Source organism: Salmo salar, chromosome ssa16 (genome assembly GCF_905237065.1).
Source record: "Salmo salar chromosome ssa16, Ssal_v3.1, whole genome shotgun sequence".
In the NCBI taxonomy this organism is placed as follows: domain Eukaryota; kingdom Metazoa; phylum Chordata; class Actinopteri; order Salmoniformes; family Salmonidae; genus Salmo; species Salmo salar.
In genome coordinates, this window is record NC_059457.1 from 87,208,018 (window position 1) to 87,268,965 (window position 60,948).

The 60,948-nt window shown below is 40.2% G+C and overlaps 1 protein-coding gene, 2 long non-coding RNA genes and 1 other non-coding gene across 5 annotated transcripts; 3 read left to right on the forward strand and 1 right to left on the reverse strand.

Annotated features, from left to right (window-relative positions):
* Positions 1-11,092: 11,092 nt before the first annotated feature.
* LOC106574716 (uncharacterized) lies at positions 11,093-22,344 on the reverse strand. 2 transcript variants are annotated; one of them, XM_014150731.2, is made up of 4 exons: positions 22,168-22,344; positions 20,024-20,270; positions 17,924-18,157; positions 11,369-11,949 (listed from the first exon to the last, which is right to left on the reverse strand). In XM_014150731.2, exons 2-4 carry the CDS (start codon positions 20,124-20,126, stop codon positions 11,615-11,617), a joined length of 672 nt encoding a protein of 223 aa, XP_014006206.1. In that variant the 5' UTR covers positions 20,127-20,270; positions 22,168-22,344; the 3' UTR covers positions 11,369-11,614. The 2 variants fall into 2 exon arrangements, 1 of the variants encoding a protein (XP_014006206.1); XR_006759618.1 differs by lacking the exons at positions 11,369-11,949; positions 17,924-18,157 and adding an exon at positions 11,093-11,354 and having other exon boundaries at positions 22,168-22,331.
* A 6,121-nt stretch (positions 22,345-28,465) lies between these two features.
* On the forward strand, positions 28,466-42,343 carry LOC123727747 (uncharacterized). Its single transcript, XR_006759623.1, has 3 exons — positions 28,466-28,796; positions 33,643-33,879; positions 39,722-42,343. It is a non-coding gene; the product is annotated as an uncharacterized lncRNA (long non-coding RNA).
* Positions 42,344-48,650: 6,307 nt separating this feature from the next.
* On the forward strand, positions 48,651-48,841 carry LOC123727930 (U2 spliceosomal RNA). The gene has a single exon (XR_006759892.1). It is a non-coding gene; the product is annotated as a U2 spliceosomal RNA (small nuclear RNA).
* A 1,274-nt stretch (positions 48,842-50,115) lies between these two features.
* On the forward strand, positions 50,116-60,713 carry LOC123727745 (uncharacterized). The gene is made up of 3 exons (XR_006759621.1): positions 50,116-50,928; positions 59,140-59,374; positions 60,598-60,713. It is a non-coding gene; the product is annotated as an uncharacterized lncRNA (long non-coding RNA).
* Positions 60,714-60,948: the final 235 nt, after the last annotated feature.

Sequence of the window (60,948 nt, forward strand, 5' to 3'; positions counted from 1 at the left end):
CTGCCAAATGAGTTCTGTTATACTCACAGACACCATTCAAACAGTTTTAGAAACTTTAGAGTGTTTTCTATCCATATATAATAAGTATATGCATATTCTAGTTACTGGGTAGGATTAGTAACCAGATTAAATCGGGTACATTTTTTTTATCCAGCCGTGCAAATACCGCCCCTTAGCCCTAACAGTTAATAAATAAACATGGCTGAAAATAATGAGGCTGCAGACTCTTGTTCATCAGAGAATGACAGAGAAAGGAGTCGTCTGAAAAATCCTATGAAGAAAATCTGACCGGTATGCCTATACCTTACATTCACATGGACGTATTCTTAATTACAATGTCCTTTTCGAAAATGACACGTTTTCCCCTGATGTTTTCCAGGAGAGATGTCAGCGATTCAGGCCAAACAGCCAATGACCAAGGGAAAGCTGGGACAAGAGAGGCTCACACGGTTAGCATGTTTCCTGCTGCCTTCAGTCAGTGCATTTTCACTCTGTAGTGTCAACGTATGGTACTGTGCTGGTCCAGATCAATCCTGTCTTCATCAGTTAGTGTATTTCCAACCATGCCAGTACAGAACGGTTCAGTTTGGATTGGACACAAGTCAAGACATCAGATCTGGAACTAGTGTGTTAGGATAGATGATAACACAGAAGGATTACCACGCTTTACATTGTTTTACCTGGAGGGAGGGAACTAGTGTGTCAGGATAGATGATAACACAGAAGGATTACCACGCTTTACATTGTTTTACCTGGAGGGAGGGAACTAGTGTGTCAGGATAGATGATAACACAGAAGGATTACCACGCTTTACATTGTTTTACCTGGAGCAGGGAACTAGTGTGTCAGGATAGATGATAACACAGAAGGATTACCACGCTTTACATTGTTTTACCTGGAGGGAGGGAACTAGTGTGTCAGGATAGATGATAACACAGAAGGATTCCCACGCTTTACATTGTTTTACCTGGAGGAGGGAACTAGTGTGTCAGGATAGATGATAACACAGAAGGATTACCACGCTTTACCTGGAGGGAGGGAACTAGTGTGTCAGGATAGATGATAACACAGAAGGATTACCACGCTTTACATAGTTTTTCTTGGGGGAGGGAACTTAATAAGTATTGCTTTTATTATAAGGTTTACATTGCAAACAATTTGTTGGGCTTAGATTCCATACAGATTGAGTCTGCCTTAATGTCAGCATTGCACATTCTTCTCTCACATCCTCTATGTAGTTATTTAGATGGGATTGTTAGTTTAACCTCAACACACTCTCTGCAGATACAGCTGCAACCTTGTAGAGTAAATACAGAGAAATGTTCAAGTACTGTATTGTACTCAAACTTTATATAATGTAGTCATTCATGATGTCATCTCTTTCCAAAGAAACAAAAAGGTATTGGTCGACAATAGAGGTGGATGCAGTTGAAGATTTTATCCGAATGGGAAAAACGCCTGGAAAACAAGACAGAAATGCATTGCTGCTTCTCCCCAAGCGCTAGTAAACAGGGACTGGAGAGCAGTAAAGTTCTAAGTTCTATGTACACAACAGAATAGTTGCAGATCAGAGAAAATAAGTGTATGAGATGCTTCTGGGTATCTTGGTGTACCTCTGAGGATTTAATGGGACTTTTTTGACTTAAGCTCATAGGCAGTTGACGAATGTCCTCCATCTCACTCTGTTCGGGGGAAGTTTTCCCAGGTGGGTTGTTCACTTTGAGTGACTAAGGTCTCAAGAATACAAAGCCTGCTGACTTTGAATGTTACAGAAAGAAAAAAAAAATACATTCTAAACTATTAAACTGTTACTTGGATATATTGAATCCATTAGTGAAATGGTTGTTCCAGTTGAAATACTTTACAGAAGAACTACACTTCAGCCGTTGAGTTGCCATCCGTGTTGCATCATTGTGGCTTCAACATGAATATTTTCAGTCATAAAATAGAATGAATACGTCAAATATCGAGAATTTAAACTTGTTAATTATTTTACGCTTCCATTAGGTAAAACGTAGGCAGTTGGATAGCTTTTATAGATTTCATAAGAGGTATTCTCTCGATGGCTGCTGCCAACATACAGATTCAATCTCTAGCCACTTTAATAATTTGATGTAATAAATGTATCACTAGTCACTTAAACAATGCCACTTTATATAATGTTTACATACCCTGCATTACTCATCTCATATGTATATACTGTACTCTATACCATCTACTGCATCTTGCCTATGCCGCACGGCCATCGCTCATCCTTAGATTTATATGTACATATTCTTATTCATTCCTTTACACTTGTGTGTGTATAAGGTAGTTGTCGTGAAATTGTTAGATTACTTGTTAGATATTACTGCACGGTCGGAACTAGAAGCACAAGCATTTCGCTACACTCGCATTAACATCTGCTAACCATGTGTATGTGACCAATACAATTTGATTTGATTTGCAATGTACGGTCAAGTAGTTGGTAAAATTACAAGTTAACTTTTTTCAAGGAGTCAGCAACTTTAGGTGATTTCCTCATAATAGATTTGTTTTCTAACTCATGAGTGTAATTTCTGTGATTCTAAGATGTCTGGAAAGCATGGTCCTCAAAAGGTATGTATTTGTGAGGAGTCCTAAATTGGTTACAAATACAAGACTGTGTGTGTGTGTGTAAACTTTACTTAACTAGGCAAATCAGTTAAGAACAAAATTCTTATTTACAAGGACGGCCTACCCCGGACGACACTGGGCCAATTGTGCGCCGCCCTATGGGACTCTCAATCACGTCTGGATGTGATACAGCCTGGATTCAAACCAGGGACTGTAGTGACGCCTCTTGCAGACCACTGCGTCCGTGTTAACTATTTAACTGTACTAGAATGCTTATGAGGCCGCTAAAATGTTAAATATCGGTTATTGGTATCGTTCTTTTGGCAAGGAAAATATTGGATAGCGTATTGGCCAAAAATGTCATATCGGTGCATCCCTAGTACAACATATTTGAAACACCTTCCTAATATTGAGTTGCACCCCCCTTTGTCCTAGGAACAGCCTCAATTCGTCAGGGCATGGACTGTCCAAGGTGTTGAGTGCGTTCCAAAGGGATGCTGGCCCATGTTGACTCCAATGCTTCCTACAATTGTGTCAAGTTGGCTGGGAATGGATCTACTCCGAATAGCTCGTTCCATCTCCTCCCACAGATGGACAAAGAAGTAATGTTCTTGGAACCATTCCTGGACAAACCTTGTGGCATTAGGCATAATCCTGCTAAAAGCATCCATTTGCAGATGGATACACTGCTGCCATGAAGGGAGGCACCTGATTGGCAATGATGTTTAGATATTCTGTGGCATTCAAACGTTACTCAACTTTTAAAAAGGGGCCCAATATGTGCCATGAAAACACACCTTCACCCTGACACACGGCATGGATGCATACAGTGGTGTAAAGTACTGAAGTAAAAATTATTTAAAGTATTTAAGTCGTTTTTTGGGGGCATCTGTACTTTACTATTTATATTTTTGACAACTTTAACTTTTATTTCACAAAATTCCTAGAGTAAATAATACTTTTAACTCCATACATTTTCCCTGACACCCAAAAGAACTCAAATGTTTTTATGATTAGCAGGACAGAAAATGGTCCAATTCACACACTTATCAAGATAACATCCCTGGTCATCCCTACTGCCTCTGATCTGGTGGACTCACTAAACACAAATGCTTTGCTTGTAAATGGTGTTGGAGTGTGCCCCTGGTTACCGTAATGTAAAAAATAAAACACACAATTGTGCCGTCTGGTTTGCTTAAAAACGTCTTAAGGATCGTACACTTTTTTTAAACATTTTCACCTAAAACAACATACCCAAATCTAACTGCTTGTAGCTCAGCACCTGAAGCAAGGATATGCATACTCTTGATACCATTTGAAGTGTGTGGAAATGTGAAATTAATGTTGGAAAATAACACATTAGATCTGGTAAAAGATAATACAAACAATAAAACCTGTGTTTTTCTTTTTCATCTTTGAAATGCAAGAGAAAGCCCATACTTTCAGATAGGAGTCTAGGTGTGGTTTAGATTTTGGCCACCAGATGGCAGCAGTGTGCAAAGGTTCTGACTGATCCAGTGAAGAATTACATTACTGCACTGTATCAAGTCTGCCAGGAGTTTCCCCAAATGTGCTGAATTGGTCAATTGATACATTTAAGTACAAAACTATAGAGAACATACAAAAATGCAATGGAAATAAAACATTTAAGTTTACACACTGCCAGGAATGTCATACATGGTGGACCATTAGTTTATACACAAACTTTCACAAATCTAAATGGCTGGGCAGGGTGGGTGTGGTGCCAGAGACAGCAGGGGTTAAAAATGTAGAACCAGTTCCTACATTTGAACATAAAAATTGATTTTAGCAAATGAAACGATGTTACATTTTATCTCTGGGACCTTCAGGATGACAAAGCAGAGCAAGATTACTGAATGTAAGTACATTATAGACCTTCAGAGGTGAATGTATTAAACCAGTTGCCATGATAAAAGTTGTTGTGCACTCTCCTCAAACAATAGCATGGTATTCTTTCAATGTAACAGCTAATGTTAAATTGGACACTGTAGAAGACTAACAAGAATTTAAGCTTTCTGCCCATATAAAAACATGTCTATGTCCTGGAAAGTTGGCTGTTGTATACAACATCCTTTTAGTCACATTGGCGCACGTTAGCAACAACCGTCCAGGTTAAGGGACACCCATCACGTAGAGGTTCATTTAAGGAATTTGAAATTATTCACTTTTACTTTTGATACTAAGGTATATTTACAACCAAATACTTTTAGACTTTTACTCGAGTTACTCTTGCCAAATTAAGAGCAGAAGTAAGGCTCCTCTCCTGTGTCTGTTCTCTGATGACCTTTTAGCTCAGCTGTTGTTTTAAAAACATTTTCTACAGTCAGATCTGTGGTAAGGCTTCTCTCCTTTAAATTTACCTTGGTGTCTTATTAAGTGGCACGATTGAGAGAAACTCTTTCCACAGTCAGAGCAGGAGTAAAGCTCCTCGCCTGTGTGTTCTCTGATGTACTTTTAGCTCAGTTGATGATGTGAAGCATTTTACACAGTCAGAGCAGGAGTAAGGCTTCTCTCGTGTGTGTTCTCTGATGTACTTTTAGCTCAGTTGATGATGTGAAGCATTTTACACAGTCAGAGCAGGAGTAAGGCTTCTCGCCTGTGTGTGTTCTCTGATGGACTTTTTGCGCAGTTGATGTTGTGAAGCATTTTACACAGTCAGAGCAGGAGTAAGGCTTCACTCCTGTATGTATACGTTCATGTGTTTTTAAGTCGCCCAGTTGAGAGAAACTCTTTCCACAGTCAGAGCAGGAGTAAGGCTTCTCGCCTGTGTGTGTTCTCTGATGGACTTTTAGCTCAGTTGATGATGTGAAGCATTTTACACAGTCAGGGCAGGAGTAAGGCTTCTCTCCTGTGTGTGTTCTCTGATGGACTTTTTGCGCAGTTGATGTTGTGAAGCATTTTACACAGTCAGAGCAGGAGTAAGGCTTCTCTCCTGTGTGTGTTCTCTGATGGACTTTTTGCGCAGTTGATGTTGTGAAGAATTTTACACAGTCAGAGCAGGAGTAAGGCTTCACTCCTGTATGTATATGTTCGTGTCTTTTTAAGTGACCCAGTCGAGAGAAAATCTTTCCACAGTCAGAGCAGGAGTAAGGCTTCTCTCCTGTGTGTGTTCTCTGATGAAGTTTTAGCTCAGTTGATGTTGTGTAGCATTTTACACAGTCAGAGCAGGAGTAAGGCTTCACTCCTGTATGTATACCTTCATGTATTTTTAAGTGGCCCAGTTGAGAGAAACTCTTCCCACAGTCAGAGCAGGAGTAAGGCTTCACTCCTGTATGTATAAGTTCATGTACTTTTAAAGAACCCTGTCGAGAGAAACTCTTCCCACAGTCAGAGCAGGAGTAAGGCTTCACTCCTGTATGTATATGTTCGTGTCTTTTTAAGTGGCCCAGTTGAGAGAAAATCTTCCCACAGTCAGGGCAGGAGTAAGGCTTCTCTCCAGTGTGCACTCTCTGATGAACTGTCAGAGCCCTTGATGTTGTGAATCTCTTCCCACAGTCAGTACAGGAATACGGATTCTCTCCTGTGTGTATTTTTAGGTGTATTTTTAGCTTTGATAGAATTGGGAAAATCTCCTCACAATGTGGGCAGCGGTGAGACCTCTTAGCTCCATGACCTTCCTGCTGTTTCTCTCTGGATGTAGAGAATGTCTCAACACGGTGTCCTGTGTGAACAACATCAGAAGAACCAGTCAGTTGGTGTGATATACATGTTAGAGGTCGACCGATTAATCAGAATGGCCGATTTAATTAGGGCCGATTTCAAGTTTTCGTAACAATCGGAAATCGGTATTTTTGGACGCCGATTTGGCCGATTTTTTATTTTTTTTTACCTTTATTTAACTCGGCAAGTCAGTTAAGAACACATTCTTATTTTCAATGACGGCCTAGAAACGGTGGGTTAACTGCCTTGTTCAGGGGCAGAACGACAGATTTTTACCTTGTCAGCTCAGGGATTCAATCTTGCAACCTTACGGTTAACTAGTCCAACGCTCTAACCACCTGCTTTACATTGCACTCCACGAGGAGCCTGCCTGTTACGCGAATGCAGTAAGAAGCCAAGGTAAGTTGCTAGCTAGCATTAAACTTACCTTATAAAAAACAATCAATCAATCATAATCACTAGTTAACCTGTTGGGGATAGGGGGCAGTATTTGCACGGCCGGATAAAAAAACGTACCCGATTTAATCTGGTTACTACTCCTGCCCAGTAACTAGAATATGCATATAATTGATTTGGATAGAAAACACCCTAACGTTTCTAAAACTGTTTGAATGGTGTCTGTGAGTATAACAGAACTCATATGGCAGTCAAAACCCTGAGACAAATCCTGACAGGAAACTGAAATCTGATGTGTGGATATCACTTCAAACATTTGCCATTGAAACACACAGGGGCTTGTGAATCATTTAGCACTTCCTATGGCTTCCACTAGATGTCCCCAGTCTTTACAAAGTGGTTTGAGTCTTCTATGGTAGTAACTGACCCAAAGAGAGGCTGTGGAACTTGGTCACAGGGGATGGGCCATTACCATTGTGACGTCGGCGCCCATGGGTACTCTCCCTTTTCGAAACGTTTTGAAAAACAATGCAACCGTCCCAACGGAATATTATTGAAGCCCTGGTTGAAAAAGCCCCTAAAGATTTATGTTATACAACATTTGACATGCTTGAACAAACTTAAATATATATTTTTTGCTCATTCCTGACGACAAGTCAGACGCACATGGTACATTTTCACTAGCCTTCGGAGCGCGCTAACACTATTGGGACATAAATTATTAACTTTTTTGAACAAAACTACATTTGTTATGGACCTGGGATTCCTAGAAGTGCCTTCTGATAAAGATAATCAAAGCTAAGGGATTATTTACAATAGTATTTTTGATAGTTGATCGTTCCAAGATGGCTCCAACATTTATAGCCTAGACTTTTTTTCTGGGCATACCACGTCGTTTATTGCAAAGTGTGATTTCCCAGTAAAGTTATTTTTAAATCTGGCAAAGCGTTGGCATTCAAGACATGTTAATCTATAAGTCTTTGAATGACAATATTACATTTTAACAATATTTTCGAATAGTAATTTTGTAAATTGTAGCGCTAATTCACCGGAAGCATTTGAGGGAAAAGATTTTCTGAACGTCATGCGCCGATGTAAAATGCTGTTTTTATATATAACTATGAACTTTATCGAACAAAAAATGCATGTGTTGTGTAACATGATGTCCTAGGAGTGTCATCTGATGAAGGTTGTCAAAGGTTAGTGCTGCATTTAGCTGTGTTTTGGGTATTTGTGATGCATGCTAGTTGCTTTGAAAATGGCTGTGTGATTATTTCTGGCTGGGTACTCTGCTGACATAATCTAATGTTTTGCTTTTGCTGTAAAGCCTTTTTGAAATCGGACAACATGGTTCGATTCAGGAGAGGTGTATCTATAAAACGGTGTAAAATAGTCATATGTTTGAGAAATTGAAGTTATAGCATTTATGAGGTTTTGCATTTAGCGCGACGCGATTCCACTGGCTGTTGATTAGGGTGGGACGCAAGCGTCCCACTGGCCCAGACAGGTTAACTACACATGGTTGATGATATTACTAGTTTATCTAGCCTGTCCTGCGTTGCATATAATCGCTTAGGTACACGTTGCTCTAACCATAAACATCAATGCCTTTCTTAAAATCAATACACAAGTATATATTTTTTAAACCTGCATATTTAGTTAACCTGTTAGGGCTAGGGGGCAGTATTGACACGGCTGGATAAAAAACGTACCCGATTTAATCTGGTTACTACTCCTGCCCAGTAACTAGAATATGCATATAATTATTGGCTTTGGATAGAAAACACCCTAAAGTTTCTAAAACTGTTTGAATGGTGTCTGTGAGTATAACAGAACTCATATGGCAGGCAAAAACCTGAGAAGATTTCATGCAGGAAGTGGCCTGTCTGACAAGGTGTCGTTCTTCTTGCCTCTGTTTATTGAAGACTGAGGATCTCTGCTATAACGTGACACTTCCTACGGCTCCCATAGGCTCTCAGAAGGCGGCAAAAAGCTGATTCGTGGCTTTGCAGGCTCTGGCTGAAAAAAAGTAGCTCGTTTGGGTAGTGGCTGGTTACAGTACTGTGAGACTCAGGCGGGGGCCCGCGTCGACCGAATGCTTTGTTTTCTTTCCTCCGTTTACCTAAACGCAGATTCCCGGTCGGAATATTATCGCTTTTTTACGAGAAAAATGGCATAAAAATGGATTTTAAACAGCGGTTGACCTGCTTCGAAGTACGGTAATGGAATATTTAGATATTTTTTGTCACGAATTGCGCCATGCTCGTGACCCTTATTTACACTTAGGATAGTGTCTTGAACGCATGAACAAAACGCCGCTATTTGGATATAACGATGGATTATTTTGGCCCAAACCAACATTTGTTATTGAAGTAGCAGTCCTGGGAGTGCATTCTGACGAAGAACATCAAAGGTAATCAAACTTTTGTAATAGTAAATCTGACTTTGGTCAGGGCTAAACTTGGTGGGTGTCTAAATAGCTAGCCGTGATGGCTGGGCTATCTACTGAGAATATTGCAAAATGTGCTTTCACCGAAAAGCTATTTTAAAATCGGACACCTCGATTGCACAAAGGAGTTCTGTATCTATAATTCTTAAAATAATTGTTATGTTTTTTGTGAACGTTTATCGTGAGTAATTTAGTAAATTCACCGGAGGTTTGCTAGTTCTGAACGTCACATGCTAATGTAAAAAGCTGGTTTTTGATATAAATATGAACTTGATTGAACAAAACATGCATGTATTGTATAACATAATGTCCTAGGTGTGTCATCTGATGAAGATCAAAGGTTAGTGCTGCATTTAGCTGTCTTCTGGGTTTTTGTGACATTATATGCTAGCTTGAAAAATGGGTGTCTGATTATTTCTGGCTGGGTACTCTGCTGACATAATCTAATGTTTTGCTTTCGTTGTAAAGCCTTTTTGAAATCGGACAGTGTGGTTAGATTAACGAGAGTCTTGTCTTTAAAATGGTGTAAAATAGTCATATGTTTGAGAAATTGAAGTAATAGCATTTCTAAGGTATTTGAAAATCGCGCCACGGGATTACACTGGCTGTTGCGTAGGTGGTTAATGTTGCCTGCTAACATTCATTTCTTTTAACTAGGGAAAATGTGTCACTTCTCTTGCAAACAGAGTCAGGGTATATGCAGCAGTTTGGGCCGCCTGGCTCGTTGCGAACTGTGAAGACTATTTCTTCCTAACAAAGACAGCCGACTTCGCCAAATGGGGGATGATTTAACAAAAGCGCATATGCAAAAAAGCACAATCGTTGCACGACTGTACCTAACCATAAACATCAATGCCTTTCTTAAAATCAATACACAGAAGTATATATTTTTAAACCTGCATATTTAGCTAAAAGAAATCCAGGTTAGCAGGCAATATTAACCAGGTGAAATTGTGTCATTTTGCGTTCATTGCATGCAGTCAGGGTATATGCAACAGTTTGGGCCGCCTGGCTCGTTGCGAACTAATTTGCCAGAATTTTACGTAATTATGACATAACATTGAAGGTTGTGCAATGTAACAGGAATAACGTTTTTTTTTGAGAAGATAGTTTCCGGATTCGACCATATTAATGACCTAAGGCTCGTATTTCTGTGTGTTATTATGTTATAATTAAGTCTATGATTTGATAGAGCAGTCTGACTGAGCGATGGTAGGCAGCAGAAGGCTCGTAAGCATTCATTCAAAATAGCACTTTCGTGCTTTTTGCCAGCAGCCCTTCGCAATGCATTGCGCTGTTTATGACTTCAAGCCTGTCAACTCCCAAGATTAGGCTGGTGTAACCGATGTGAAATGGCTAGCTAGTTAGCCGGGTGCGCGCTAATAGCGTTTCAAACGTCACTCGCTCTGAGACTTGGAGTAGTTGTTTCACCTTGCTCTACATGGCTAACGCTGCTTCGAGGGTGGCTTTTGTCGATGTGTTCCTGGTTCAAGCCCAGGTAGGAGCGAGGAGAGGGACGGAAGCTATACTGTTACACTGGCAATACTAAAGTGCCTATAAGAACATCCAATAGTCAAAGGTATATGAAATACAAATCGTATAGAGAGAAATAGTCCTATAATTCCTATAATAACTACAACCTAAAACTTCTTACCTGGGAATATTGAAGACTCATTTTAAAAGGAACCACCAGCTTTCATATGTTCTCATGTTCTGAGCAAGGAACTTAAACGTTAGCTTTTTTACATGGCACATATTGTACTTTTACTTTCTTCTCCAACACTTAGTTTTTGCATTATTTAAACCAAATTGAACATGTTTCATTATTTATTTGAGGCTAAATTGATTTTATTTATGTATTATATTAAGTTAAAATCAGTGTTCATTCAGTATTGTTGTAATTGTCATTATTACAAATAACTAAATAAAAAAATAAAAATATTGGCCGATTAATTGGTATCGGCTTTTTTTGGGGTCCTCCAATAATCGGTATCGGCGTTGAAAAATCATAATCGGTCGACCTCTAATACATGTCAATCAAATGTATATTATGAAGCCCTTTTTACATCAGCAAATGTCAAAGTGCATTACAGAAACCCAGACTAAAATCCCCAAAGAGCAAGCAATGCTGATGTAGAAGCACAGTGGCCAGGAAAAACTCCCTAGAAAGCAGGATCCTTGGAAGAAATGCAGAGAGGAACCAGGCTCAAAGAGGTGGCCAGTCCTCTTCTGGCTGTACCGGGTGACATATGTATTCATATCAGTAGGCTGTACAATACAAAAGGGGAATTAAACTACATAACAACATAAAAGTGGGTAAGAGTCCTCCACTCACTATCACAAGGGTTAGAAACTACACAGACACTTATCATAGAACTTTAAAACACTGGCAGTTTGTCTACTTCATTTCTTTAGTCTACTCTCTGATCACTCCAGATAGCCCAGTGTATCAGTAGAATTAAATAACATCTACCTTCTCATTGTAACAGTTCATCATGAAACAGTTATACAGCAACTTTTCCTGCACAGTGGGAAGTTGGAATGAACAACAAACTTAGTTAGACAGAACCTGCTCTTACCATGAGTAAGATATTTCCCAATCTTCTCCTCCACTTCTTCATCTTTAATGTAGACATTCAGCTCCAGTGTTCGACTGCAGTCTTCCAGCTTCACTGATGCCATCTCTGGATCCTGCAGTGCAAACTGGGCTCCAATGTCACAATCAAGACCCAGTGACTGTAGGTTTGGACTCAGTGTGGAAGGAGAGAGGCAGGCTGGGTTTGTCCTCAATGTTGATGTTACCGGCTTCAGACTTAATTCTAGTCGTTCTATATTAACAACGAGTAACAGAAAAAAAAAGTTATTGTCTTGACAGTTCAGACACTTTCTTTACTCTCAAAAATATATATTATATTTCTTCTTGTTGTTCGATTATGTAATTCAGTGCTCGACTTGGACTGAAATAGGTGCCGGTACCGTTTATATTTAGGTGCAGGAGCTCCACAATACTGTTGAGCTAATATTCTATAAGAGGAACATGAGCTCAAGCAGTAGAAATTTGAGGTGTCGGTACTCAGCTCCTGTCCATCTAATTTCAAAAGATGAGGTAGGTAACAAAACATTAATTCATTCAAATTGGACAAAGTACACGCTTTAAAATTAGTCTACATAACGTAAATTAACTTAACCTAGAGTAGATTTCCCAAATGCATAAATGACTCAAAAACCATTTAGTACAAGGTTGCAGTTTGTTTCAGGCAGCATTATGTACCATCTTCCTGAATAACCTCATCTTCACTGTATTTCACATCAAAAACCAATCACATTTCCCATTCACACCATAATTTACAGATAAATATAGAACTGAATGTGTCTGAATATTACCACATATGATAATCATTGCATTCAGCTTCAAAACTGTAGTGCGACCGTGAAATTGTCTCTGCACCAGCATTGAAGTCTGTTGACGCAGATAGAATGGACACCACCATGTTACCAGCTTGTGAATTTCACACAAAACCAATAGCATGCAAAACAAACTCAGAAATCGATTTTTTATTAAATGACCTTGAAGAAATTATGTACATCCATTCAGACAAACAGTTTCCAGCTGCGTGACTTAAAATAGTTTCACATTCACTTGATCTGACAAAAAAAACAAAAAAACACATTACCAAACGTGATAATACCTTAACGGATTTGTTACCTAGTAGTAATATGTGTATATATATATGTAGTAATAAATAGAAACTGCACTGATCTGGCGCTTTCTTTATTCTGAAGAATGGTGCGTGCCTGTCCGGAACTTACTGTTCCCCCACTACCACAGTGCAGCTACAGATAGAACAATGAGACAGATATTTCACCAGAAGTATAAATGTGAAGCATCCGCTTAGCGTTTCCACTCACTGCCAAATATGGTAGTGAGAGGAAGCCCACTGGCCGGCAGTGGGAGAAGATGGAGCGAGATGGATTTTGGCCGACATTCTGCAAATGTTCTAATCGATGAAACATCTGATCTTAATACAGTTCTCTGTTACCAAAACTAAAATCTGTTGTGAACAGAGTGGACTAAGATTTGTAGACTTTACCCTGTGCAAAAATTTTAAATAATCACGTTATTTAGAAGGAACACTGATGCGAATTGAGTTATTGCACACGAGTTCTTCACAGAGGCGTTCCCTAACAGAAATATGCAGGTCGTGTGCTAGAATGCGCAAATAGGAACTCGTGCTTGGCACTGCCCGCCATGACTCATCTGTTCCCATTGGAAACGACCGGCTGTGGTCTATCTTGGTTTAGTTATAAACAATCTTTGGTGCAACCGTCCATGCATTCAGGGATCCTTGGGATGGCCCTACCCCATAATATGAAAAGGTCGGTGCTTAATTTGAGCCGGATCTCAGTTTTGTAGTCTTTCGTTCCAGGAACCCGTTTGCCAGGATCAGGTAGCCTACCTCGTGGCATGAAAAAATATTTCCACTGTTTGCAATGTAAAAATCCTAATAAAACCTACATTTGGATTCCTCTGTAATTGTCATGCCACCTAAAAAACGTAATGTGAAAACGTGCCTGATATTCTAAGAATGTATTAATGTTGGGCCGTCCCAGGTTTATGGTGTGTGCAACATTGTAGCCTATTTAGACCAAGGCGTGGCCATTGCTGTGGTGAGAGAGAAGCACGCCTGTATCTCTCACAGAACTAAAATGAGATTCACTTTCTATGCTCTCTCTCCCTCTCTGTGCTGTTATAGACATGAGCCAGCAACTCATCTCTCCAGCATTGCACTTCTTCATTTATTTCCTGATAGAATAATAGCTGCGAGAAGTGTGTTGCTGCAGCACTCTGCAGTCTGTTCAGAAAGAAATGAAATAATTCCCAAAACTACACCAGGAGTATTTAGCTACAGAGGATCAATAGCTAATTTAAATAAAATAGCCTAGCTGTGGATTGTGTGTAGCCAAATCACAAGGCATGACTACAGTCAGGAACGTGTGGCAAATCTGTCAGTGAACAGCATGCAGCCAAAACAGGCCTTTAGCAATATTTCGAATACAGTCACTGGAAAACACAGGTTGTAAAGCAAATGGATCCTGCTGAAAATAAAATACTAATCTGTCTGTATGTTACCAAGTTATCAACTTCCAAATAGGCCTATTGAGCAAACAGCACTGTTTTACAAAGTAAAGCAAGAGAGAGATGAGCTTTTGGCCGGTGAGTGAGCCGCACATCATTGGGTGAGTCAGTGAAACTGTAAAGCTTGTTTAGGACTATAACTTCCTCCTCATATTGTACAATGTGTTTCTCCTCACACCTGGCCTAGGCTATTGATGGATTAGAGACAAGGTCGTTTTTATTGATCTCAGTGTCAAAGTAGTCTGTCATTTTGGTCATCTGTGAGGTATTAAAAAGGATTCTGCAAAAGTCTCCAGTGAACTAAAATTATGTAGAACTGCATGAAATCCATTTACAAAACGCCCACATTTTTCCCCAGACTCTAGGCTACAATAAATGTACTCCATGTGTGCAACATCTGCAAGCGGAGCCACACCACTGCTCTATGCCAGTACGCTAAAGCCATGATAATGCAACCAATGCTTTATTATAAAGGTATTTTATTTAATATGTGCTCTGGTACCTCAGACCCCCCCTCTCAGGCTCACTTTTGGGTCCAGCACCTCCCAATTAACAAATTAAGCACTGGAGAAGTGGGTAGCTGCTGCTGCCTCCACTGGGACACATCAGGTTGTTGATTGTGGCCTGTGGAATGTTGTCCCGCTGCTCTTCAATGGCTGTGCGAAATTCCCAGATATTGGCGGGAACTGGAACAAGCTGTCGTAGACATCAATCCAGACCATCCCAAACATGCTCAAAGGGTGACATGACAGGTGAGTACGCAGGCCATGGAAGAATTGGGACATGTTCAGCACTTTCAATTGTGTACAGATCCTTGCGACTTGGGGCTGTGCGTTGTCATGCTGAAACATGAGGTGATGGCAGCAGATGAATGGCAGGACAACGGCCCTCAGGATCTTGTCATGGGATCTTTGTGCATTCACAGGTGTGCCAAGCTTGTAGCGTCATACTAAAGCTTCAAGGCTGTAATCGCTGTCAAAGGTGCTTCAACAAAGTACTGGGTAAAGGGTCTGAATACTTATGTAAATGTTATATTTCCATATTTGTGATTTCTTTTTACATTTGGTAAAAAATTTAAAAACCTGTTTTTGCTTTATCATTATGGGGTATTGTGTGTAGATTGGTGGGGGACAGAAACAATTTAATATATTTTATAATAAGCCTGTAACGTAACAAAATATGGAAAAAGTCAAGGGGTCTGAATAATTTCCCAATGCATTGTATGCTGAATCCTTTCAGCAAGGTTGCTTCCCTTCCTCTCTAAGGAGTGTTTTACTCTCATTCTGAAGCCTGATAAATCCCCAACAAAATGTGTAAGTTAGACCGATTTCTCCTCTGAACTCCGACTCAAGAATTAGTGCTAAAGCCTTGGCCAGGAGATTGGACAGAGTGCTCCCATATCTAATACACCAAGACCAAAAATGGCTTCGTGAAAAACCATCAAGGTTTTCACAATGTGAGGAGAGTACTAAAACACAGTGCACATGTCAAGGGTCCTCTGATACTGCAATACGCTCACTTGATGCAGAGAAGGCATTCCATAGAGTTGAGTGGTCTTATTTGAAGTGCTTAAGAGATTTGGGAACTACTTCCGTAAAACGGATTAAGATATGATATACCGACCCCACTACAGATGTTGCCACTAACAACTTCAAATCACAACCTTTTAAAATTTATCGGGGCACGAGACAAGGATGTCCAGACAGTCCAGGACTTTTTCTGTTAGCTATAGAACCCTTTGCCATTGCAGTAAGGGCCCAACCGTCAATTAGTGGAATTAAAACAGATTTTGAACATTGAGTGGCCCTGTATGCTGATGATACCCTCTTATTCCTAACAGATCTAAAGATCTCTTCCCTCTCCAATTTAATTAATAAAAATGTTATACATTTTCTGGGCTTAAAGTTAATAAAACCAAATCTTCCATCCTTTTCCTCAACAAGCAAGAGAGACTGAATCCAGTTGTACAGCATCTAGTTGTGAATACAGAACAAGGTTTCACATATCTTGGTATTAAAATCACACCAGAAATTAGCTCCTTGAGCTCAACAAATGATGAACCAATGGTAACGAGTGTAACATAATCCATCAACAGATGAACATTACTGCTTGTATCCGTTACTGGTAGAATAAATATCATTAAGATTAATATTCTGCCCAAATTCCTTCATCTATTTCAATCAATTCCTCTGGCTGCATCAAAATAAAACAGTATTTCTGTAATTGTTGATTGTCCTAATTGGAACTAATAAATATGTGTAAAAAAAATAATGAATGATGGAGGCCACTGTGTTCTTGGGGACCTTCAACGCTTCAAGGGGCTCCCGTGTGGCGCAGCAGTCTAAGGCATCTCAGTGCTAGAGGCGTCACTACAGACACTGGTTCGATTCCAGGCTGCATCACAACCGGCCGTGATTGGGAGTCCCATAGGGCGGCGCACAATGGAACCAGCGTCATCCGGGTTAGGCAGTCATTGTAAATAAGAATTTGTTCTTAACCGACTTGACTAGTTAAATAAACATTTTAATAAAAACACTGCAGAAATGTTTTGGTACCCTCCCCCAGATCTGTGCCTCGACATAATCCTTTCATGAAGCTCTACGGACAAATGTGTCTGAATAATTGTACACATGTAGAAAACCAATAATCATTACATTTCATGTCAAAACAGTAGTGCAACCGTAAAATTGTCTCTCTGCGGCACCCACACTGCCTGCACTGAAGTCGGTTGACGCAGACTGAGTGGGCGCTGCCATTTTACCAGCTTGTGAATTTTTCCTTCCATGGAGCTCTACGGACAATTCCTTCGACCTCATGGCTTGGTTTTTGCTCTGACATGCACTGTCAACTGTGGGACCTTATATAGACAGGTGTGTGCCTTTCCAAATCCTGTCCAATCAATTGAATTTACCACAGGTTGACAACAATCAAGTTGTAGAAACATATCTAATGGAAACAGGATGCACCTGAGCTTAATGTCGAGTCTCATAGCAAAGGGTCTGAATACTTATGTAAATATGGTATTTGTTTTTTTTAAGTATAAAAGGTGAAAACATTTCTAAAAACAGATTTGCTTTGTCATTATGGGGTATTGTGTGTAGATTGATGAGGAACATTTTTTATTTAATACATTTTGGAATAAGGCTGTAAGGTAACAAAATGTGGAAAAAGTCAAGGGGTCTAAATACTTTCTGAATGGGAGAGGGGGATACCTAGTCAGTTGTACAAATGAATGCATTCAAATGAAATGTGTCTTCCGCATTTAACCCAACCTCTGAATCAGAGAGTTGCGGGGGGCTGCCATAATCGACATCCACATCTCTGGCGCCCAGGGGTTACCTGCCTTGCTCAGGGGCAGAACGACCCATTTTTAACTTGGCAGCTCGGGGATTCAATCCAGCAGCCTTTCGTTTACTGGCAAAACGATCTAAACACTAGGCTACGTGTACGTATTCATGTAAGTAGGCTGTGCAATACAAAAGGGGAATAAGAAACTACTAAAGTATCTCATAAGTCATGAAAATGATGAGATATATATATATATATATATCATCAACTCAACATCACAAGGGTTAGTAACTACACACTCATTCTACTGCAACTTGTCATGCACAGTGGGAAATTGGAACGAACAACAAACTAAGTTAAATAGAACCTGCTCTTACCATGACTAACAGATTTCCCAATCTTCTCCTCCTCTTCTTCATCTTTAATGTTGACATTCAGCTTCAGTGTTTGACTGCAGTCTTCCAGCTTCACTGATGCCATCTCTGGATCATGCTGTAAAAACTGGCCTCCACTGTCATTATCAGGACCCAGTGACTGTAGGTTTGGACTCAGTGTGGAAGGAGAGAGGCAGGCTGGGTTTGTCCTCACTGTTGATGTTACCGGCCTCATACCTGAGTCGGCAAGTGGTATAAGAGAAACAGACACAAACATTATTGTCTTAAGTTCTGGCACTTTCTTTATTCTCTAAAAATATATTCTATTTTTTCTTGTTCAATTATCTAATTCAGTGCTGGACTTGGACTGAAATAGTTGCCGATACTCATTTTGGGTGCCGGTACTGTTTACATTTAGGTGTAGGAGCTTCACAATACTTTTGAGACAATACTTAACCTATAGTAGATAAATGCATAAATGACTCAAAAACAATTTAGTACAAGGTTACAGTTTGTTTCCGGTAGCACTACGTGCTATTTTCCTTAACCTTGTATTTCACTGTATTACTTCAAAAACCAATTGTATTTCCTGTTCACACCATAGTAACATTTATAAATAAAGACAGAAACAACGTGTCTGAAGATTAGTACACATGTAGAAAACCGATAATCATTACATTTGGCTTCAAAACAGTAGTGCAACCGTAAAATTGTCTCTCTCTGCTGCATCCACACTGCCTGCACTGAAGTCTGTTGATGCAGATCGAGTGGGCGCCGCCATTTTACGAGCTTGTGAATTTTTCCTTTCATGGAGCTCTACGGACAATTCCTTAAACCTCATGGCTTGGTTTTTGCTCTGACATGCACTGTCAAACATGGGACCTTATATAGACAGGTGTGTGCCTTTCCAAATCATGTCCAATCAACTGAATTTACCACAGGTTGACAACAATCAAGTTATAGAAATATCTCAAGAATGATCAACGGAAACAGGATGCATATGATCTCAATGTCGAGTCTCCTAGCAAAGAGTCTGAATACTTGTGTAAATAAGGTATTTCTGTTTTAAATATTTCATAAATGTGAAAAGATTTCTAAAAACCTGTTTTTGCATTGTCATTATGGGGTATTGTGTGTAGGTCCCGTGTGGCTCAGTTGGTAGAGCATGGTGTTTGCAACACCAGGGTTGTGGGTTCGCTTCCCACGGGGGACCAGTACGGAGAAAAAAAATGTATGAAATATATGCATTCACTACTGTAATTCGCTCTGGATAAGAGCTTCTGCTAAAAATGACTAAAATGTAAAAAAATGTCAAATGTAGATTGACAAGGAACATTTATTTAATCCATTTTAGAATAAGGCTGTAACGTAACAAAATGTGGAAAAAGTCAAGGGGTCTAAATACTTTGCGAATGCACTGTATGTATTCATATGAGTAGGCTGGTACTGTATGTATTCATATCAGTAGGCGGGTGCTGTATGAATTCATATCAGTAGGCGGGTGCTGTATGTATTCATATCAGTAGGCGGGTGCTGTATGTATTCATATCAGTAGGCGGTTACTGTATGTATTCATATCAGTAGGCGGTTACTGTATGTATTCATATCAGTAGGCGGTTACTGTATGTATTCATATCAGTAGGCTGGTACTGTATGTATTCATATCAGTAGGCGGGTGCTGTATGTATTCATATCAGTAGGCTGGTACTGTATGTATTCATATCAGTAGGCTGTGCAATACAATGGGGAATAAAACTACTATAAAAGTATCTCATAAGTCATGAAAATTATGAGCAATATCATCCTCCACTCACTATCACAAGGGTTAGTAACTACACAGACTCATTTCATAGAACTTTAAAACACTGGCAGTTTGTCTACTTCACTTCTTTAGTCTACTCTCTGATCACTCCAGATAACCCAGTGAATAAAACAAAATGCTGACAATACTGGTGTCAAACCATGCAAGTGTCAGTAGCATGAAATAACATCCACCTTCTCATTGAAACAGTTCATCATGAAACAGTCCTACAGCAACTTTTCATACACAGTGGGACGTTGGAATGAATAACACAAACTTAGTTAGATAGAACCTGTGCTTACCATGAGAAACAGATTTCCCAATGTTCTCCTCCTCTTCTTCATCTTTAATGTTGACATTCAGCTCCAGTGTTTGACTGCAGTCTTCCAGCTTCACTGATGCCATCTCTGGATCCTGCAGTGCAAACTGGGCTCCACTGTCACAATCAGGACCCAGTGACTGTAGGTTTGGACTCAGTGTGGAAGGAGAGAGGCAGGCTGGGTTTGTCTTCACTGTTGATGTTACCGGACTGACTTAATTCTAGTCGGCCTGTAGTAATAAAGAGAAACAGACACAAAACTTAGTCTTCTCAGTTCACTTTCTTTACTCTCAAAAAATATTGTTTATATTTAAGGGCAGGAGCGCCACAATACTTTGAGCTAATATTCTATAACAGGTACTTTAATTGAGGTGCAGGTACTCAGCTCCGGTGAGCTCCTGTCCAAGTCAAACACTGATCTCATTTCCATAGATCTGGTAGCTCAACATTGACAACAAAATATGAATTCATTCACATTAGACAAAGTTGACGCTTTAAATCAGCTCTTAATCTATGGTAGACTTCCTGAATTCACATAAATGCATAAATGACTCAAAAACTATTTAGTACAAGGTTGCAGAATATTTTAGGCAGCACTATGTACTATTTTCCTGAATAACCTTTTCTTCACTGTATTATTTAAATCATAAACCAAAAGGATTTCCGTACAGACCATAGTAATATTTAAAGACAACGATAACTTAAAGGATCTGAATGTTAGTACACATGTAGAAAACTGATAATCATTACATTCAGCTTCAAAACAGTAATGTGACCGTGAAATGGTGTCTCTCTGCTGCACCCTCACTGCCTGGACTGAAGTCTGTTGACGCAAACCGAGGGGCGCCGCCATTTTACCAGCTCGTGAATTTTACACAAAACTAATAACATGTAAAACGAATTCAGAAATCTCAAGTAAATATATTCTTTATGAAATTACCTTGAGAAAACGATGTACATCCACTCAGACAAACCCCAAAGGCTAACTATTGTTAGGGTTTGACCAACTATTTGTGTGCATATACTATATATTATAACAATTTGTTTGCATAACCTATATAATATAACACAGATGCTATAATGATAAGTTTATTAACTATAAGATAATTGAATACTGCTATATGTTAGAGGAAGTGGCTCATGTGATGGTGGGTCATGTGGACAGAATGCTGATGCTTTAAAACAGGGTTTTGCAAGAGCTTTTCTGTAGAATAATAGCAATAGTAATAGCAGGATATGGGTGAAAGGTATATGCAGGGGGGTGTAAGGGTTTTAGAGAACTGTGCATTTTGCAGTCACAAGATGAGACATCCGCCAGAGACAACAACAACGCCAGGAAACAGGAGTGCGTCTAGAGGTTGGGACCAACCTGTACGCCAACGATAGGCTAGAATAAGTCTAAACCATATTCTAGCCTCTACTATGACAGGCCCTCATGGAGAGGGAACTAAGTCTGTCCAGTATTTAAGGAAAAACATGTGATGTCATTACCAGGGGTGGGTATAATTTGTGGAACGTTCCATCAACTTAGTATATACAAAGTTGTATAGCGGCAGAATAAGGGCTATTTAATTACGTTTTTCACTCACCGCGTTTATTCCCGAAAAATGTCTGTTCTCACTCTGGTAGCCTATGGACAAACATTAGGGAATAAGCTACGTGGTGAGTTGATGCGTATTTGGCAACTAGTTAGCTAGGTGAATTGATCATGCTACTTTGGATGCGTTGTTTGTTGGCAACCTTGTACTTTAGAAGTTTTTGGAACAGATTCCTGTTGGAATGTTCCACAAATTATACTCACCCCATTACCAGTTCTTTGTTTGCCCTGCGAGGTGTTAGAGAGCCCGTATATACGAGCCACCCATTTACCATTCAAGTGTTTGCATTAATTAAAGTACAACTAAATCTGAAGTTACTATGTGCTGACTATTTTGTTCTGATACCAGATCGAATTGACGCAACTTTAACACTATGTAACTTGTAAAATAGTTATCACGTTCTTCACTCAGTTTGACAAAAAAATAACACATCAAACTTTATCAAACGTGATAATACATTAACGGATGTGTTACCTAAAATGGTATGACATATTATTTCGATATTAGAAAGTTTAAACCTATTACATACCTGTAGTAATAAATATAAACGGACACAAAGGTTATCTTCTTGACTGCACCGTTTTGGCGCTTTCTTTATTCTGAAGAATGGTGTGCTTCTGTCCGGAACTTCCTGTTCCCCAACTAACACCTTCCGTGCATTCTGGGATCCTTGGGATGGCCCTACCCCATTACATGAGAAGGGGTCGCTGTCTCCTCCGGGACACATCTCTTTTGCATAGAGTTGATCAAGCTGTTGATTGTGGCCTGTGGAATGTTGTCCCATCCCAGCTAGCACAGTGGATCTGGGCCGATTCAAGCTGAGTCAGACTCGGCCGACGTCTTGTGGCCCGAGTCTGGTCCGCCTTAGGCAGTATTACTTATGGCTGGGATGCGGGGATTGAGCTCGGACCGATTCCGGTGTGAGTTATCTGGCCCAAATGTATTACTTGGAGTTTGGGCCGATTCCGGTGACGGTTATCTGGCCCAAATGTATTACTTGGATCTTGGGCCGATTCCGGTGAGAGTTATCTGGCCCAAATGTATTGCTAGGGGCTCTGGCCGATTGTGGCTACTCTCTGGCAGATGATTACACGGGCTGCTTTATATAATTAACATTTCATTATTAATTTATTTGTCCATATTTTCTCATTGATTTTTGTGATCAAAAAATACAATTTAACATTTAAATTAAATTATTTAAGAGTCTTATATAGTTTTATATACACCATCCCAGCAGTGCAAAACCTAGGGAAGCAAGTCCATTTTCTTAGAAATATAACTTTGCACGGTGCTTCTCCGAGCATGGTCTTGGTATAGCCCAGGCCAATAGTTAAGTCTATGGATCATGTTGGATTCTAACTTGAAATAGACTTATTCCTGTCACTAGATGGCTACTTTATTGAACTTTGGGAAAGTTACTGTGAGGCAAGTACAGAACGTGTCCAGACATGTTCTGGCTGTGTATTAATAAGGATGGAGGTAAAGGGCAACAGGCTCAGTTCCTGATAAGTCAAGTTAGTTTCTGTGGAAGGAGGGCAAGCAAAGATGTGGAACTTCAACATGGAGATGAGGATAACAGTTGAAGAGAGAAGAAACCTCTGGGAGGAGGTCCGGAGGGATCCACCCCAACGACACTAACCACAGTCCTATCCCACACACCTCTCCGCTCACTCTGCTCTGAACAGGCAGGGCCATGACAATACCAGTAAAAAGAACAGACCTAGGTCCTCTGAGAAATAGACTGATTGTTTATCTTAGAGGTGGTGAGTGGTGACTCCGCCTAGTTGGAAGGTATAAATATGTCATTGTGTGACTTGTATGTTGTATTTGCAGCTGACGTATCCAGTAGGTTGAATAAATCTGGTGTGTGCTTTTACTAGTTGTCCATCTGAGTTTCTCCTCTGTTCGTTCAGAACTTAACAATCCTTTTATTGAGACTACACTTGGCACACTTGATATTGCACACCCAGCAGAGAATCAGGAAGGAGGGGCATCATGAGATATAATAAGCAACTAATTCTCAAACCCTGAGCAGTATGACAATGATTGATTACAAGTTACATGACACTCCCTGAACTAAATGTAAAAATACTAAACCCTCCCCTTGACTGAAATCTAAAAAGAATGACACTCCCTCATTTTCCTCCAGGTAACAATTATGTAAATTTCACCTCTCCCTAAGCGACAGTTGTTTAATGATATACATACTTTGAAACTACTACATATGTTTATTAAATTGTCTTTTAAAACTAGATGTATTATTTTCATCCTTGATGATGAAGAATGTGTTTGGATAACTGCATTGAATGGATAACTGCATTGAACTTGATTTGATCTGCTACTGAAAAATACATATTCTACATTCTACTGCTCAGCCTATTGGTTATCTATACAGAAAATGTGTTTGTTTAATTGATAGCATGCTAAATAATTTAAATGTCTATGTATCTACTCAATACATGTCACTACACCTCTACATGCCAATTAGCTAGCCCCCAGTATGTTCTACAATACATACAAATAATGTTTTGTAGTATAAAGGACATGTTTTCATAAATAATTTAAAAGTGTTTTCTATGGTGCCAAAGTCCAGGGACAATATTACTACCACAATTCAAGTATGACCCACTTACTATTGGGGAATGGAACCAGAGAGGAAGCTTGCATTCCCCTTTCCATGCCCCATTGTTCAGAGTGGAAGAGCTGTGAACTCACCTGTGATGGCCCACATCTACCACAACATTTCCTATTGTGTTAGTAAGCACCACAGCATTTTAGGAAGCCATTGTTCAAAATGTGTTCATACACTCCGTAACAATGGGAGGGGGTGTGGCATGCACAGGGGAGGACCAGGAGGTTGATCTCAGACTTCTATTTCGGACTGGGATCATATTTAGAGTTTCCAGATTACTAGTGAGTACAAACCCAGACTGCCTCTCTCCTTCCACACTGAGTCCAAACCTACAGTCACTGGGTCCTGATTGTGACAGTGGAGCCCAGTTTGCACTGCAGGATCCAGAGACGGCATCAGTGAAGCTGGAAGACTGCAGTCAAACACTGGAGCTGAATGTCAACATTAAAGATGAAGAAGAGGAGGAGAACATTGGGAAATATTTTATTCATGGTAAAACCAGCTTCTAGATGCTATTCATAAATTAAACCTCCATAAATTATGACCCAGTCTATTGCTGTGTTGAATTCTGACAATACACATCCCTGAAGAACTTCCAACTGCACAAATGTAGTTATGAAAGTTCAATCAGTAATGCTGGTCTGAATGGATCGTCACTTCATTAATCTAGTAAACTCTATGGTGCAGTTCTGTGGACATGGATTAAGCCTAATCCTAGAATAAATTGCACTTTTAAACTGTACTAACTGAAATGTCTTTTCTCAGACATGGTTTAAAATAGTCTCAGACTTGTCCTAGTCTAGATTTTAAGTCAGGATGATTTAATCTAGATCTAAGCAGTGGGGAGCCATGAGGGCCTTCAGAGAAGGCTAAGGCTTGATAAAAATGTATATATTTTTTAAAATAAAATTTAGTTTCTAATTTGTATTTCATCTTTACAATCGTTTTAATTTGTATTTCGTCTTTACAATAATTGTAATAATTTTCTGATTTAATCACGTCAGTTTGTGTTGGAAAGAGAAGGTTTATTAATTAATTAAGAGAAAAAAATATCCAATCAGGATTTTCTTTGGTGGACTGTGGGTAGAAAAATCTAGCTAGATCAGCCAGCCATTGGCTATAGTCATGGGTAACAGCATATATGGAGTGTGTCTGAAAGTGGGCGTGTTGACTGAAGTGGGAGGATCAACAGAAGTGGCATATGGAAAGTGAATCAGCTAACTGAGAAGATTTGTTGCCACTCAAGACCATTTTGTGTGGCTGATTTGATTGTTGCACGAACAGTTGATTGTTTGACAACTGTAGCATTTTATCTAAGCAAAACCCTGACCCCTTTCCTAACCTTAACCTCATCATCCTAACCTGCCATGTTAATTATCCTAACCATTTTCCTAACCTCAACTTCATTATCCTAACCGGCCACGTGAATTATCTTAACCTGCTACGTTAATTATCCCAACCTGCTAGGTTAGTTGTCTTAACCTGCTATGTAAACATTAAGCTGACCAGCATGCACCTGGCTATGCTGGTCTAACCAATAATGGAGTGCAGATGTTACACTCATCACTGTTGATCCACCCACTGATGTTACACTCATCACTGTTGATCCACCCACTGATGTTACACTCATCACTGTTGATCCACCCACTGATGTTACACTCATCACTGTTGATCCACCCACTGATGTTACACTCATCACTGTTGATCCACCCACTGATGTTACACTCATCACTGTTGATCCACCCACTGATGTTATGCTGTGTTAACCATACTTGATTGGCTAGGCCTTCAGAAACTGAACAGAAGGCCTCTGCTATTCAACTGTATTAGAGCAGAATTTTAGAGTGACAAGAGAAAAGAATCAGTGGGGAAGGCAGTAGTTTCCCCACGTTAACTCTAGTAACGTTAGTTAGCTTGTGTTGTGGTAGTAGTGTGACAATGGCGGCTGCAGCAGCTGTTATCAACTTCAAGGTGGATGTTGTTGCTAACTTGTTAGCATCACCCTTTTCAAGATAAACTTTATTTACAAATGATCATCTGGTGAGTGGCATCGTTTTTGTTGTTGTAGCTCCTTGCTGTTCGCTATCCCTTTGAAAAGAATGACTGTACAAAAGGCTAGAAAGTATTTGAAGTTAATCATATCAGTAATGTTAGTAAATCGTATCAGAGCTGTAGCTCCGCCCACCGGTGAAGTGGTGCAGAGCATGCTGGGTGATCTCCAGCTCAGAGAAGATCAGCTGGAGAGAAGTGAAGTGAGAGAAAGTTCCAGCCATCCTTGTGTTTTCCCACCAGTTAGCTTTCATTGTGTTAGCCAAGGCCAGTGTGCCAGTGTGCGTCCTTGTTGACATGGAAGTACATATTTCCCATCTTTTATTTTATCTTATATTGCGCTGTATGGTCCTGTATAGCATTACGTCATCATAGTCATGTTCTAGCCATGCATATTGTTTATAAGAGATGTGAATTGGAGATTGTATTCAGTTATTCACTAGTGTTATTCACTAGTGTATCTTGATGTATTTCTTTATTTGCAGACACACACACACTTTGTTTGAGGCAAGTTGCCAGACCACTAAGTTCCTTAGCCCATCCATACTACGTACACTGTGCCTGTTCTGTGCCTGTACATCTTCAGTGTTATTAAACCACCTCAACTGGAATCCTACCTGTCTGTCATCTGTGCCCTTACCAGCACACGGGAGAGAAATACATCATGTAGAACCTAACCTAAAGAATATACAGTCCACCAAGTCCTTACACCATGAATGAATCATGTACAATGTGCTTATTTCAGCATTTACTGTTTTGCAAAAGTTGTGTGTTTTGTTGACTCTGTTTAGCTTGTAGGCGATGGAGAGAAAATGCTTGTAGGTGATTGAGAGAAACTGTAACACATAAAGACAGTTGCTCCCTGATTAAATAGTACAAGAGTACACCCTGCTGGACAGAAAGGTTTACAGTGTACCATCAAAGTACTAAACAGACCCGACCCTGCTTAGCTTCTGAGACTGGACGTATTAGAGCTGGTATGGCCGTAAGCCAATGACTGTATTGTATATATGATAGGCGATATGATAGGCGACTCCGAGATGCTGGCCTTCTAGGCAGAGTTGCAAAGAAAAAGCCATATCTCAGACTGGCCAATAAAAATAAAAGATTAAGATGGGCAAAAAAACACAGACACTGGACAGAGGAACTCTGCCTAGATGGCCAGCATCCCGGAGTCGCCTCTTCACTGTTGACGTTGAGACCCTCTAATGTACTTGTCCTCTTGCTCAGTTGTGCACCGGGGCCTCCCACTCCTCTTTCTATTCTGGTTAGAGCCAGTTTGCGCTGTTCTGTGACGGGAGTAGTACACAGCGTTGTACGAGATCTTCCGTTTCTTGGCAATTTCTCGCATGGAATAGCCTTCATTTCTCAGAACAAGAATAGACTGACGAGTTTCAGAAGAAAGTTATTTGTTTCTGACCATTTTGAGCCTGTAATTGAATCCACAAATGCTGATGCTCCAGATACTCAACCAGTCTAAAGAAGTCCAGTTTTATTGCTTCTTTAATCAGAACAACAGTTTTCAGCTGTGCTAACATAATTGAAAAAGGGTTTTGTAATGATCATAATTATAATTATAAACTTGGATTAGCTAACACAACGTCACAGGAGTGATGGTTGCTGATAATGGGCCTCTGTATGCATATGTAGATATTCCATAAAAAATCAGCCGTTTCCAGCTACAATAGTCATTTACATCATTAACAATGTCTACACTGTATTTCTATACATTTTTTGTTATTTTAATCTTACAAGGAGGGTTTGAATTTGGACTTTTCAGTAGTCATTAGAAGTTATGTAATCTTATTGTGTTACTTTTTTTCTTTTTTTTTACTTTAGTTTATTTCACAAATATTTTCTTAACTCTATTTCTTGAACTGCATTGTTGGTTGTTAAGTATGCCTTTCACGGTAACCTGTTGTATTCGGCGAATGTGAGTGCAATTTGATTTGATTTGAGTGATATACTGTATGCTTCATTAAGGTTGGCTTCTTAGTAATGGTAATCATCTTTACCTCAGCGATGGAACTAAGTCACAGAAAATAATTGAGGCAGCTGCAGAGAAGTATCTGGGTATTTAACTTCAGAAGAGTTACAGGGTGTGTTGAGTGGTGGTGTCCCGTCCTCCCAGGCCGTTGGCATGGTGCAGGAGCAGATAGCGTCAAAGTAGTGGAATGGGGTAGTGGGTTTTTAATGATTGTAGAGTTTTTGCATTGCCCGTTTTCTCATTTTGTATCATAAAGTGTAATGGGTTTATATTATAGTCCAGTTGGGGGCGGTAATGCTACATATTTGATTCCAACCGCCGTTAAACTCCAAAGAAGAGAATGAAGTTGTTCCGGGGAAGCGCGCTCCATTCTTCAGCTAAAGAAAGCGCTAGAACTGTGCTGTGAAGAAGAAGAAAAAATAAAATAAAAATAAAAATAAATAAATAAACTGTGCTGTGAAGACGGTAAGCGTTGTATTTATTACTACAGGTATGTAATAGCACGTTTACACTTTCTGTTGTCGAAAGAACACGTCATAACATGCTAGGTAACACATCCGTCAAGGTATTATCACGTTTGGTAAAGGTTGTGTGTGTTATTTATGTGTCACACCGAGTGAGTGAAAAACGTGATAAACGATTTTGCAAGTCACGTAGCTAGATATTTCTTTTTGAACGTGTATCATTCAAATGTAATTTAATAAAGAGTCAATGTATTTGAGATGTTATCGGCTTTGTGTAAAAATAAAAAAAGTCTCACGTGTTGGTATAATGGCGGTGCGCACTCTGTCTGCGTTTAATGATATGACGTACAATATAACCACATCAATCAAATTGTAATAGTCAAGAAAAAACACGTGCAAATGTGTATCTTATATGATAATCAATGCTTTTCTCCAAAACAACTACCATTTACACAGCTTTCTAATGGTGATATAGAAAAACTATTTTGTAAGGATTGATAATCTGAAATCAGAATAGAAATACATTTTACCAGTATCGGTGCATGGGAAGTCACTGCAGAAGCCAAGCCAAAATAATAAATACAAAAACATATAACAACCTATGTGTTTGCGCGTTAATCTGTTAGTTCATATGCCTTGCCACCGTGATATATAGGCCTCAGGCCCGAGACAATACGGGGGACCAGTACGGAAAAAATGTATGAAATGTATGCATTCACTACTGTAAGTCGCTCTGGATAAGAGCGTCTGCTAAATGACTAAAATGTAAAACAATAAGAAGACACAGTGGCAGAATAAATTCAACCACATATTTGTTTTCATTACAAAACCGGAGAGCAACATCTGTCCGGGGAAGTCTACAAAACATATTGTGTGTAACAAACAGTTACATTACCTACAGCATGTTCAAGCAAGGTAATGTTTCCGACATTTTCAGTGTTACTGCAAGTCGCAAAGAAAACAGGAGCTGCCTCCACTATTCCAGCACCATTTCACCTTCAACATAATCTAATCACCTATGCTTAGTCTAATACAGTGACCACAAAAAGATACCAAAAACTATTTAGTCCAATCAACATAAGCTAAATATGATATGGCTGTCCAAGGTACTGATTTCTGTGTGTGCATGCATGCAAGTGGAAAAACATGTCTCCCCCTACTTGTAGAGAAACACCAATGCCATCCTCCTCGTTCATGTTGCCTAAACGGTCTATGACTCTGTCATACAGTAAACACTTTTAGTTTCTGTTGTCCTAGGCTACCTGGCAAAAATTATTGCTCGCTAGTCTAACTTACTTTCATGGGAAACAATGCGCTAGGCCAGCTAGGTAACATTAGCATACTACATCTAGCTACATGTTGAACTTCCATCCTCTCAGGCCAGGGGCGCAATGTATGGTTGGACCAGAATCACTGTTATAATCATTGGCCAGTAAGGAGAATTAAGTAAAGCCGCAAGTCCAAATCCCTATCTCCATCCATGGCTAATTTAGAAAAGGGACAATATTATCTAACTATCCACCAGAGGACAACATCACAATGAGATGCAACAATTCAATATTTTTTCTGTCAGTTCTGTTTGGCAACAGGTGTTGCTCTCGGTTTGAGCAAGAAAACAATAGTTCAATTTATCAAATCAGTTAAGTGCTGTGCATTATGGATGGGCTACATGCAGCCTATCAACTTTCAGTGAATGCTTTTGTTTATATGTTTTGTGTTTATGAATTGAATATTACCAAATGCATCAGTAAAAAATATTGAGACAATTTAATGCAACCCTTGCTGTTAATAGATGGCAAAGCAGCAGCATACAACTGACCTAAAGGTTTGTAAATGATAAGTTAACTTTCTTATCCATGGGCTTAAAATGCTTCTGGAGTGCAATTGAACTGTTTAGCTCACATCTGAAGGCTGAGGGGCATTTAGGACGTACTGCGGATTGCTAAAATATGCTAATGATTATGATCTCACTTCCTCAATTCAAATATTATGGTGACACTATAGGATAGATGGTTGAGAAACCAAGCTGGAGTTATCAGTGTGGCCCTATCACCTGGAAATGTTGAAATACTGTATCTTCACTCCTAGAATAAAATCCTCCAGGCTTGCATCATAACTGCCAATTTATTGGGGAAAAATAAAGAATTACAGGGGGCAGTTTGGGGGAAAAAATAATCCCGTCCGACTCATCCTCTGGAATAACAGGCATTCTGGAGTAATAATTACATAAGGTTCTCTAGCCATGCATACATGTGTCACATAAAGAGAGTAAGGGTTGAGGGATAGGGAATGTTTTTCCTAAACAAATTAGGGATTTTGTGTACAAAACTTTAGCTGGAAATTAGCTTTAAAACTGCAAAATGTTCTCTCCGCCAACAAGAGGGGTGTGTGATTATATATACTGCTCAAAAAAATAAAGGGAACACTTAAACAACCCATCCTAGATCTGAATGAAAGAAATCATCTTATTAAATACTTTTTTCTTTACATAGTTCAATGTGCTGACAACAAAATCACACAAAAATAATCAATGGAAATCCAATTTATCAACCCATGGAGGTCTGGATTTGGAGTCACACTCAAAATTAAAGTGGAAAACCACACTACAGGCTGTTCCAACTTTGATGTAATGTCCTTAAAACAAGTCAAAATGAGGCTCAGTAGTGTGTGTGGCCTCCACGTGCCTGTATGACCTCCCTACAACGCCTGGGCATGCTCCTGATGAGGTGGCAGATGGTCTCCTGAGGGATCTCCTCCCAGACCTGGACTAAAGCATCCGCCAACTCCTGGACAGTCTGTGGTGCAACGTGGCGTTGGTGGATGGAGCGAGACATGATGTCCCAGATGTGCTCAATTGGATTCAGGTCTGGGGAACGGGCGGGCCAGTCCATAGCATCAATGCCTTCCTCTTGCAGGAACTGCTGACACACTCCAGCCACATGAGGTCTAGCATTGTCTTGCATTAGGAGGAACCCAGGGCCAACCGCACCAGCATATGGTCTCACAAGGGGTCTGAGGATCTCATCTCGGTACCTAATGCCTGTCAGGCTACCTCTGGCGAGCACATGGAGGGCTGTGCGGCCCCCCAAAGAAATGCCACCCCACAACATGACTGACCCACCGCCAAACCGGTCATGCTGGAGGATGTTGCAGGCAGCAGAACGTTCTCCACGGCGTCTCCAGACTCTGTCACGTCTGTCACTTGCTCAGTGTGAACCTGCTTTCATCTGTGAAGAGCACAGGGCGCCAGTGGCGAATTTGCCAATCTTGGTGTTCTCTGGCAAATGCCAAACGTCCTGCACGGTGTTGGGCTGTAAGCACAACACCCACCTGTGGACGTCGGGCCCTCATACCACCCTCATGGAGTCTGTTTCTGACCGTTTGAGCAGACACATGTGCATTTGTGGCCTGCTGGAGGTCATTTTGCAGGGCTCTGGCAGTGCTTCTCCTGCTCCTCCTTGCACAAAGGCGGAGGTAGCGGTCCTGCTGCTGGGTTGTTGCCCTCCTACGGCCTCCTCCACGTCTCCTGATGTACTGGCCTGTCTCCTGGTAGCGCCTCCATGCTCTGGACACTACGCTGACAGACACAGCAAACCTTCTTGCCACAGCTCGCATTGATGTGCCATCCTGGATGAGCTGCACTACCTGAGCCACTTGTGTGGGTTGTAGACTCCGTCTCATGCTACCACTAGAGTGAAAGCACCACCAGCATTCAAAAGTGACCAAAACATCAGCCAGGAAGCATAGGAACTGAGAAGTGGTCTGTGGTCCCCACCTGCAGAACCACTCCTTTATTGGGGGTGTCTTGCTAATTGCCTATAATTTCCACCTGTTGTCTATTCCATTTGCACAACAGCATGTGAAATTTATTGTAAATCAGTGTTGCTTCCTAAGTGGACAGTTTGATTTCACAGAAGTGTGATTGACTTGGAGTTACATTGTGTTGTTTAAGTGTTCCCTTTATTTTTTTGAGCAGTGTATATTTTTTTCTTTGGAATAAATCTGCCGAACGTTTCTCAACCTCTTTTTGCTTTGTGATTATGGGTTATTGTGTGTAGATTGATAAGGGGGAAAAAACGATTTAATTCATTTTAGAATAAGGCTGTAATGTAACAAAATGTGGAAAAAGACTAGAGTCATGGATCTTAGGAAAACTCCCTGGTCAGAAGATACTATCGTCGATAAGTACTAAAGCAGTTAGCATCTATGAGTGGGGTAGCAGTGCAGGTGTACTAAAGCAGTTAGCATCTATGAGCGTGGTAGAAGTGCAGGTGTACTAAAGCAGTTAGCATCTATGAATGGGGTAGCAGTGCAGGTGTACTAAAGCAGTTAGCATCTATGAGCGGGGTAGCAGTGCAGGTGTACTAAAGCAGCATCTATGAGCGGGGTAGCAGTGCAGGTGTACTAAAGCAGTTAGCATCTCTGAATGGGGTAGCAGTACAGGTACACGAGAGAGAGACAATTTCACGGTCGCACTACTATTTTGAAGCTAACTGTAATCATTATCAGTTTCTACATGTGTACTAATATTAAGACACATTCAGTTGTTTACATTTTTATCTATAATTGTTACTATGGTGTAAATGGGAAATACAATTGGCAGTGGTGTAAAGTAACTAAGTAAAAATACTTTGAAGTACTGCTTAAAGGAGACATTTTATTTTTTATAAATGGCATGTTATGGTTACGTGCACTTGTGTTGTGTAATTTAAATATGTACTTTGTTTAATGTGAATGTTTTGTTGTTTGTCAATGCTTAGCTACCTGATCTATTGTAATTATATAATTGACTTAAAAAAATATTTTTAGAGAATAAAGAAAGTGACAACTGTCAAGACAATAACTTGGGTTTGTTTCTCTTTATTACTACAGGCCAACTCAGATTAAGTCTGAGGCCGGTAACATCAACAGTGAGGACAAACCCAGCCTGCCTCTCTCCTTCCACACTGAGTCCAAACCTACAGTCACTGGGTCCTGATTGTGACAGTGGAGCCCAGTTTGCACTGCAGGATCCAGAGATGTCATCAGTGAAGCTGGAAGACTGCAGTCAAACACTGGAGCTGAATGTCATCATTAAAGATGAAGAGGAGGAGAAATCGGTTTCTCTTAGTAAGCACAGGTTTTTTCTAATTAAGTTTGTGTTCATTCCAACGTCCCACTGTGTATGAAAAGTTGCAGTAGAACTGTTTCATGATGAACTGTTTCAATGAGAAGGTAGATGTTATTTCATGCTACTGAGACTTGCATGGGTTGACACCAGTATTGCCAGCATTTGTTTATTCACTGAGCTATCTGGAGTGCTCAGAGAGTAGGCTACAGAAATGTAGACAAACTGACAGTGTTTTAGGGTTCTATGAAATGAGTCTGTGTAGTTACTAACCCTTGTGATAGTGAGAGGAGGATGATATGAAATGAGTCTGTGTAGTTACTAACCCTTGTGATAGTGAGAGGAGGATGATATGAAATGAGTCTGTAGTTACTAACCCTTGTGATAGTGAGTGGAGGATGATATGAAATGAGTCTGTGTAGTTACTAACCCTTGTGATAGTGAGTGGAGGATGATATGGCTCATAATTTTCATGACTTTTGCCCCCCTTTTTAGCTTTCAACTCTTACCCACTTTTAGAGTAGTTTTATTCCCCCTTTGTATTGCACAGCCTACTTATGTGAATACATACAGTGCATTCGGAAAGTATTCAGACCCCTTGACTTTTTCCACATTTTGTTACGTTACAGCCTTATTCTAAAATTGATTAAATAAAACAAGTTCCTCATCAATCTGCACAGACTACCCCATAATGACAAAGCAAACACAGGTTTTTAGAAATGTTTGCACATTTATTAAAAATGTAAAACATAAATACCTTATTTACATAAGTATTCAGGCCCTTTGCTATGAGACTCAACATTGAGCTCAGGTGCATCCTGTTTCCATTGATCATCATTGAGATGTTTCTACAACTTGATTGAGACTCCACCTGTGGTGAATTACATTTATTGGACATGATTTAGAAAGGCACACACCAGTCTATATAAGGTCCCACATTTGACTGTGCATGTCAGAGCAAAAACCAAGCCATGTGGTCGAAGGAATTGTCCGTAGAGCTCCATGAAAGGATTATGTTGAGGCACAGATCTGGGGAAGGGGACCAAAACATTTCCAATAATAAAAATAAATAAAAAGTATAATGTGCAGTCGCCGATAATGCAGATTACACTTCGACTATAGCCAAAATTCACAAAAAATGTAGACTATACAGATTTACAGTTCCAATGCTTCTAGAATATCACTGGTTTGTAAAGCTCACAAAACAGATCCCAAATATTATGAAACTCTGGGGCTTTCTTTTTCACTATATAAGTACATTTTTCAAGAGCCAGGCTTGATGTTAATTATTTTAACCAATGACCAAGTGAGGGGGAACTGACATACTTCCTGTGGAGAGCAATTGAACATCTAGCTTGTAATAGACTGAGGTCAACCATTTTCTTTTCTCTCCTATGTAATGAGAGATTCTCTAGGTAAAGATTTAGGAGGCATAGTTGTCACGAGAATTTGCAATCCCAGTGATGATAACTAACAATCAATAAGCTTTGACTAATCCCCAAGGTTTGTAAGACACTGGGTTAATAATAATTAGTCAAAGACTCAGCTTCTGCAAAAGGTTCGTACAGTTTATTCAGAGAACGTTCTGAAGTCCATAATACAAAGACATCCATTTTATAGTTAATTCCCTACTTACGCACATACATACACACGAACAGTAGGTGAGTTGTATCCCTCCCCGGAGTTCTCACCATGGTTAATCACTACCCAGTGCTGTCAGTTCCATTCCCCCGAGATTAGAGGAACCTTGAAAATGACTCCCTGTCCTATCATAAGTTTCTCAGAGTTCTAGCCAGGTCGGGTCAAACACAGTTGAATTGTTCTCGGTATTTTCTTAGACACACACACACACACATTTCTCTCCCTCACAGGTCTCTACTGAACCTTATTGGACTTACGTTTAGTACTTTAATTATTCATTATACATGCTACATAAACTAATAATCACTAATAGTTAGGTTTCAAGGTGGAATTATTTAATCATTGCCTTTAAACATATAAATTCCCTTATCAATAGTTTAGGGATTAGTGGTATTGGGGTAGAGGTCATCTCAGAGATATAGCGCAGTACTGAGCTCTCAGCACATTCCTCCAGGCAATGATACAAGGTGCCTAAATGCGTGTTACATTTAACACACAGGTCTGGGCTATTAGGGTCAAATTTGTGGAGCTTAACAAGGGTGATATATGTTCTCATTATCCAATTGTATTGCAACAATCTCAGGAGGGTGTTTATTGTCTGTATCTGTGCTCTACAGCATATCATACCCCAGTCCTGAAATATCTTCCTGCATATCTTGTATCCACTGAAGTCTCTTACTATCAGAGTTGTCTTTATGAGTAGCTACCATTTTCCCATATAATGACGTCATGTGACCTCTCCTGTAACACACATTAACAGAGAGCGTTTCTAAAGTGGTCAATGGAGGTTGTAGGGCTGATTGTTTTAAACTGGAAAAGCTTCTCAATTGTAAGTATTTGAAAAAATGCTTTGTGGTAAGTTAAATCTTCCCTTTAGTTCCTCAAACAACATGAGACCCTTTTTTATATTGTATAAGTCAATTACTTTAACAATACCTGTCGTTGTCCATTCTTTAAACCAGTCCATTACTTTAGCAATACCTTTTCTTTACCATTATTAAACCCCTAGTCAATTTTACCAGGTGTGAAATTGTCATTACACCAAATTGTTGTAAAACTGGATAATACAGGGGATTTGCCCAGATATTGCTGTACTTTGTGGCATATAGTTGGTGTTTTTAACAAAGGGATTAGTAGTATTCTTCTTTAGTTAAAGGGGAAGAGTTTTTTTAAATTTTATTTAACCTTTATTTAACTAGGCAAGTCAGAACAAATTTTTATTTTCAATGATGGCCTAGGAACAGTTAACTGCCTTGTTCAGGGGCAGAACGACAATTTTTACCTTGTCAGCTCGGGGATTCGATCTAGCAATCTTTTGGTTACTGGCCCAACGCTCTAACCATCCAAAGTTAAGCCTTTAGTGGATAGCATTTCAGTCTGCAGCCAGGGTAGGTATGGTTTCTTGGAGAACCAAAACATTGCAGCCCTAAATTGTGCAGCCAAGTAATACATACCACTGTAGGTTTGGATGTTGCAACCCCCCTCTGTCACAGGCCAAATAAAGAAGAGAAAGTCTAAGCCTTGGTTTGCTGTTGCTCCAGGTATCTTTCAGATCTTTGGGAAAAATAAATGACGTTGGAGAAGCCAGAGGAATTGATTGAAATAGATAAAGACATTTGGGCAGAATATTAATCTTAATGATATTTATTCTACCAGTAACGGATACAAGCAGTAATGTTCATCTGTTGATGGATTATGTTACTTGTTACTCGTTACCATTGGTTCATCATTTGTTGAGCTCAAGGAGCTAATTTCTGGTGTGATTTTAATACCAAGATATGTGAAACCTTGTTCTGTATTCACAACTAGATGCTGTACAAATAGATGCTTGTTGAGGAAAAGGATGGAAGATTTGGTTTTATTATTAACTTTATTAATTACATTTACAAAACCAAGATGGTAGCCAATCAGTCTGTCTGTTTTTATGTGATCCTTGAGATCAGAGTTTTAAGTGGTCTATCAGAGGACCATCAGACTGAGGCTCGTGCACGAGGGGATCCCATGTTTTTATTTTCTCTCTCTTTGAACGTAAACACGCTTTCCCGGTCTGAATATTATCGCTTTTTTTACGAGAAAAATGGCATTAAAAATTGATTTTAAACAGCGGTTGACATGCTTCGAAGTACGGTAATGGAATATTTAGAATTTTTTTGTCACGAAATGCGAACAAAACAGAGGATATTTGAACATAACTATGGATTATTTTGAACCAAACCAACATTTGTTATTGAAGTAGAAGTCCTGGGAGTGCATTCTGACGAAGAACAGCAAAGGTAATAACATTTTTCTTATAGTAAATCTGACTTTGGTGAGTGCCAAACTTGGTGGGTGTCTAAATAGCTAGCCCTGTGATGCCGGGCTATCTACTTAGAATATTGCAAAATGTGCTTTCACCGAAAAGCATTTTAAAATCGGACATAGCGAGTGCATAGAGGAGTTCTGTATCTATAATTCTTAAAATAATTGTTATGTTTTTTGTGAACGTTTATCGTGAGTAATTTAGTAAATTCACCGGAAGTTTGCGGGGGGGTATGCTAGTTCTGAACGTCACATGCTAATGTAAAAAGCTGGTTTTTGATATAAATATGAACTTGATTGAACAAAACATGCATGTATTGTATAACATAATGTCCTAGGGTTGTCATCTGATGAAGTTCAAAGGTTAGTGCTGCATTTAGCTGTGGTTTTGGTTTTTGTGACATATATGCATGCTTTGAAAATGGCTGTGTGATTATTTTTGGCAGGGTACTCTCCTAACATAATCTAATGTTTTTCTTTCGCTGTAAAGCCTTTTTGAAATTGGACAGTGAGGTTAGATTAACGAGAGTCTTGTCTTTAAAATGGTGTAAAATAGTCATATGTTTGAGAAATTGAAGTTATAGCATTTATGAGGTATTTTTATTTCGCGCCACACGATTCCACTGGCTGTTGACTAGGTGGGACGCAAACGTCCCACCTTGCCCAGGGAGGTTAAAAGAGTCTGATACAGATTTAAGCATGTCCCAGTTCAAATCTCCTAAAATAACGAATTCAGAGTCATTTAACTTGTGCAGGACATCAGAAAGAGAGTTTAGTGCTTCTCCCGGTTTGTAGCAGCCGTCCTGTATCTATAATTCTTAAAATAATTGTAATGTTTTTTGTGAACGTTTATCGTGAGTAATTTAGTAAATATCCCCCGGAAGTTTGCGGGGGGTATGCTAGTTCTGAACGTCACATGCTAATGTAAAAAGCTGGTTTTTGATATAAATATGAACTTGATTGAACAAAACATGCATGTATTGTATAACATAATGTCCTAGGATTGTCATCTGATGAAGGTCATCAAAGGTTAGTGCTGCATTTAGCTGTCTTCTGGGTTTTTGTGACATTATATGCTAGCTTGAAAAATGGGTGTCTGATTATTTCTGGCTGGGTACTCTGCTGACATAATCTAATGTTTTGCTTTCGTTGTAAAGCCTTTTTGAAATCGGACAGTGTGGTTAGATTAACGAGAGTCTTGTCTTTAAAATGGTGTAAAATAGTCATATGTTTGAGAAATTGAAGTAATAGCATTTCTAAGGTATTTGAAAATCGCGCCACGGGATTACACTGGCTGTTGCGTAGGTGGGACGAATTCGTCCCGCCTAGCCCAGAGAGGTTAACCAAGGCGCTAAAGTGTTTCAGCCAGCGGCTGGAATTACATCATTCAGCTTTTTCCCGGGTTCTGAGAGCCTATGGGAGCCGTAGGAAGTGTCACGTTACAGCAAAGATTCTACATTTTCTTTAAACAGAGCCAAGAAGCCCAAGGAATGGTCAGAGAGGGTACTTCCTGTTTGGAATCTTCTCAGGTTTTTGCCTGCCATATGTGTTCTGTTATATTCACAGACACCATTCAAACAGTTTTAGAAACTTTAGGGTGTTTTCTATCCAAAGCCAATAATTATATGCATATTCTAGTTTCTGGGCAGTAGTAATAACCAGATTAAATCGGGTACGTTTTTTATCCGGCCGTGTAAATACTGCCCCCTAGCCCTAACAGGTTAACACTTTTGGTTACTACATGATTCCATGTGTGTTATTTCATAGTTGTGATGTCTTCACTATTATACAATGTAGAAAATAGTAAAAATAAAGAAAAACCCTTGAATGAGTAGGTGTTCTAAAACTTTTGACCTGTAGTGTATATCACACAACTGACTGGTTCTTCTGATGCTGTTCACACAGGAGACCATGTTGAGACATTCTCTACATCCAGAGAGCAACAGCAGGAAGATCATGGAGCTAAGAGGTCTCACCACTGCCCACATTGTGAGGAGGATTTTTCAATTCTATCAAAGCTAAAATTACATATAAAAATACACACAGGAGAGAATCTGTATTCCTGTACTGACTGTGGGAAGAATTTCACAACGTCAAAGGCTCTGACAGTTCATCAGAGAGTGCACAGAGGAAAGAAGCCCTACTCCTGCTCTGACTGTGGGGCGAGTTTCTCTCAACTGGGCACCTTAAAAAGACATGAACGTATACACACAGAAGAGAAGCCTTACTCCTGCTCTGACTGTGGAAAGAGTTTCTCTCAACTGGGCGACTTAAAAACACATGAACGTATACATACAGGAGAGAAGCCTTACTCCTGCTTTGACTGTGAAAAATGCTTCAAAACATCAACTGAGCAAAAAGTTCATCAGAGAACACACACAGGAGAGAAGCCTTACTCCTGCTCTGACTGTGGAAAGAGGTTCTCTCAACTGGGGAACTTAAAAACACATGAACGTATACACACAGGAGAGAAGCCTTACTCCTGCTCTTAATATGGCAAGAGTTTCTACCGATTGGGCAATGTAAAGACACACTAACGGATAGACACTTGAGAGAAGCCTTATCATTGTACTGATTGTGAGAAGAGATTCTACAGATTGGGCCATTTAAAAAGACACCAATGTATACATAAAGGAGAGAAGCCTCATCAGTTCTCTCAGACCAGCTAAGATTAGTCACTCCACTTAATTCTCATGTCATTAAATAATTGGCAACATTGAATTGGATCAAATGAAGCATAGAACACTATTGTAAAAAAAAAACATTAAAGACACCTGCTCTTTCCATGACAGACTGACCAGGTGAACCCAGGTGGGCTAAGGAATGAAAACACTGGACACTGGAACATTTGAAAACTATTGCCTGGTCTGATGAATCCTGGTTCCTGCTGTTTCACGCTGATGGGAGGACTAGGGTATGGAGGAAACCACGAGTACATGCATCCAGTGGTGGAAAAAGTAACTAACTGTCATACTTGAGTGAAAGTAATGATACCTTAATAGAAAATGACTCAGTAAAATACCCAGTAAAATACTACTTCAGCAAAAGTCTAAAAGCTTTTGGTTGTAAATATACTTATGTATCAAAAGTAAAAGTAATTGCTAAAATATACTTAATCAAAAGTAAAAGTAGGAATCATTTCTAATTCCTTAAATTAAGCAAACCAGACTGCAAAACTTTTTATATTTTTTATATTACAGATAGCCAGGGGCACACTCCAACACTCAGACATCATTTACAAATTAAACATTTGTGTTTAGTGAGTCCACCAGATTAGAGGCAGTAAGGATGACCAGGGATGTTATCTTCATAAGTGCGTGAATTGGATCATTTTCTGTCCTGCTAATCCTAAAAAAATGTGACAAGTACTTATGGGTGTCAGGGAAAATGTATGGAGTAAAAAGTACATTTTCTTTAGAAATGTTGTGAAATAAAAGTAAAAGTTGTCAAAAATATAAATAGTAAAGTACAGATACCCCCCAAAAACTACTGAAGTAGTTTAAATCATTTTTACTTCAGTACTTTACACCACTGTATGTATCCATGTCGTGTGTCAGCATTGCAAGCTGGTGGTGTGATGGCGTGGGGTGTGTTTTCAGGGCCCACATTGGGCCCCTTGATAAAAGATGAACAATGTTTGAATGCCACAGGATGTCTAAACATCATTGCCAATCAGGTGCATCCCTTCACGGCAGCAGTGTATCCATCTACAAATAGATTATTTTCAGCAGGATTATGCCCCATGGCACAAGGCTTGTCCAGGAATGGTTCCAAGAACATGACAGTGAATTCAGCTTACTGCAGTGGCCTGCCGAGTCACCAGATCTCAATCCAATTGTGCATCTGTGGGAGGAGATGGAACAAGCTATTCAGAGTAGATCCACTCCCAGCCAATTTGACACAATTGTAGGAAGCATTGGAGTCAACATGGACCAGCATCTCTGTGGAATGTTCTCAACACCTTGGACAGTCTATGCCTGACGAATTGAGGCTGTTCTGAGGACAAATGGGGTGCAACTCAATATTAGGAAGTTGTTTCTAATGTTTTATACACTCAGTGTATATCAGATAAAGATGGTGTAATGATCAGTTTTTAGTGTTAGTTTGGGTGGATTATTTTATATTACTAAACTATTTTGTTTAATGATAAACAGGCTATGAATCGACTACTTGTGTTTATTAAATTGTATTTTAATACTGGATTCATTATTTTAGTCATTGATGAATGTATTTGAATAACTGTATTGAAGGTAATTGATCTGGCGGCAGGTAGCCTAGTGGTTAAGAGTGTTGGGCCAGTAACTGAAAGGTTGCTGGTTTGAATCCCAAGCCGACTAGTTGAAAAATCTGCCACTGTGCCCTTGAGCAAGCCAATTAACTCTTATTTGTCCTGTAAATTGCTCTGGATAAGAGCATCTGCTAAATGACAAGAATGTAATGAAAAATGTTTGTACATGAATTTATGCTGAGCAACCTCTTCTTCTCGTGTATAATTAAATAAACTGAAGTGAAATACTGTATATACAATACACAACATTGCTGCTTTGTTTACCCTGGCCAGAGGTACAGGGCCATAGTAAGCTAGACTATGTAGCTGCTGTTGTTAGTAGCCTACAGTTTCCATGCAATAACACATGTCAGATCACTAATGATTAGGTGTACAGGCTGCTACATTTATACAAGAGTTTCTGCCTGTGTCTGTCAGGAGTGATGTGTTATCAGGCTTGTTAAATAACTACTGGAGGGAAGTGGAGAGCCGCCTTGACCTTTGTGCCCGGCCCACCCGACATGGTCAAGAGAGACAAAGAGCCTGCAGCAGCACTCCGATGTGAAGAACAGCCCTTACGTGGAATGGTAGTGACCAAAAAACTATATGTTTTTCATTGTACTAGGCCTAGGAATATAGAAGAAACTGACAGATGTGTCATAATAGCCCAGATCTAAAGCTGCACTGGGAATAGAATACATGCAGCAGGGTGGAGAAAAATCACAGTAAAACAAGATTTAAATGTTTTTTCGTACGGGCTGTGTTCACCATTCATGTAATACATTAAATATATACAACAGATGGTATTGGGGAGCTATTTCATAGGGTTTTCACTGGTACATTATTTACCCATTTCAATCTTAAACCAACCAACCCTATGCTTGGTGGGACTGTTATGGTCAGAGTAGACCATCTGATATGCCCTTAAATATTGTAATATGATATATTGCCAATATACCACGATTAAGGGCTGTGTCCAGGCACTCTGCTTTGCAACCTGGGATTCAAATGTAAAAGGACCAGTGCTTCTACAGTGAAACACGTCTTTGCCGTTTGTTTCCTCTTCTGAGTGCACTGGTGGGCAACAACATTTCAATAAACAGAGCCAATGAGTCCTTCAAATGTAGCACTATATCCACACGTTTGAATTATCTGAATGATAGTGAATGGGGAGATTGAATTAAGCAATAAGGCCCGAGGAGGTGTGATATATGGCCAATATACCACGGCTAAGAGCTGTTATTATGCACGAAGCAAAGCGGAGTGCTAGGACACAGCCCTTAGTCGTGGTATATTGGCAATACATCACAAACCCCGGAGGTGCCTTATTGCTATTATAAACAGGTTACCAAGGTAATTAGAGCAGTAAAAGTACATGTTTTGTCATACCCAGCTAATCAGCATTCACTGCTCGAACCACCCAGTTTATAATTTGCATTATACATTGTGGGTTGGTAACTAGGTTTGGCCTCCAGTCAATTTGTAGCTGGGCTTGTAGCTAGTCTGCGGGCCAGAACATAATTGGCCTATTAACAAATAGCCTATAGCTGCCCAATTCATAGTCCTATACAGTGTAGGCTACACTACATATTTAACATGCGCATTCACTCGCTGGTGATTGAAAGACCGCTCGTGGGCTACTCGAGCCAATAGAATCGGACTGGCTCTGGCTCTGCCTACAACAAAATCACAGACTCAATCTTGAAAAGTTATATTTGTTTTGGTTTGTGCATTGAAAAGGGACTGATAATATCGATTCGATCACAGAAAAAACGTTGATCTATATAGTGCGAACTCATTGAAGTTCAATCTCTTGGGTCTCTGCGCGGCATGGCATTTCTTCTGACTGCAGTCCTGGAGGAAGTGAGCAGGCGCGCAGTTTAGAGAGAACATTGCCTGCAGGAACACCTTTTGTAATATTGAGGAATCTAGATTTGATACCGTCACTAAGCAAGCACACATTATGTCCTTTAGATAGTACTTGATCCAATTGCAAGATGCCTGATCTAGGTTTATTTCAGACAACCTTTAAAAAAGTAAGAAATGGTCAACCGTAACAAATGCCTTCGACAGGTCAATAAGGCAGCGCAATGATTTGTATGGTCTGAACCACAGGCGTCAAACTCATTCCACGGAGGACCAAGTGGCTGCCGGTTTTCGCTCCTCGATTTTACAGTCGTGGCCAAAAGTTGACAATGACACAAATATTAATTTTCATAAAGTCTGCTGCCTCAGTTTGTATGATGGCAATGTGCATATACTCCAGAATGTTATGAAGAGTGATCAGATGAATTGCAATTCATTGCAAAGTCCCTCTTTGCCATGCAAATGAACTGAGTCCCCAAAAATATTTCCACTGCATTTCAGCCCTGCCACAAAAGGACCAGCTGACATCATGTCAGTGATTTTCATTAACACAGGTGTGTGTTGACGAGGACAAGGCAGGAGAACACTGTCATGCTGATTGAGTTTGAATAACAGTCTGGAAGCTTCAAAAGGAGGGTGGTGCTTGGAATCATTGTTCTTCCTCTGTCAACCATGGTTACCTGCAAGGAAACACGTGCCGTCATCATTGCTTTGCACAAAAAGGGCTTCACAGGCCAGTAAGATTGCACCTAAATCAACCATTTATCGGATCATCAAGAACTTCAAGGAGAGCGGTTCAATTGTTGTGAAGAAGGCTTCAGGGCGCCCAAGAAAGTCCAGCAAGCGCCAGGACCGTCTCCTAAAGTTGATTCAGCTGCGGGATCGGGGAGCCACCAGTACAGAGCTTGCTCAGGAATGGCAGCAGGCAGGTGTGACTGCATCTGCACGTACAGTGAGGTGAAGACTTTTGGAGGATGGCCTGGTGTCAAGAAGGGCAGCAAAGAAGCCACTTCTCTCCAGGAAAAACATCAGGGACAGACTGATATTCTGCAAAAGGTTCAGGGATTGGATTGCTGAGGAATGGGGTAAAGTAATTTTCTCTGATGAATCCCCTTTCCGATTGTTTGGGGCATCCGGAAAAAAGCTTGTCCGGAGAAGACAAGGTGAGCACTACCATCAGTCCTGTGTCATGCCAACAGTAAAGCATCCTGAGACCATTCATGTGTGGGGTTGCTTCTCATCCAAGGAAGTGGGCTCACTCACAATTTTGCCTAAGAACACAGCCATGAATAAAGAATGGTACCAACACATCCTCCGAGAGCAACTTCTCCCAACCATCCAGGAACAGTTTGGTGACGAACAATGCCTTTTCCAGCATGATGGAGCACCTTGCCATAAGGCAAAAGTGATAACTAAGTGGCTCTGGGAACAAAACATAGATATTTTGCGTCCATGGCCAGGAAACTCCCCAGAGTCCCCTTAATCCCATTGAGAACTTGTGGTCAATCCTGAAGAGGCGGGTGGACAAACAAAAACCCACAAATTCTGACAAACTCCAAGCATTGATTATGCAAGAATGGGCTGCCATCAGTCAGGATGTGGCCCAGAAGTTAATTGACAGCATACCAGGGCGGATTGCAGAGGTCTTGAAAAAGAAGTGCAAATATTGACTCTTTGCATCAACTTCATGTAATTGTCAGTAAAAGCCTTTGACACTTATGAAATGCTTGTAATTATACTTCAGTATTCCATAGTAACATCTGACAAAAATATCTAAAGACACTAAAGCAGCAAACTTTGTGAAAATTAATATTTGTGTCACTCTCAAAATTTTTGGCCACGACTGTACTTGATTGATCAATTGAGGTCACTAATTCGTGAGGAACTCCCAAACCTGGTTGTCTCGGTTAGAATTGTAAGGAAAAAAAACCTGCAGACACAAGGCCCTCAATTTAATAAATTTGACACCCCTGGTCTAAACAATATAGCACCTCATCTAGTGTAGCCGCTGAAACATATGTTCAGGTCTAAAACCAGATTGGAAGAAATGAAAAACCCATTCACTGAAATATTCTTTAAGTTGTAATATATTCTTTTTTAGCAGCAGAGGTCAACTCAAATGGAGGAGGCCTTCATCGTTGTTTGGAGAACAACAGACACCCACCATATTGATAGATGATGTCACATTGTTGTGCTGATTCTTTATTTCTTTACAATCAGTCATTATTTACAATCATTATTCACAATCGGTATTTACAAATATTATTTACAATCATTTTCTACTGTTGACACAGCAGATAGTCTGCTATGTATTATAGGTATCTTTCATACAAATCTTAACCTTGTGACCCACTCTATATATCTGTTGTTCATCATGTAGGTTGAAAGGGGTGTATCTTGACTATAACAGACCTTTGTACTTTTGTCTCGCCGCTTTCAATGGTGATTCGTCGACAAGCCATCGCTATTGCAAAGCTCTCACTATTAAAGATTTAGTTTAAGTATAACTCTGACTTGTTTTTGTGAAGTTTGTCTCCTCATTTGATAGTAAAGAAATGAACCACAGAGGTTTCAAGGGAAGTGTGAGCTGAGACAAAGACAACATCTTTAATCATGTGGTTCAATCGCAACAGCCATTGTCTACATTGTGGGAGGCAACCTGTTAGTTCAAACCTAAATATACATTCCTGTTTCTAACTTGTAACGACTACTGAAAAGTCCAAATTCAATCCCTCCTTATAAGATAACATTAAATATATATATATATATATTAAAAGCACGATCATTATTTCTAATAAATTATCAACACAGTAATACGTTTTGGTAAATGGCTAGAAAAACGAATTCATAATAAAATATAACATCTACAGGTAAAAATGCATTGTTCCTTTTGATAGTGGTAAATTGTTATTAGTATTATCAACATAATATTCAATAATTCCACCTTTCCAAATGATTGATTACTCCTCTAATGTATAACACCATAATTTACATCCACTGGAGAAATAATAAACAGTAGATAAACTGACTAAATATGTGAAGAATATTTTTTACTTTTAAAAGAGGGAGTATTGGCAAAGTGTGACTCTTTCTGAATTGTCTTTCCGGAACACCTTCCAGAATCATCCCATTGTCTTAACCCCTAACATGATACCATTCTAAACACTATAAACTAAAAAATAAAGAAATATTAAACACAGGATCAAAAACTCATTTTAAAACACCAATTGTTCTCAGATCATTAAAATAGTCCAGGTAATCCAGTTTCTCTCATTGCCAAGGTCATCCTGGGGGCCAACATCCATTAATCTGAAGTTAAACCTGCCTCTGGACAGGTTTAATTTAAGCCTTCACTTAGATCCAGTGGTGAACCGTGACTATAGGACCTAGGCCTTCAGAGGGACCAAAAATCTTCCAATACGTTGTATCAAACTAAAGAATCCTGAAAATAACAGAAAACATAGCATCACTTCATGCGTCCAACATTATATAGTCTGTAGTTGAGCCGTTCTAGTGAAGGAGGAGCAATGCTTTTTGATGACATTATGAATGAATCAAACAGGCCTGGCCGCGCTTCGGGCTGCACACACAGACAGAACCGGCATGGACTCAACATGACACACAGCATAACATCACTGTTTACACAGCTGATGGTAGCCAGCACCACTATCACACTATCACCAATAGAGACAACGACAGTGTCACATCAATGGTGAAAGGCTCGGGGTGCTGAAAGGACAGCGACCGTAATACCTGTGCATTCCATGGCGCTGAAGGAGAGACAGTTTTGGTCAAACACATAACCAGGAGACAGCAGTCACATACAGCATCAAGTAATGTTACAGAATAAGCAGCCCATTCATTCCAGTAGGCCCCATGAAGTCAACAATACAAAAAGCACTATCATTTAATTTCCAAAATGGCATTTTACGACCATGATATTACATTTCTTGTAGTGACTGAGTAAGCCTAATTGTAAAAGTAAGCCTCAAAGTGCCATCTTTATTATGAGGAGGAAACATTTAGACAGCCAGGACCATAGCCGCTCTGGCCTAGCTCTCACTGCAGTCCAGTGCCATGGATGGACATCGTTGAAGTTTGTCCTCAAGTAATTTAGGAGGGCAACTTTATGAAGGCTTCCTCACAATGGCCTTATCATACAACGCTCTACAGAAGAAAAAGACATAGGCCATTTTTATTGTTCACATTATTTGCATTGATGGTGTATTGAAGTCAAGTGGTTCAACATTCAAATGCAGTTTGATGAAAAAGCGACGGTTGGTGGAACTCTGGCGCCACCAAGTGGACAATTGTTTCTGTTCCGTTGTGGCAGCAACGCTACCAGAGATATTTGATACAAGATCACATTTTATGTCAATATTATCTCCAAATTGTTTCCCCCCCCACCCGTAATATATTATTATTCCAATTTAGCAGTTAATATGGTTTTAATTTAACAACGCTTTCTCTCATTTCTGATTGGAGGGGGATGACCACGTGACTTCAAACCTACAACTGTGTCACTTTGTAACAGTCAAACGTGGTTATTCCTGACGTTGATCAACTCCCAATCTCTGCCAACATTTAATTAAAGCATTATCCTTTTTTATGGAAAAAAAAACATAGAGATAATTTTGGTGTAACCAGCGTCGAATTTGACGTGTCGGAGAATGGCTACTTCCTCCCGAAAGCGTTGCGGGTATCGCTTCTCGGCCTTTTGGCTAAGATCAAGTGTAGTATCTGTTCTTATCAGTTTAATATCTGATACGTCCCCTATCTGGGGACCATATATTAAATTGATTTTTGGAACAGGGAGATGGAATAGGGGCTTGCTCCGTCCACTCCACGCATCGACCTGGTATTGCAGTACTTCCAGGAACGGTGCACCCCCTGTCGTTGTAAATATAAATCAGGAGTTGCTTCGTTTTAGTTGGTTAGGATCATGATCTATATTGTATTTTCACATCTAGTAAGTTCATCTTAGTGTCAGTGATGGCTAGATAGTGCTGGTCAAGTCTGTTACCGTAAAATTGACTATGATAGCTGATGCGAAAGTGTATTCGTCACGTGCACGTGTGGTCCCATGTGGCTCAGTTGGTATAGCCTGGTGTTTGCAACGCCAGGGTTGTGGGTTCGATTCCCACGGGGGACCAGTACGAAAAAAATGAAATGTATGCATTCACTACTGTAAGTCGCTCTGGATAAGAGCGTCTGCTAAATGACTAAAATGTATATAGTGTGTAAACTTTACAGTGAAATGCTCTCTCCTCAACAGTGACAATACACATGATCAAAAATATACACAAATAGCTAAGTAATAAAGTAGTTAAAAAATATATATGATTGGATACACAATATAAACTATGAAATGTGCTAAAGTCATGTACTGGTAACGTTATCTGATGTATTTGTCTGAAGTCATTATTTCAAACGCCTGCTATTTTCACAAGACTCAAATATATGTCGTCAAATGTTTAAAAGGTGTAACTCATCTATCTGCCTGTGTTAAAGTAACTGTCTGTTTATCCCATTGATTCTATTTCTATGATTTCACACCGCACTTTTTCAAGTGACATAAACTTGATATAGTGTAGCAAGAGTTATTCCTTCGCTTACAGCATTATTACATATCATATAAACACAATACAGTCTCGGAAGCTAAGTAGGGTCGGGCCTGGTTAGTACTTGCTGCCTGGGAATACCAGCTGCAGTAAGCTTTTTGTCCAGCAGGGTGTACTCTTGTACTATTTAATCAGAGAGCAACTGTCTTTATGTATTAGTTTCTCTCAATCGACTACAAGCATTTTTTAGAACAATGTTGTAGATTTTCAAAACAGTCTCCACAAAACACAACTTTTGCAAAACACTAAATGCTTTTTGAAAATGTAGTTGTCTTTTAAAAAAACATAACATTCATAAAAAATATAATACCATCAAAATTGCAAATACATTCATCAACAGAACAAGACTGCGTACAAAAAGATTGACACAACTATACTTATTTCTTGAGTGCAAGCAGACAGAACAGAAAGTTAGTCTGTCTTTTAAAAATCCCAGTAGATCCATAAATGTTCTTTGCAGTCACTAAATCATGATGATCAAAACTGGAAGTACAACTTATACAAAGGTGCAGAATTAAAATAAAATTAAAACAGAATGAGAAAATGTCTCGTTGGGCAGACTGTTAAACATTTTTAGAACTTGCGCATCAATAGGTTAAAATGCCAGATGGCGTAGTAGCAAGACGCATTTGTTTTTGTCCCGTGTAAATATTCAGCCTTTTCCGTTTTTCTGTATACATTTCAATCTCTTTTCCCATTTTCAAATTAAATATATCTTTCTGCAACCCGCCTCACCCAAGGTGGTACGGATCTATTTTTTTTTTAGACCTTATAACTGGAAACTCCATTAGCAGCTAGCCAGCTAATTAGCTACTAGCTATTTTGTCATTGTTAGCCACTGCTAGCGGCCTTTACCTTTAGCACAGACACCAGCCGCTTTAGCCCGGATTGTATCTGCCAGTCTGCACAGCGTGATGTCAGCCCTGAGCATGTCAGACTGCTATTCTTTTTTTCCCACTGCCTCACTGGATTACTGCCGCAAGCTCTGGACCATTACACCGGATCATCGCAGCTAGCTAGCTGCTACAGAGCGGCTATCGTGGCTAATGCCTTTGTCCAGAAGCAAGCACCAGTTAGCCTCGAGCTAGGCCTATTCCCACGGCTCGCAAACGAAGTACACCAACTACAATAGCTCTCTTGTCAATTGATCTGGACCCTTTGTCGACACGGTGCCCGCCGATCCATCACGACTGGTCTGCTGACGTATTTCGGCCGATGTGCTCTCAACCGGCCTCTGCATCGTTGAAGACCCAGCTGCTAGCCCCGGCCTGCTAGCTCTCTGAACGCCCTGTCTCCCGCTCACCTAGCGTAGTAACGACTACAGAATGGCTCCGTTTCATCCATTAACCTCTGTCTCAGTAAGACTAATTTAAAAATCTATTCTACAGGCATTGCTTGTAAGAGTGGAATTAACTAATTGTATCACTTTAGCTAGTGTGAAAAATCCTTACTGAATCTACAGTGTAAATGAAATGTCAAAATAAATGTAAATTTCACCATCAGATTCTGTGCATCCACACTTTGAAGGCGGCTCCATCATCTTGACATGGAACTCAAAGGGTCTTGGGGCTCTGTTCTCGAGATGGTAAAAGAGTTGTATTGGAGAGTTGTATTGCATTGAAGCTCGTCTGGAGGGTTGTTAACACAGTGTCCAAAGAAGGGCCAGACGTATACAGAATGGTGTCGTCTGCGTAGAGGTGGATCAGAGAATCACCAGCAGCAAGAGCTACATCATTGATATATATATACAGAGAAATGAGTCTGCCCGAAAATTGAACCCTGTGGCACCCCCATAGAGACTGCCAGAGGTCCGGACAACAGGCCCTCTGATTTGACACACTGAACTCTATCAGAGAAGTTGTTGGTGAACCAGGCGAGGCAGTCATTTGAGAAACCAAGGCTGTTGAGTGTGCCGATAAGAATGCGATGATGCTGTGACACACCGCCCCAGACCATGACGGACCTTCCACCTCCAAATCGATCCCGCTCCAGAGTCAGGCCTCGGTGTAACGCTCATTCCTTCGACGATAAACGCGAATCCGACCATCACCCCTGGTGAGACAAAACCACGACTTGTCAGTGAAGAGCATTTTTTGCCCGTCTTGTCTGGTCCAGCAGCGGTGGGTTTGTACCCATAGGTGAAGTTGTTGCTGGTGATTTCTGGTGAGGACCTGCCTTACAACAGGCCTACAAGCCCTCAGTCCAGCCTCTCTCAGCCTATTGCGGACAGTCTGAGCACTGATGGAGGGATTGTGCGTTCCTGGTGTAACTCGGGCAGTTGTTGTTGCCATTCTCTACCTGTCCCGCAGGTGTGATGTTCGGATGTACCGATCCTGTGCAGGTGTTGTTACACGTGATCTGCCACTGCGAGGACGGTCAGCTGTCCGTCCTTTCTCCTTGTAGCGCTGTCTTAGGCATCTCACAGTAAGGACATTGCAATTTATTGCCCTGGCCACATCTGCAGTCCTCATGCCTCCTTGCAGCATGCCTAAGGCACGTTCACGCAGATGAGCAGGGACCCTGAAATTTTGGTGTTGCTGCTCATCCTGTGTGTGATTTCCTGCAAGATAGGAATGTCAGTGTTCTGCCTAGCGACGAGCCTGGATCTCAATCCTATCGAGCAGGTCTGGGACCTGTTGGATTTGAGGGCTAGGGCCTTCCCCCCCAGAAATGTCTGGGAACTTGCAGGTGCCTTGGTGGAAGAGTGGGGTAACATCTCACAGCAAGAACTGGCAAATCTGGTGCAGTCCATGAGGAGGAGATGCACTGCAGTACTTAAGGGATAGGGGGCAGTATTTTCACAGCCAAATTAAACTGCCAGATTTGGATAGAAAACACTCTGAAGTTTCTAAAACTGTTTGAATGATGTCGGTGAGTATAACAGAACTCATATGGCAGGCAAGAACCTGAGAAAAATCCACCCAGGAAATGGGAAATCTGAGATTGCAGTTTTTTCAAGTGATTGCCTTTACAGTATAGAGTGACTTAGGGTTCATTTTGCACTTCCTAAAGCTTCCACTAGATGTCAGTCTTTAGAACCTTGTTTGAGGATTCTATGGTGAATTTGAAGGGAATAACAGCCCAAGGAAGTAGGTGTCCCATTATAAGGCATGGGTTCAGTCACGCGCAGAGGCTTGGGAGCGAGCTGAGTTCATATTCATTCCTAAAGAGAACGGATAGGTCCGGTTGGAATTTTATTAAAGATATATGTTAAAAACAACCTAAAGATTGATTCTATACATCGTTTGACATGTTTCTACAAATTGTAGTATAACTTTTTTGACTTTTCGTCTGGACTAAGTAAGCACGCGCGTTGTGGATTTGGATAGTGAACCTAATGCGAACAAAATGGATGTATTTGGACATAAAGATAAACTTTATCGAACATTTATTGTGGAGCTGGGATTCCTGAGAGTGCATTCTGATGAAGATAATCAAAGGTAAGTGAATATTTATAATGTAATTTCTTAGTTTTATTGACTCCAAGATGGCGGGTTCCTGTTTGCTTGTTGTTGGTGTCTTCTGGGCTGTACTCAGATTATTGCAAATTGTGCTTTCGCCGTGAACCTTTTTTGAAATCTGACAAAGCGGTTGCATTTAGGAGAAGTGTATCTATAATTCTGTGCATAACACTTGTATATTGATCAAAGTTTATGATGAGTATTTCTGTAATATGTGTGCTCATTGTGCTCATTCACTGGAAGGTTTGGAGGGAAAACATTTCTGAACATTACGCGCCAATGTAAAATGGGGTTTTTGGATATAAATATGAACTTTATCGAGCAAAACATACATGTATTGTGTAACATGAAGTCCTATGAGTGCCATCTGATGAAGATCATCAAAGGTTAGTGCTTAATTTTAGCTGTATTTCTGTTTTTTTGTGACGTCTCTCCTTGCTGGGAAAATGGCTGTGTGGCTTTTCTTGTTTAGGTGGTGTCCTAACATAATCTAATGTTTTGCTTTCGCCGTAAAGCCTTTTTGAAATCGGACAATGTGGTTAGATTAAGGAGAATCTTATCTTTAAAATGGTGTATAATACTTGTATGTGTGAGAAATCTGAATTATGACATTTTTGTTGTTTTGAATTTGGCGCTCTGATTTTTCACTGGCTGTTGTCAAAATCAATCCCGTTAACAGGATCCGAGTGTTAAGGGGTCTCTAAGAGGTTAATGCAGCTGGTGGCCACACTAGATACTGACTTGATTTTGACCCCCCCCCCCCTTTGTTCAGGGAAGGGGTTAATCATTCCATTTCTGTTAGTCACATGTCTGTGGAACTTGTTCAGCTTATGTCTCAATTGTTGAATCTTGTTATGTTCATACAAATATTTACACATGTTAAGTTTGCTGAAAATTAACACAGTTGACAGTGAAAAGAGAAACCATTGAATATGTTCTACATTACCCAAAGGCCCTTTGCACATGGTGTTAGGCTTGCATTTGAGTGTCAATCATTTTAGTCCAAGGATATGATCAAAAATCATCCAAGAGCCTTGGTCAGGGAGGTGACCATGAACCCAATGGTCACTCTGACAGAGCTCCAGAGTTCCTCTGTGGCAATGGGAGAGCCTTCCAGGAGGACAACAATCTCTGCAGCACTCTACCAATCAGGCCTATATGGTAGAGTGGCCAGATGGAAGCCACTCCTCAGTAAAAGGCAAATGACAGCCAGCTTGGAGTTTGCCAAAAGGCACCTAAAGGACTCTCACACCATGAGAAACAAGATTGGGGAAGGTAACTTGGAGTGGACTCATAATGATTTATAGTTTGTCTTATATCCAGAGGGAGCGGGCGCTCCGGATTTCGCGATTGGGGACAAGAATTGTGACTCGACTTGCTCTCTGGAACAGGGCGGCATTGAAAGGAGTGATAATAGGATTAGGTTTAAGTGTTAAGGAGGAGCAGTTGAAATGGAAGATTCCAGGTGTCTGTGATGCTTGCCGTTTGGTGAGACATGGATCCTGTGTAGAGCGTTGGGAAACAGAGAATACATTGTCATGTAGAGTTTTGATGCAGAGTCTCTGCCAGAAAGGTAAAGGTAGGAAGTGTCAGTTATCCCGTGAGATGTAAAAGTTTTGGCCACATGTCAAGTGTTTGCAGAGTGACATTTTTTATTGAAGGGTATGTGAATGTATAATGTTGCAACTGTGGAGGGGGTCATATTCCTGAATTCCCAGAGTGCCCTGTTAGGAGATTTGCTGTACATTCACCCTATGTGGAGGTGGTGAAGAGAGTTATAGGGGCAAGAGGCCACAGTTCTGAAGAAGATATGGTGGTGGATGCACCACAACCAGTTGCAAATGTTGTATGTCAATCAAGTGTTATGGATACACTTATTGTGAAAAGGTGGATATTTGAGTATTTATAATCACAGTTATTAATTGCACAAGAGGTATAAGAAGCTGGACATCATTATATCTGCAGCTGAGAAGTTTTTGGGCCTCCAAGACTACAAGGACTACTGTCACCAGATAATGTTCTGCTCTTACAGGATCCTTCTCAGCCTCAAATAAAATGTTATTTGTCACATACACATGGTTAGCAGATGTTAATGCGAGTGTAGAGAAATGCTTGTGCTTCTAGTTCCGACCATGCAGTAATATCTAACAAGTAATCCAACCTAACAATTTCACAACAACTACCTTATACACACAAGTGTTAAGGAATGAATAAGAATATGTACATAAAAATATATGAATGAGTGTTGGCCGAACGACATAGGCAAAATGCAGTAGATGGTATAGAGTACAGTATATACATATGAGATGGGTAATGTAGGGTATGTAAACATTATATAAAGTGGCTAGTGATACATTTATTACATCAAGATGGCAAGATGCAGTAGATGGTATAGAGTACAGTATATACATATGAGATGAGTAATGTAGGTTATGTAAACATTATATAAAGTGGCATTGTTTAAAGTGGCTAGTGATACATTTATTACATACATTTTTCTATTATTAAAGTGGCTAGAGTTGGGTCAGTATGTTGGCAGCAGCCACTCTGTGTTAGTGATTGCTGTTTAACAGTGATGGCCTTGAGATAGAAGCTGTTTTTCAGTCTCTCAGTCCCAGCTTTGATGCACCTGTACTGACCTCGCCTTCTGGATGTTAGCGGGGTGAACAGGCAGTGGCTCGGGTGGTTGCTGTCCTTGATGATCTTTTTGGCCTTCCTGTGACATCGGGTGGTGTAGGTGTCCTGGAGGGCGGGTAGTTTGCACCCGGTGATGCGTTGTGCAGACCGCACTACCCTCTGGAGAGCCTTCCGGTTGTGGGTGGAGCAGTTGCCGTAACAGGCGGTGGGTGATACAGGATGCTCTCGATTGTGCATCTGTAAAAGTTGAGTGTTTTTGGTGACAAGCCGAATTTCTTCAGCCTGTGTAGGGACCTGATTAGAACAGAAAAGCAGGCTGATTTAGTTTAATAACATTTTTGTTATTGATAGATTACAGTATTTATTTAAAAAAATCATACAAACACTTAACAAATAACCACAACATGTAAAGTGTTGGTCCCATGTTTCATGAGGTGAAATAAAAGATCCCAGAAATGTTACCGATACAAACTTATTTCTCACAAATGTTGTGCACAAATTTGTTTACACTGTTAGTGAGCATTTCTCCTTTGCTAAGATTATCCATCCACCTGACACGTGTTGCATATTAAGAAGCTGATTAAATAGCATGATCATCATTACACAGGTGCACCTTGTGTTGGGGACAAGAGTAGCTGAGTAGGTACCTTGGCAGCAGCTAATGGGGATCCCTGATGTCAACGTTGTGAACAGAGTGCCCCATGGTGGCGGTGGGGTTATGGTATGGGCAGACATAAGCTACAGACAACGAACACAACTGCATTTTATCAATGGCAATTTGAATGCACAGAGATACCATGACACGATCCTGAGGCCCATTATCCTGCCATTCATCTGCCGCCATCACCTCATGTTTCAGCATGACAATGCTCAGCCCCATGTCGCATGACTCGGTACACAATTGAAAATGTTGAACATGTCCCAGTTCTTCCATGGCCTGCATACTCACCAGACATGTCACCCTTTGAGCATGTTTGGGATGTTCTGGATCGACGTGTACGACAGCTTGTTCCAGTTCCCTCCTATATCCAGGAATTTCACACAGCCTTTGAAGAGTGGGATAATATTCCAGATGCCACAATCAACAGCCTGATGAATTCTATGTAAAGAAGATGTGTCCTGGAGGAGGCAGCAGCAGCTACCCACTTCTCCAGTGCTTACTGTGTACATTGGGAGGTGCTGGAACCAAAAGTGAGCCCAAGAGGTGGTGACCTGGGGGTCTCTGAGGTACCAGAACACATAAAATACCTTTATAATAAAGCATTGCATGCATTATCATGGCTTTTGCGTACTGGCATAATATAATTGTTTTATTTTATTTAACTAGGCAAGTCAGTTAAGAACAAATTCTTATTTCTAATGACGGCCTACCCGTACCAAACTCGGACGATGCTGGGTCAATTGTGCGCAGCCCTATGGGACTGCCAATCACGGCCAGATGTGATACAGACTGGATTGGAACCAGGGGCTTTCATGACGCCTCTTGCACTGAGATTCAGTGCCTTAGACCGCTGCACCACTCGGAAGCAGTGGTGTTGAGCCGCTTACAGAAGTTAGACACATGGAGTACATTTTTTGTAGCCTAGACTCCAGGAAAAATGTGGTCTTTTATAAACGGATTTCATGCAGTTCTACATCATTTTAGATGACTGGAGACTTTCGCAGAATCTTTTTTAATACCTCACAAATGACCAAAATGACAGGCTACTTTGACCCTGACAAACTGAGAATCTGAGATCAATAAAAACGACATTCTCTAATCCATCAATAGCCTAGGCCAGGTGTGAGGAGAAACACATTGTACAATATGAGGAGGAAGTTATAGTCCTTAACAAGCTTTCCAGTTTCACTGACTCACCCAATGATGTGCAGCTCACTCACCGGCCAAAAGCTCATCTCTCTCTTGCTTTACTTTGTAAAACATGCTGGTTGCTCAATAGGCCTAGATGGAAGTTGATAACTTGGTAACATACAGACAGATTAGTATTTTATTTTCAGCAGGATCCATTTGCTTTACAACCTGTGTTTTCCAGTGACTGTATTAGAAATATTGCTAAAGGCCTGTTTTGGCTGGATGCTGTTCACTGACAGATTTGCCACACGTTCCCAACTGTAGTCATGCCTTGTGATTTGGCTACACACAATCCACAGCTAGGCTATTTTATTTAAATTAGCTATTGATCCTCTGTAGCTAAATACTCCTGGTGTAGTTTTGGGAATTATTTCATTTCTTTCTGAACAGACTGCAGAGTGCTGCAGCACCTCAACACACTTCCCACAGATATTATTCTATTAGGAAATAAATGAAGTGCAATGCTGGAGAGATGAGTTGCTGGCTCATGTCTATAACAGCACAGAGAGGGAGAGAGAGCATAGAAAGTGAATCTCATTGTAGTTCTGAGAGATACAGGCGTGCTTCTCTCTCACCACAGCAATGGCCACGCCTTGTTCTAAATAGGCTACAATGTTGCACAAACCATAAACCTGGGACGGCCCAACATTAATACATTCTTAGAATATCAGGCACGTTTTCACATTACGTTTTTTAGGAGGCATGACAATTACAGAGGAATCCAAATGTAATTACTCTGATTGCTTTTATTAGGATTTTACATTGCAAACAGTGGAAATTATTTTTCATGCCAGAAGGTAGGCTACCTGATCCTGTCAAATGGGTTCCGGAACGAAAGCCTACAAAACTGAGCGGTGCCGGAAAATCCGGCTCAAATTAAGCACCGCCCTTCTCATATTTCTGTTAGGGAACTCCTCTGTGATCCGCTCGTGTGCAATAACTCAATTCGCCTTTGCGTTCCCTCTAAACATCCCTATGAAAAACGTTTAAAAAATTTGCAAAGGGTAAAGTCTACAAAACTTCGTCCACTCTGTTCATAGCAGATTTTAGTTTTGGGAACAGAAAACTGTATTAAGATCAGATGTTTCATCGATTAAAACATTTTGCAGAATGTCGGCCAAAATCCATCTCGTTCCATCTTCTTCCACTGCCGGCCAGTGGGCTTCCTCTCACTACCATATTTGGTAGATTTGGCAGTGAGTGGAAACGCTAAGCGGATGCTTCACATTTATACATCCAGTGAAACTTCAGTGCCGGTGCAGAGCTAAATGTAATGATTATCAGTTTTCTACATGTGTACTAATATTCAGAGACATTCAGTTGTTTCTATATTTATCTATAAATATTACTATGGTGTGAACAGGAAATACTATTGGTTTATGATTTAAATAATACAGTGAAGACAAGGTTATTCAGGAAAATAGTACACAGTGCTGCCTAAAACATACATTAAGTACAAGGTTGCAGTATTTGCATCTAAATATAAACAGTACCGGCACCTATTTCAGTCCAAGTCCAGCACTGAATTAGATAATTGAACAAGAAGAAATTTATTTTTAGAGAATAAAGTTCCAGAACTGTCAAGACAACTTGTTGTATGTTTGTCATTGTTACTACAGGACGACTAGAATTAAGTCTGAGGCCGGTAACATCAACAGTGAAGACAAACCCAGCCTGCCTCTCTCCTTCCACACTGAGTCCAAACCTACAGTCACTGGGTCCTGATTGTGACAGTGGAGCCCAGTTTGCACTGCAGGATCCAGAGATGGCATCAGTGAAGCTGGAAGACTGCAGTCAAACACTGGAGCTGAATGTCAACATTAAAGATGAAGATTGGGAAATCTGTTTCTCATGGTAAGAGCAGGTTCTATCTAAGTTTGTGTTATTTGTTCCAACTTCCCACTGTATGAAAAGTTGCAGTAGAACTGTTTCATGATTAACTGTTTCAATGAGAAGGTGGATGTTATTTCATGCTACTGACACTTGCATGGTTTGACACCAGTATTGTCAGCATTTTGTTTTATTCACTGGGTTATCTGGAGTGATCAGAGAGTAGACTAAAGAAGTGAAGTAGACAAACTGCCAGTGTTTTAAAGTTTTATGAAATGAGTCTGTGTAGTTACTAACCCTTGTGATAGTGAGTGGAGGATATGAAATGAGTCTGTGTAGTTACTAACCCTTGTGATAGTGAGAGGAGGATGATATGAAATGAGTCTGTGTAGTTACTAACCCTTGTGATAGTGAGAGGAGGATGATATGAAATGAGTCTGTAGTTACTAACCTTTGTGATAGTGAGAGGAGGATGATATGAAATGAGTCTGTGTAGTTACTAACCCTTGTGATAGTGAGTGGAGGATGATATGAAATGAGTCTGTGTAGTTACTAACCCTTGTGATAGTGAGTGGAGGATGATATGAAATGAGTCTGTATAGTTACTAACCCTTGTGATAGTGAGTGGAGGATGATATGAAATGAGTCTGTGTAGTTACTAACCCTTGTGATAGTGAGTGGAGGATGATATGAAATGAGTCTGTGTAGTTACTAACCCTTGTGATAGTGAGAGGAGGATGATATGAAATGAGTCTGTGTAGTTACTAACCCTTGTGATAGTGAGAGGAGGATGATATGAAATGAGTCTGTGTAGTTACTAACCCTTGTGATAGTGAGAGGAGGATGATATGAAATGAGTCTGTGTAGTTACTAACCCTTGTGATAGTGAGTGGAAGATGACACGCCCCTTTTTAGCTTTAATCTCTTACCCACTTTTAGAATAGTTTTATTCCCTTTGTATTGTACAGCCTACTGATATGAATACATATGTCACCCGGTACAGCCAGAAGAGGACTGGCCACCCCTTTGAGCCTTGTTACTCTCTACCTTTCTTCCAAGGTTCCTGCTTTCTAGGGAGTTTTTCCTGGCCACTGTGCTTCTGCATTGCTTGATCTTTGGGAATTTTAGGCTGGGTTTCTGTAAAGCACTTTCTGACAACTGCTGATGTAAAAAGGGCTTTATAAAATGCATTTGATTGACATGTATATCGCACCAACTGACTGGTTCTTCTGATGTTGTTCACACAGGAGACCGTGTTGAGACATTCTCTACATCCAGAGAGCAACAGCAGGAAGATCACAGAGCTAAGAGGTCTCACCACTGCCCACATTGTGAGGAGATTTTCCCATTTCTATCAAAGCTAGAAATACACCTAAAAATACACACAGGAGAAAATCTTTACTCCTGCGCTGACTGTGGGAAGAGCTTCACAACATCAAGGGCTCTGACAGTTCATCAGAGAGTGCACACAGGAGAGAGGACTTACTCCTGCTCTGACTGCGGAAAATGCTTCACATCATCAACTGAGCAAAAAGTTCACCAGAGAACACACACGGGAGAAAAGCCTTATTCCTGCTCTGATTGTGGGGTGAGTTTCT

Bases quoted from the DNA above. Each gene is read 5' to 3' on its own strand.
- LOC106574716 (XM_014150731.2), bottom strand. From the start codon at position 20,126: ATGGCATCAGTGAAGCTGGAAGACTGCAGTCAAACACTGGAGCTGAAT. The intron at 18,158-20,023 runs GTAAGCACAGGT...TTGCCGACTCAG, and splicing joins TGGGAAATCTGTTTCTCATG to GTATGAGGCCGGTAACATCA. The intron at 11,950-17,923 runs GTAAGAGCAGGT...TTGTTAATATAG, and splicing joins TGGGAAATCTGTTAGTCATG to AACGACTAGAATTAAGTCTG.